The sequence below is a fragment of the Triticum urartu genome, chromosome 4 (assembly GCF_003073215.2).
Source record: "Triticum urartu cultivar G1812 chromosome 4, Tu2.1, whole genome shotgun sequence".
In the NCBI taxonomy this organism is placed as follows: Eukaryota; Viridiplantae; Streptophyta; class Magnoliopsida; order Poales; family Poaceae; genus Triticum; species Triticum urartu.
Genome location: NC_053025.1, coordinates 37497546 through 37569634, shown reverse-complemented (window position 1 = coordinate 37569634; position 72089 = coordinate 37497546). Strand labels below are relative to the sequence as shown.

The window sequence follows — 72089 nt, the reverse complement described above, 5'->3', positions numbered from 1 at the left end:
TATATCATTTTCAAGCGAAATCACCTCACCTTTCCAGTGCCACACTTAGATTTCCAAGTTGAGGCCAGGTTCATTCATTCCTTGTCAATTCTTGCATATGCATCACATATCGCATCCCGCATAGCATACCATGGTTGCATCATGTTGTTTGAGCTTTGCACGTGGTTGATTGTGTCCTCTTTGCTTGTTTGTCTTGTTTGGGTAGAGCCGGAAGACGAGTTCGCTAACGAGGAGCCCGTTGAGTTTGCTTTCGAGGATCCAGTCAACTCTGACAACTTTGCAGGCAAGATGATCATACCCTCGAAATCACTTCTATCTTTGCTTTGCTAGATGCTCGCTCTGTTGCTATGCCTATGCTACGATGCCTACCACTTGCTTATCATGCCTCCCAAATTGCCATGCCAAACCTCTAACCCACCATGTCCTAGAAAACCGTTGATTGGCTATGTTACCGCTTTGCTCAGCCCCTCTTATAGCGTTGCTAGTTGCAGGTGAAGATTGGAGACCGTTCCTTGTTGGAACATTATTTTTCTTGTTGGGATATCACTATATTATCTTGTTATCTTAATGCATCTATATATTGGTAAAGGGTGGAAGGCTCGGCCTTTTTGCCTAGTGTTTTGTTCCACTCTTGCCGCCCTAGTTTCCGTCATATCGGTGTTATGTTCCCGGATTTTGCGTTCCTTACGCGGTTGGGTAATAATGGGAACCCCTTGAGAGTCCGCCTTGAATAAAACTCCTCCAGCAATGCCCAACCTTGGTTTTACCATTTGCTACCTAGCCTGTTTTTCCCTTGGGTTTCCGGAGCCCGAGGGTCATCTTATTTAAACCCCCTCGGGCCAGTGCTCCTCTGAGTGTTGGTCCGACCGAGTAGACTGCGGGGCCACCTCAGGGCAACTTGAGGTTTGGTTTTACTCGTAGGATGTCTCATCTGAGTGTGCCCTGAGAACGAGATATGTGCAGCTCCTATCGTTAATCGGCCGTTTTTATGACGCTATGAAAACGGACCAACGAATTAACGGGCCGCAAACGGGCTGATTGTAACCACGGGCTGAATTTGGCCCACAAGCACAAACGGCGAGTATCGGGCCGTAAGTAACCGAATACTGGAAATGAGCCAAGAATAAATGGGCCCCGAGAAGGCCGAAAGATAACACGGGTTGGAAACGGCCCAATGGAATAATGGGCCACTGATGGGTATAAAGCGATACAATGTTCATTGCGGGCCAGATTCACAACGGGCCGTTAATGGGCCAAGAGTAACAAATGGCCTCATATGGGCCGAAAGACATCACGGGACATACATGGGCCAGAAGTTACAATGGGCTGGAATCATATTGGACGGCCCAGATGAAGCTACTGGGCTTAATTCCGATAGGCCGTAACGGGCCGTGAATTAGCGGGCCATAAATGGGCTATATACGAACATGCCATTAACATGCTTTCCGTGGGCCGGCCCGTTACCTTTTAACCAAGTCAAACGAACCGGCCTTTTCAACGGAATGGGCCTCTGTTGGGCCGTGCCACATGTCGACGTATCGTAGGCGCCTCCTGTCCAATGAAAGGATGACATTTGTCCCAATGGTGAGCCAACACGTGTTTCCTCCAGCCAATGAGAATTTTACACATGGAAAATCCTCATTGGTCCGGGCTGTTAGTGGGTTATCGGATCCAAAAACCGGACCTGATAGCTTAATGGTGACCCGTTATGGCGGATGCCACGTGTTAGTCACCCTTGACGAAAGCACTTCCATGACGCGCCATTTATCGTCATGGAAGTGGACACTTCCGTGATGATAATTTTGGTATTGTCATGGAACACTTCTACGACAGCACATGTAAGACTAGCTTGATTCTGTCATAAAATCATCATGGATGTACATGCATGACAGAAAACATGACCTACTGTGACAAACACGTATCATCACGGAAGTGTATTTTTTTTGTAGTGGCCCCCAGGCGCGTCCTGGTGGGTTGTGCCCCCCCTCGGGGCACCACGAGGTGCTGCTCTGGACCATTGGATGTCTTCTGGTCCATAAAAAATCCACAAAAGTTTCACGGTGTTTGGAATCCGTTTGATATTGATTTCCTGTGATGTAAAAAACAAGCAAAAAACAAAAACCCGTGTGTTGCAACGAAAAAAGTTAATGTTTTGTGCACGCATAATGTCGTAGCACTGGATTCACTACGAAGAACATGCAATGCATCATCCTTTTACAAAGTGAACATAAAGTATAGGATGCAATTTATCCCTGTCCATATTTTCTTTGCGGGCATAATCTCCTACTAATTTCGTTTAAGTATAATTCTTCCTTTAGTTTTTTGACAGCATAATCCTTCCTTTAATTACCATGATGTCCTCACCCGTTTTATTCGTGAATAAAATCCTTCCTTTTCTAATTTAGTAGCCCCACCACAATGAAGCCTATGGATCCTTCCTTTTAATTATCCTACCTTTTTACCTCAAATCTTTCATTTAATTAGCCCCATCTGTTTGAATATTCTATTTATCAAGCCCACAATTGTTTTTTAGTTATTTCATCGGTTTGCCCACAATCCTTTCTTTAATTAGCCACATCTATTTAAATATCCTATTTAAGCCACGTTCAATTCCCACAATGTTGACTATTGTTGACCCAATTTTTTCGCGGTCTCTATGAAAGACCATAGAAGGCCCATCAACGTACAAGTACCTGGCTCAGACGGCTTACCGTGTGTACGAGCGAACCGTACGAAACTTTAGCGTGCGCTCATACCAAATGAAAATCAATGAAAAGGACTAAACCAAACTATACCTATTCCCACAATCGTTCTTTTAATTATTCAACCGGTTTACCCACAATCCTTTATTTAATTAGCCACATCTATTTAAATATCACATTTAAGCCGCGTTCAATTCCCACGATGTTGATTTACATTGACCCAATTATTTTTTGCGGTTTGTAGACAGTCCATAGAAGGCCCATCCACATACAAGTACCTGGCCCCGATGGCTTACCGTGTGTACGAGCGAACCTTATGAAACTTTAGCGTGCGCTCATACCAAACGAAAATCAATGAAAAGTACTAAACCAAACCAAGAATACATATTCCCGTTAATAGTAGGTATAGATTTCCTGCGATAAAAAACAAGTAAAACAACAATTGGCACTGGGCACTGGGTCAATAGGTTAGTCCCAAAATATGATATAAAGTTGCTATTAAATGATTGTAAAACATCCAAGAATGATAATATAACAACATGAATAGTTCATAAATTATAGATACGTTGGAGACATATCAGCATCCCCAAGCTTAATTCCTACTCATCCTCGAGTAGGTAAATGATAAAAGAAATAATTTAGGAAGTGTGAATGCTAGCAAAGTGCAAAATTTTGATCAATGAAAATCTCGATCAGTTTTCCTAGCATCATAACAACAATTCTTTCCTATAAAACTTCTCATGTTAAAGTAGCAACCAATTCACATGTTAAGGTTCAAACAACGAATTCTCTTGAAACTCAACAACCTATGTTCTCGGTCACCAAGCAATTGTAATTCGTATTCAACATATATTAAGTAAGAGATCCACATACTCAACCATCATATAGTCTTCTATGATTGCTAACACTCACCGCATACACATGAGCAAAACATTCCAACCAGACACATAGAAAGATAGGGGCTTATAATTTCGCCTCCCAACGTATTCACCTCAAGGGTGATGTCAACAATAATAACTCATGCTACCCATATCCAACTGGATATATGTGCCTAGATCTTTCCTCACCACATGATGCTTGCCAAAAGAGAAAAATAAAAAGGAATAGAGAGAAAGACTTTGACTCTTGCATGAAAGTAAATACATAAAAGTAAAAGGTAGGCCCTTCGCAGAGGAAGCAGAGGTTGCCATGCGCTTATTTGCTTGTACGCTGAACCCCTTAGTGCAAAAGAACGTCATGTTATATTGCCCCTTATGATAGCAACCTTTATTATGCAGTCTGTCGCTTTTATTCTTTGCCATCACAAGTTCGTACAACGCTCAATTTTCTCTTACACTAAATGATCTAACACTTTTAGAAGCAATTTTTATTGCCTTATTGCACCGATGACAACTTACTTGAAGGATCTTGCTCAATCCTTAGGTAGGTATGGTGGACTCTTGAAAATAAGATTTGGGTTTAAGGGTTTTTGGATGCACAAGTAGTATCTCTACTTGGTGCGGAATTTTTGTCTAGCAAAGATGGGGGGCAAGCACCACATGTTGAAGGATCTATGACAATATAACTTCTATGTGAATATGAACAAACATAAATCATTACGTAGTCTTCCTTGTCCAACGTCAACAATTTTGGCATAAAATATTTTGATGGGGGCTCACAATCACAAAAGATTTCCAAGATAGTGTATTTGCATGTGAAAGTTCTCTTCCTTCTACTAATCATTCATGAATTGCTTGTATGACCAATATTATGACTGTCAAGCTTCAAAAGATTTCACTTTCTAAACCCAATGTGAAGCTACCACTAGGCTTGATATGAACATATAATTCTAGCTTCATTATATTCAATTTATTCAGCAATTATCTCATGGGATATAAGTGAAGCACAAGAGTAAATGACAAGCTACTCCAAAAAGATATAAGTGAAGATTAAACAAGTAGTTAAGTAAATGGGTAGCTATTTGAGGACTCTCTCTTATTTTTTTTCAGATCTAAGTATTTTATTAAAACAGCAAGCAAAACAAAACAAAATGACATTCCAAGAATAGCACAACTCATGTGAAGAAGAAAAACTTAGGCTCAACCGATACTAACCGATAATTGTTGAAGAAGAAAGGTGGGACGCCTACCGGGGCATCCCCCAGCTTAGATGCTTGAGACTTCTTGAAATATTATCTTAGGGTGCCTTGGGCATCCCCAAGATTTATTTTTTGTGTCTCCTTAATTCCTCTCATATCACGGTTTTCCTAAATCTCAAAAACTTCATCCACACAAAACTCAACAAGAACTCGTGAGATAAGTTAGTATAAATCAATGCAAAACCTTACCATTCTCTACTGTAGAAAATCACCAAAATTATTATTCAACATTGCATACTAAATGCCTCTGCATGTTTAATACTCCTATCCTCAAATAGAATCATTAAAGAAGCAAACATATGCAAACAATGCAAACATAACAGTAATCTGCCAAAACAATACAGTTTGTAAAGAATGCAAGAGTATCAATACTTTTTTAACTCAAAAAATTATGAAAAATTACCACAATGTAGAAAATTTATCATAGCTTACACTGCTAAAAGTTTCAACATTTTATCCCATTCTGAATTTTTTCAAGAATTCATGTACTAGCGTACAACTTTCTGTTTTCAAATAGCCACATATAGACTTGCAAAATAAGCATGGCAATGGCTATACTTGACATTTTTATTGAAGTAAAAGATGCAAAACATTATTATAAATAACATCAAGCAAATCCTAATAAAATAAAATGACGCTCCAAGCAAAACACATATCATGTGACAAATGAAAATATAGCGCCAAGTGAGGTTACAGATAATGTTGGAGACGAAAGAGAGGATGCCTTCCGGGGCATCCCCAAGCTTAGTTGCTTGGATCTTCCTTGGATATTAACTTGGGGTGCCTTGGGCATCCCCAAGCTTAGTTGCTTGGATCTTCCTTGGATATTAACTTGGGGTTCCTTGGGCATCCCCAAGCTTAGGGTCTTGTGACTCCTTATTCTCCTCATATTGATATCTGACCCAAAACTTGAAAACTGCAATCACGCAAAACTTAATGGAACTTCGTGAGATAGGTTAGTATGATAAAGCAAATCATTAACTTTGGTACTATCAAAGAGAAGAGTCATAATTGTTCTCACACAATGCCTACTGTAGCATATCATTTCCACAATTTATATTGAGAAATATAAGCCACAGAAACTAGAAAACAAGCAAACTATGCATTGAAAACAGAATTTGTCAAAAACAGAACAGTCTGTAGTAATCTGTACTCCAACCATACTTTTGCTACTGGGAAAAATCTGAAAAATCAGGAAAACCTGGGAAATTTGTCTATTAATTTCTGCAAAAGAATCAATATTTTATCACACTTCTGTTAAAAATGAGAATTGTTTTCCTGAGCACAAAAGTTTCTGTTTTTCAGCAAGATGAAATCAACTATCACCATACACCATCCCTTATTTGGCACTTTATTGAAATGAAAGCTATAAACATGATTACTACAGTAGCTTAATCATGTCAGCATGCAAAAACAGTAGGTAAAAGTGTTGGGTTGTCTCCCAATAAGCACTTTTCTTTAATGCCTTTTTAGCTAGGCATGATGGTTTCAATGATGCTCGCATAAAAGATAAGAATTGAACACAAAGAGAGCATCATGAAGCACATGGCAGGAACATTTAAGTCTAACCCACTTCCTATGCATAGGGATTTTGTGAGCAAACAACTTATGGGACCAAGAATCAACTAGCATAGGAAGGCAAAATAAGCATGACTTCAAAACTTTCAACACATAGAGAGGAAACTTGATATTATTACAATTTCTACAAGCATATGTTCCTCCCTCGTAATAATTTTCAGTGGCATCATGAATGAATTCAACAATATATCCATGAAATAAATCATTCTTTTCATGATCTAGAAGCATAAAAATTTTATTACTCACCACATAGGCAATTTTTTTCTCATCAATAGTAGTGGGAGCAAACTCAACAAAATGACTATCATGAGAGTGAAAATTAAAATCATGATAACAAGTTTCATGGTTATCATTATTCTTTATAGCATATTTGTCATCACTATAATCATCAAAGATAGCAACTTTGTTTTCATATTCAATTGAAGCCTCATCCAAAATGGTGGATTCATCACTAAATAAAGTCATGACCTCTCCAAATCCACTTTCATCATTATAATCATCATAAATAGGAGGCATTCAATCATTATAACAAATTTGCACATCAAATCTTGGGGGACAAAAAAAATATCATCTTCATCAAACATAGATCCCCAAGCTTATGGCTTTGCATATCGTTAGCATCATGGATATTCAAAGAATTCATACTAACAGCATTGCAATCATGCAACCTCAATTCCATTTTTGTAGTTTTCTTTTATAAACCAAACTAGTGATAAAACAAGAAACTAAAAGATTGCAAGATCTAAAGATATACCTTCAAGCACTCACCTCCCCGGCAATGACACCAAAAAAGGGCTTGATGTCTACTACACAACTTGTTCTTGTAGACTCGTGTTGGGCCTCAAAGCACAAAGTTTTGTAGGACAGTAGCAATTTTCCCTCTAGTGGATGACCGCTACCTATTGAGCACTGCGTTAGTTTTCCCTTGAAGAGGAAAGGGTGATGCAGCAAAGTAGCGTAAGTATTTCCCTCGGTTTTTGAGAACCAAGGTATCAATCCAGTAGGAGGCTACGCGCGAGTCCCTCGCACCTGCACAAAACAAATAAATCCTCGCAACCAACGCAAATAGGGGTTGTCAATCCCTATAAGGCCACTTACGAGAGTGAGATCTGATAGATATGATAAGATAATATTTTTGGTATTTTTATGATAAAGATGCAAAGTAAAATAAAAGGCAATGAAAATAACTAAGTGTTGGAAGATTAATATGATGAAGATAGACCCGGGGGCCATAGGTTTCACTAGTGGCTTCTCTCAAGAGCATAAGTATTTTACGATGGGTGAACAAATTACTGTTGAGCAATTGACAGAATTGAGCATAGTTATGAGAATATCTAGGTATGATCATGTATATAGGCATCACGTCCGAGACAAGTAGACCGACTCCTGCCTGCATCTACTACTATTACTCCACACATCGACCACTATCCAGCATGCATCTAGAGTATTAAGTTCATAAGAACAGAGTAACGCCTTAAGCAAGATGACATGATGTAGAGGGATAAATTCATGCAATATGATAAAAACCCCATCTTGTTATCCTCGATGGCAACAATACAATACGTGCCTTGCTGCCCCTACTGTCATGGGGAAAGGGCACCGCAAGATTGAACCCAAAGCTAAGCACTTCTCCCATTGCAAGAAAGATCAATCTAGTAGGCCAAACCAAACTGATAATTCGAAGAGACTTCCAAAGATAACCAATCATACATAAAAGAATTCAGAGAAGATTCAAATATTGTTCATAGATAAACTTGATCAACAAACACACCGCAAAAGAAGATTACATCGAATAGATCTCCACAAGAGAGGGGGAGAACATTGTATTGAGATCCAAAAAGAGAGAAGAAGCCATCTAGCTAATAACTATGGACCAGAAGGTCTGAGGTAAACTACTCACACTTCATCAGAAGGGCTATGGTGTTGATGTAGAAGCCCTCCGTGATCGATGCCCCCTCTGGCGGAGCTCCGGAACAGGCCCCAAGATGGGATCTCGTGGATACAGAAAGTTACGGTGGTGGAATTAGGGTTTTGGCTCCGTATCTGATCGTTTGGGGGTACATAGGTATATATAGGAGGAAGAAGTACGTTGGTGGAGCAATAGGGGGCCCACGAGGGTGGGCGTGTGCCTGGGGGGGGGGGTAGGCGCGCCCCCTACCTCGTGGCCTCCCTGTTGGTTGCTTGACGTAGGGTCCAAGTCTCCGGGATCTTGTTCGTTCCAAAAATCACGTTCCCGAAGGTTTCATTCCGTTTGGACTCCGTTTGATACTCCTTTTCTTCGAAACCCTAAAATAGGCAAAAAAACAACAATTCTGGGCTGGGCTTCGGTTAATAGGTTAGTCCCAAAAATAATATAAAAGTGTATAATAAAGCCCAATAATGTCAAAAATTATAGATACGTTGGAGACGTATCAAGCATCCCCAAGCTTAATTCCTGCTCGTCCTCGAGTAGGTAAATGATAAAAACAGAATTTTTGATGCGGAGTGCTACTTGGCATAATTTTAATGTAATTCTTCTTAATTGTGGCATGAATATTTAGATCCGAAAGATTCAATATAAAAGTTCATATTGACATAAAAATAATAATACTTCAAGCATACTAACTGAGCAATTATGTCTTCTCAAAATAACATGGCCAAACAAAGTTCATCCCTATAGAATCATATAGTTTAGTCATGCTCCATTTTCGTCACACAAGAATGCTCTCATCATGCACAACCCCGATGACAAGCCAAGCAATTGTTTCATACTTTAGTAATCTCAAACTTTATAAACCTTCGTGTAATACATGAGCGTGAGCCATGGATATAGCACTATGGGTGGAATAGAGTATAATGATGGGGGCTATGTGGAGAAGACAAAAAAGGTGAAAGTCTCACATCAACGAGGCTAACCAATGAGCTATGGAGATGCTCATCGATTAATGTTAATGCAAGGAGTAGGGATTGCCATGCAACAGATGCACTAGAGCTATAAACGTATGAAAGCTCAACAAAAGAAACTAGTGGGTGTGCATCCAACTTGCTTGCTCACGAAGACCTAGGGCACTTGAGGAGGCCCATTGTTGGAATATACAAGCCAAGTTTTATAATGAAAAATTCCCACTAGTATATGAAAGTGACAAAACAAGAGACTCTCTATCATGAAGACCATGGTGCTACTTTGAAGCACAAGTGTGGAAAAAAGGGTAGTAGCTTTGGCCCTTTTTTTATTTGGCCTTTCTATTTTTTTGCCTCTCTCTCTCTTTTTTATTGGGACAATGATTTATTAAATGATGATCATCTCACTTCTATTTATTTACAACTCAATGATTAGAACTCGATACTAGAACAAGGTATGACTCTATATGAATGCCTCCGGCGGTGTACCGGGATATGCAATGAATCAAGTGTGACATGTATGAAAGAATTATGTACAGTGGCTTTGCCACAAATATGATGTCAACTACATGTGCAAAGCAATATGACAATAATGAAAGTGTCATGATAAACAGGATGGTGGAAAGTTGCATGGCAATATATATCTCGGAATGGCTATGGAAATGCCATAATAGGTAGGTATGGTGGCTGTTTTGAGGAAGATATGAGGAGGTTTATGTGTGAAAGACCGTATCATATCACAGGCTTTGGATGCACCAGCGAATTTCGCACCAACTCTCAATGTGAGAAAGGGCAATGCACGGTACCGAAGAGGCTAGCAATGATGGAAGGGTGAGAGTGCGTATAATCCATGGACTCAACATTAGTCATAAAGAACTCACATACTTATTGAAAAAATCTACAAGTCATCAACAACCAAGCACTATGCGCATGCTCCTAGGGGGATATATTGGTAGGGAAAGACCATCGCTCGTCCCCGACCGCCACTCATAAGGAAGACAATCAAAGAACACCTCATGTTTCAAATTTGTTACGTAACATTTACCATACGTGCATGCTACGGGACTTGCAAACTTCAACACAAGTATTTCTCAATTTCACAACTACTAAACTAGCACAACTTTAATATCACTACCTCCATATCTCAAAACAATCATCAAGCATCAAACTTCTCTTAGTATTCAAAACACTTATAAGAAAGTTTTTACTAATCTTGAATACCTAGCATATTAGGTTTATTTAAGCAAATTACCATGCTATTTAAGACTCTCAAAATAATCTAAGTGAATCATGAGAGATCAATAGTTTCTATAAAAAAAATCCACAACCGTGCTCTAAAAGATATAAGTGAAGTACTAGAGCAAAACTATATAACTCAAAAGATATAAGTGAAGCACATAGAGTATTCTAATAATTTCCGAATCATGTGTGTCTATCTCAAAAGTTGTGTACAGCAAAGATGATTGTGGTAAACTAAAAAGCAAAGACTCAAATCATACAAGACGCTCCAAGCAAAACACATATCATGTGGTAAATAAAAATATAGCTCCAAGTAAAGTTACCGATAGAAGTAGACGAAAGAGGGGATGCCTTCCGGGGCATCCCCAAGCTTCGGCTTTTAGGTGTCCTTAGATTATATTGGGGGTGCCATGGGCATCCCCAAGCTTAGGATCTTGCCAATCGTTGTTCCATAATCCATCAAATCTTTACCCAAAACTTGAAAACTTCACAACACAAAACTCAAAGTAGAAAATCTCGTGAGCTCCGTTAGCGAAAGAAAACAAAAGACCACTTCAAGGTACTGTAATGAACTAATTCTTTATTTATATTGGTGTTAAACCTACTGTATTCCAACTTGTATATGGTTTATAAACTATTTTACTAGCTATAGATTCATCAAAATAAGCAAACAACACACGTAAAACAGAATCTGTCAAAAACAGAACAGTCTGTAGTAATCTGTAGGTAGCGCAATATCTGGAACCCAATTTTTTTAAAATAAATTTCTGGAAGTGAGGAATTTATCTATTAATCATCTTCAAAAAGAATTAACTAAATAGAACTTTCCAAATAAAAATGGCAGCAGTTCTCGTGAGCGCTAAAGTTTCTGTTTTTTACAGCAAGATTAACAAGACTTTCCCCAAGTCTTCCCAACGGTTCTACTTGGCACAAACACTAATTAAACACAAAAAACACAACCAAAACAGAGGCTAGATAAATTATTTATTAAATAACAGCAGGGAAAAATATTGGGTTGTCTCCCAATAAGCGTTTTTCTTAAAGCCTTTTTAGCTAGGCATTGATAATTTTAATGATGCTCACATGAAAGACAAGAATTGAAGCACAAAGAGAGCATCATAAAACATGTGACAAACACGCTTAAGTCTAACATACTTCCTATGCATAGGAATATTATAGGCAAACAAATTATCAAGGCAAGCAAAAACTGGCATATGCAAGGAAGCGGAAAGAAACAATAGCAATCTCAACATAACGAGAGGTAATTTAGTAACAAGGAAATTTCTACCACCATATTTTCCTCTCTCATAATAATTGCATGTGGAATAATAAGGAAATTCAACGAAATAGCTATCACATAAAATATTTTCAACACAATCCACATGCATGCAAAGTTGACACTCTTCCAAAATAGTGGGATTAACATTAACTAAATTCATGACCTCTCCAAACCCACTTTTATCAAAAATTTCATAAGATCGAACGTTCTCCAAATATGTGGGATCTAAAGTCAACACTCTTACAAACCCACTTTCAATCATATCACAAACACTATTATCAATCTCATATTCATCATGGGGCTTAAATAAATTTTCAAGATCAAAAGAAGAATCACCCCAATCATGATCATTGCAACAAGTAGAGGACATAGCAAAACTAGCATCCCCAAGCTTAGGGTTTTGCATATTATTAGCACAATTGACATCAAGAGAATTTATAGTAAAATCATTGCAATCATGCTTTTTATTCAAATATCTATCGTGAATCACTCCGTAAAGTACTTCATCAAAATTTTCAGATTCACGAATTCCAAGCAAACTTCATAAAGATAACCTAGTGCACAAAACTCACTAGCAATTGGTTCATCATAATTGGATCTCTTAAAAAGATTAGAAAGTGGATGAGGATCCATAGGTCTTAGGTTCTCTGTTTAGTAATAAATAAAAAACTACTCCAACCATAAGAGCAAACAAGAAACGGGCAAAAGAGGCAAATAGAGAAAGAGAGGGAGGATAGAGAGAGAGAGGGCAAATAAAACGGTAAGGGTGAAGTGGGGGAGAGGAAAATGAGAGGCAAATGGCAAATAATGTAATGAGGGAGATAAGGGTTTGTGTGGGTACTTGGTATGTTCACTTTCGCGTAGACCTCCCCGACAACGGCGCCAGAAATCCTTCTTGCTACCTCTTGAGCACTGCGTTGGTTTTCCCTTGAAGAGGAAAGGGTGATGCAGCAAAGTAGCATAAGTATTTCCCTCAGTTTTTGAGAACCAAGGTATCAATCCAGTAGGAGGCTACACGCGAGTCCCTCGCACCTGCACAAAACAAATAAATCCTCGCAACCAACGCGATAAGGGGTTGTCAATCCCTACACGGTCACTTACGAGAGTGAGATCTGATAGATATGATAAGATAATATTTTTGGTATTTTTATGATAAAGATGCAAAGTAAAATAAATGGCAATGAAAATAACTAAGTGTTTGAAGATTAATATAATGAAGATAGACCCGGGGGCCATAGGTTTCACTAGTGGCTTCTCTCAAGAGCATAAGTATTTTACGGTGGGTGAACAAATTACTGTTTAGCAATTGACAGAATTGAGCATAGTTATGAGAATATCTAGGTATGATCATGTATATAGGCATCATGTCTGAGACAAGTAGACCGACTCCTGCCTGCATCTACTACTATTACTCCACACATCGACCGCTAGCCAGCATGCATCTAGAGTATTAAGTTCATAAGAACAGAGTAACGCCTTAAGCAAGATGACATGATGTAGAGGGATAAATTCATGCAATATGATAAAAACCCCATATTGTTATCCTCGATGGCAACAATACAATACGTGCCTTGCTGCCTCGACTGTCACTGGGAAAGGACACTGCAAGATTGAACCCAAAGCTAAGCACTTCTCCCGTTGCAAGAAATATCAATTTAGTAGGCCAAACCAAACTGATAATTCGAAGATACTTGCAAAGATAACCAATCATACATAAAAGAATTCAGTGAAGATTCAAATATTGTTCATAGATAAACTTGATCATAAACCAACAATTCATCGGTCTCTACAAACACACCACAAAAGAAGGTTACATCGAATAGATCTCCACAAGAGAGGGGGAGAACATTGTATTGAGATCCAAAAAGAGAGAAGAAGCCATCTAGCTAATAACTATGGACCCGAAGGTCTGAGGTAAACTACTCACACTTCATCGGAAGGGCTATGGTGTTGATGTAGAAGCCCTCCGTGATCGATGCCCCCTCCGGCGGAGCTCCGGAACAGGCCCCAAGATGGGATCTCGTGGATACAGAAAGTTACGGTGGTGGAATTAGGGTTTTGGCTCCGTATCTGATCGTTTGGGGGTACGTAGGTATATATAGGAGGAAGAAGTACGTCGGTGGAGCAACAAGGGGCTCACGAGGGTGGAGGGCGTGCCTGGGGGTAGGCGCGCCCCCTACCTCGTGGCCTCCCTGTTGGTTGCTTGACGTAGGGTCCAAGTCTCATGGATATTGTTCGTTCCAAAAATCATGTTCCCGAAGGTTTCATTCCGTTTGGACTTCGTTTGATATTCCTTTTCTTCGAAACCCTAAAATAGGTAAAAAAAACAACAATTCTGGGTTGGGCCTTCGGTTAATAGGTTAGTCCCAAAAATAATATAAAAGTGTATAATAAAGCCCAATAATGTCCAAAACAGTAGATAATATAGCATGGAGCAATCAAAAATTATAGATACGTTGGAGACGTATCAATGACCTAAGGTTTATCAATCCGTGGGCGGCGTAGGATGAAGATGGTCTCTCTCAAACAACCGTGCAACCAAATAATAGAAAGCCTCTTGTGTCCCCAACACACCGAATACGATGGTAATTTGTATAGGTGCACTAGCTCCGCGAAGAGATGGTAATAAAAGCGTAGTAATGATAGTAGATATTGATTTTTGTAATATGAACAATAAAAAACAGCAAGGTAGCAATTGATAAAACAGAGCACAAACGGTATTGCAATGCTTGAAAATGAGGCATAGGGTCCATACTTTCGCTAATGCAATCTCTCAACAATGCTTATATAATTGGATCATATAACCATCCCTCAAAGTGCAACGAAGAATCACTCCAAAGTTCGTATCTAGCAGAGAACATAAGAAGAAATCGTTTGTAGGGTACAGAACCACCTCGAAGCTATTCTTTCTGATCAATCTATCCAAGAGTTCGTACTAAAATAACACCAAATAATTTCAGATTCATAATACTCAATCTGACACAAAGAACCTCAAAGAGTGCCCCAAGATTTCTACCGGAGAAACAAAGAATAGAAAGTGCATCAACCCCTATGCGTAGATCACCCCAATGCGACCTCGGGAATCCGCGAGTTGAGTGCCAAAACATATATCAAGTGAATCAATATAATACCCCATTGTCACCACGAGTATTCATATGCAAGACATATATCAGGTGCTCTCAAATCCATAGAAGTATTCAATCCGATAAAACAAAATCTCAAAGGGAAAACTCAATTCATCACAACAAGATAGATAGGGAGAAACACCATATGATCTGACTATATTAACAAAGCCCAGGATACATCAAGATCGTGACATCTCAAAAACAAGAGAGAGAGAGAGAGAGGGAGATTAAACACATAGCTACTGGTACAACCCCTCAGCCCCGAGGGTGGACTACTCCCTCCTCATCATGGTGGCTGCCGGGATGATGAAGATGGCCACCGGTGATGATTTCCCACTCCGGCGGAGTGCCGGAACGGGGTCTAGATTCGTTTTCAGTGGCTATAGAGGCTTGTGGTGGCGGAACTTGTAATCTAGGGTTAACCTCAGGGTTTTTGGAATATTTGGGAATTTATAGGGCGAAGAGGGGGTGCGGGAGGCCATCGAGGTGGGCACAACCCACCTGGGCGCGCCTGGGCCCTGGTGGGTTGTGCCCCCATCGGGGCACCCCCCAAGTGCTGTTGTGGCCCATTGGATGTCTTCTGGTCCATAGAAAATCCACAATAACTTTCGCGGTGTTTGGACTCCGTTTCGCTTTGATTTCCTGCGATGTAAAAAACAAGCAAAAAACAGCAACTGGCAGTGGGCACTGGGTCAATAGGTTTGTGCAACCTCTTGAGCATGCGTTGGTTTTCCCTTGAAGAGGAAAGGGTGATGAAGCAACATCGCGTAAGAATTTCCGTAAGTTTTTGAGAACCAAGGTATCAATCCAGTAGGAGATAACATGCAAGTCACGTAGTACCTGAACAAACAATCAAGAATCTCGCAACCAACACAATAAAGGGGTTGTCAATCCCTTCACGGTCACTTACAAAAGTGAGATCTGATAAAGATAATAAGATAAATATTTTTGGTATTTTTGTTGTATAGATTGCAAAATAGTAAACGAGATGCGATGTAAATAAAAGAGATGCAATATAATAAGAAAGAGACCCGGGGCCATTGGTTTCACTAGTGGCTTCTCTCATGATAGCAAGTATTACAGTGGGTGAACAAATTACTGCCGAGCAATTGATAGAAGAGCGCATAATTATGAGAATATCTAGGCAATGATTATGAAATATAGGCATCACGTCCGTGTTAAGTAGACCGAAACGATTCTGCATCTACTACTATTACTCCACACATCGACCGCTATCCAGCATGCATCTAGAGTATTAAGTTCATAAGAAAAGAGTCATGCTTTAGGCAAGATGACATGACGTAGAGGGATAAACTCAAGCAATATGATATAGACCCCATCTTTTTATCCTCGATGGCAACAATACAATACGTGCCTTGCTACCCCTACTGTCACTGGGAAAGGACACCGCAAGATTGAACCCAAAGCTAAGCACTTCTCCCGTTGCAAGAAATATCAATCTAGTATGCCAAACCAAACTGATAATTTGAAGATACTTGCAAAGATATCAAATCATGCATATAAGAATTCAGAGAAGAACCAAATATTGTTCATAGATAAACTTGATCATAAATCCACAATTCATCGGATCTCAGCAAACACACCGCAAAAAGTACTACATTGAATAGATCTCCAAGAACATCGAGCAGAACTTTGTATTGAGAACCAAAGAGAGAGAAGAAGCCATCTAGCTAATAACTATGGACCCGAAGGTCTATGGTAAACTACTCACACATCATCGGAGAGGCTATGGTGTTGATGTAGAAGCCCTCCGTGATCGAATACCCCTCCGGCAGATCGCCGAAAAAGGCCCTAGATGGGATCTCACGGGTACAGAAGGTTGCGGCGGTGGAAAAGTAGTTTCGTGGCTCCCCCTGATGTTTTTAGGGTATAACAATATATATAGGCGAAAGAAGAACGTCGGTGGAGCTCCGTGGGGCCCACGAGGGTGGGGGGGCACGCCCTCCTGCCTCGTGGAAGCTTCACGGAGTTCCAGACTTCTACTCCAAGTCTCCTGGTTTGCGTTTGTTCCAAGAAAGATCCTCGCGAAGGTTTCATTCCGTTTGGATTCCGTTTGATATTCCTTTTCTGCAAAACACTAAAATAGGCAAAAAAAACAGAAACTAGCACTAGGCCTCCGGTTAATAGGTTAGTCCCAAAAATAATATAAAAGTGCATATTAAAGCCCATTAAACATCCAAAACAGATAATATAATAGCATCGAACAATCAAAAACTATAGATATGCTGGAGACGTATCAAGCATCCCCAAGCTTAATTCCTGCTCGTCCTCGAGTAGGTAAATGATAAAAACAGAATTTTTGATGTGTAATGCTACCTAACATAATTTTCGATGTAATTTCCTTTATTGTGGCATGAATGTTCACATCCGAAAGATTCAAGACAAAAGTTTAGTATTGACACAAAAATAATAATACTTCAAGCATACTAACCAAGCAATTATGTCTTCTCAAAATAACATAGCCAAAGAAAGCTCATCCCTACAAAATCATATAGTTTGGCCATGCTTCATCTCCGTCACACAAAATGCTCCCATCATGCACAACCCCGATGACAAGCCAAGCAATTGTTTCATACTTAGCCCTTTCAAACTTTTTCAAGTTTTCGCAATATATGAGCGCGAGCCATGGACATATCACTATGGGTGGAATAGAATGGTGGTTGTGGAGAAGACAAAAAGTAGGAAGATAGTCTCACATCAACTAGGCGTAATGGGCTATGGAGATGCCCATCAATAGATATCAATGTGAGTGAGTAGGGATTACCATGCAACGGATGCACTAGAGCTATAAGTGTATTGAAGCTCAACAAAAGAAACTAAGTGGGTGTACATCCAACTTGCTTGATCATGAAGACCTAAGGCAATTTGAGGAAGCCCATCATTGGAATATACATGCCAAGTTCTATAATGAAAAATTCCCACTAGTATATGAAAGTGACAACATAAGAGACTCTCTATCATGAAGATCATGGTGCTAATTTGAAGCACAAGTGTGGAAAAAGGATGGTAACATTGCCCCTTCTCTCTTTTTCTCTTTTTCTCATATATATATATACATATATGAAAATGGTTATGTACTCCTGGGAGATGAATGTTTTATACCTTTTTATTATTTTTAATATACTTCATTAGTAATTATTAGATACCCCAAAATGAGTTTCATGAAAAAATTCATGTGAGTCTATGTATTTTTAAATATTTACGTATATACTGATGTGTTTGTACGTGAAAAAGTATATTACAAAAAGTACGTCGCAGATAATATTTTTTCAACTAAACTCATATTGGGGTATCTTATAATATTTAATGAAGTATATTGAGAATAATAAAGAGGTATAATTAATGCATATATGAGGTATATTGAGGATGGGATTACATACTCCCAAGAGTACAGAAGAGGAGTCCTATACACACACACACACACACACACACACATCTGGGCTATTCTGTTACGTGGAACAGAATATTATTCTGTTACCCTTTTTGAACAGACGGTTTCAGGTGGTTGTACTGATGTTTTTGAAGCGGTTGAACTGATGCTTTCAGTTGTGTTTAACAGATCGTCTTCTTTAGTTCAAAAACTTTTTGTAATTTTTTTGTTGAAATGTGGCGTGTAATATATCGTTGGAAAGCTCTTGACAACCATATTTCAAGTATATTGAACGTTTTTGCAAAATCATTATGGTTTAAGAGCAGTTTTGAAAAACCATTTTTTTCAAAACCGAAAACATGAATCGTATTTTGGACTCAATTTTCAAACGGTTTGTCGGAATTGAGCAAATAAGATGGCGTTAGAAAGCTAGTGAAAATCCGCATCTTCCATATATGTATTGTTTTTTTCTAATTCTATATGATTTAAAAGTAATTTGAAAAAGGTAAAATTCTGGGCGAAACGTATTTTCGTGATTTTTTGCAAACGGTTTGTCGGATTGACGCAAATGATACGGTGTTGGAAAGTTATATAAAATGCACAACTTTTTCGTATAGAAATGTTTTTTCTAATTCCTTACGATTTAAAAACGAATTCGAATACGGTCAAATTTGATTTTGAACGCAATTTTTTTAAAAAGTTTGTCGAAATATGGCAAATAATATACCGTTGGATAGCTATCGAAAATGCGAAACTTAGTCATGTTGAACGTTTTCTCTACTTCGCAACCTTTTAAGAGTAATTTTGAATACGGCATGACAGATCCTGCTGTTTTCTCGTGTGAAAAACCGAGTAGTTGTACTGATATATATGTATGTTTGTACTGAGCTATTTTTTGTAGAGTAATTTTGAATGGTTCCAAAAAAGGGTACTTGTACTGATGCTTGCATGGTTTTGTACTAAGCGTATTTTCACTAACTAGACTTTGCTCTGTTTTTTTGGTAATATTTTTCTCGTAAGTTTTCAGCGGTTTACTGTATCGTCGCCCCTGTACTTGTATAGTTTCTATCATCGAACTGAATGATATTTTATTCAAAAATAAAATGTGTTTGTTTTGTTTCCTTTTTTAATTCAACATTTTTTTGACAATGTTGTTCTGAACTTCTCTCATTTTACGACTTGTACTGAGGTACTTACTAAGCAGGATTTTCATGGGGTTTCTTTTTTTGCTTGAACTTTACAATTTGAATTTCTGCCATTTCTTTTGTTCCGAACGGACCACCGTTTTTAACTCGTACTGAGGTACTTACTGCGCCCGAACTGGGGTGGCTGTCGCGTGTCTCGGCGTGTTTTGAACTCGCTGATATTTTTTCATCAATTTACTGCCCATTTTTTCGTCACACTTGAGAGCGTGATTAATAGGTTTACTTACTGGCCAGTAACACATGAACTCCTCAGGCAATAATACATGAACCACTAGGAACATAAATTTTCATCGAGCACTTGAAAACATAAAACATTACATAAAAAGAAGCACCGAACAGTGAATGTAAAAATAACTCCCACATCCATCATATACTGGGAGCTTCCACTTGAATAGGAAAATTTCTTTATCCCTCATCAATTAAAACACGAAACCTGAAGAAAAGAAGTATTGGTTTCTCATTGACATAATAACAAATAGGAGCACAAAATCATAGCTTTTCATCAATGTCAGCATGATGCATTGTTGCATTTTGTTGTTGTTGTTGTTGTTGTCTTCCTTGACTATTGAAAGTGCTCTTCTTGGTCATTTATTGTGATGGCTAATAACGCCTGAAAGTGCTCTTCCAGGTCTCACTCTCCCGAAATCCGTAAAACATTAAAAATCAACAGATTTACACAACGAATATAGAAATGCACAAATGAATATCCTCCTCAAGATCAGTGATGAAGGATGCAATAAATATCATCAACCAAATGCCAAAGCGTATTATAAATGAGATACATGCTTCTCAAGCCTTAACGAAGGCAAAAAAATTGATTTTTCAATGCATTATAGGCAAGAACGGATCCAAGTCAGTACTGATGCGATTTATTCCATCGAACCACTACGAAAGTTTCTCTATACTGTTACGTTTTTAACACACAAGTATCGAACTGTTTGCTGCCTTTCCATTATGAATTGATGGTGTAATACATGTTGAACTGTTATTCAAGAGTGAAATTCAGAAATACATATATATTGGCATACTCCAAATAAGTGCATTTTCAGGAACAAAACTTTCTGAATATTCTATATGAAAGAACTTGAACAATCAGTCCAAAATATAATTCAAGTTGAACGATCATTTTCCTTACCGAGTGTTAAGGAAAATGAAATTCTTTGTCCAATGACAACGTAAGAGTCATGACCAGTAATCGCAAACAACACTAGCTTGACCACCCGTCATGTGTGCGCGGAAAGGGGAGGAGATACTCTGATGCATACAAAAGATGAACTGAATCACCATCTCTGTACTGAACTTATGTATCTATACAATGCAATCCTATTATTATATCTTGTCAAAAATCTCAAATTAAAATTTGAACTTATCGAACATGCACATGGAATGGACAACAATTCACATAAATACTGTGTTACTTCCCTAGATGCTTCTACAATCATGGGAAATACAAGTCTACCCATACTAGTATCCCAACCAAAATTGAAACTTGCATTCACAGGTTGTTGTGGAGTTTTCAACTTGTAACAACTAAAACACTTTAGCCGTAGTGTAACATCAAACCTTAAGAAAAAATGCCAGTTCTCATTGGGCATATGAACAATCAATCACCTTCTCTGCATCAATGGAAAATCATAGTTCAGTACAAGAAATCAAATTAGCAATCAATTTTTGTAGGTGAGAGATAAGAGAGAGGAGATACGAACGGGGAGTTCAACCCCACTGCTACATCCTCCTCGGTAGAGGCACACAGCGAGGATGCCACTTCGTTGCTATGCTTACAGGCAAACTGATTGTTGAAGTGCAGCAACAAGTTATTTGCCACATGATGAAGCAAACAACAGCAGCGGAGGGTGCCCAAATGGACAAAGAACTTGCTTTGGTTTTATTTTGAACTTCCCTGGAAGTAATACTTGTACTCTAGTCCCAGTACAAGTATCATGCCTATAATTTGTAAACAAAAAAAAGATGCAGAATTTACAAATGAAAATATTAAAATAAAAGTTGAAACAACAGAGAAACTATTAAGCAAATAGCATGAGTGATCTTCTAGTTGAAGCACTATATTTTACTGATATTTTTTTGTCAGTGAACTTTTGTAATTTAGGTACTAGAACTCACTGATGTTATTTACTCTTCGTTTTTTGAAGGCATTTTTCAGTACATGTTGAACTCTTTTTTAAACACACCCACAGTTGAAATGGATTAGTACATGCGGAAAATATCAGTTTTTCATAAGAAAAACTTGCACTGAATTAGTTAAACTCTGAATATGTTCAGAGAACATTAGAGTCTCATGCTACTCTAGGCCACACACCGAACCAAGCTTTTCAGCATGATGCATCTTCTCCTATGGAATGTATATACGGAAACAAAACAATTTCTTATAACACTTGCTAGCCCATTCGCTTCAAGCTTTAGAAGAAAAACTTTTTTTTGGAGGGGGGGGGGGGGGGGGAGAACAGAAGATGGATTTCTAAACTACATTTCTCTGCACTGAATTCCTATGGGATGTTGAACTTTCTAACCTGCAGTTGCCCAGAAGCCATCCCAAGTTTTGCTTGGACTGATGTCCGCGTTCCACTTGGATGGCTGCCAGTCACCATGGTGGACGAGCTCGTGGCCAAGTGCGGCCAAGGCGACCACCAGGAACTGTAGGTGCTTGTGCAGCAACACATTTTGCCCGGCTTCTCGACTCCCCGCCCAATTTTCCTGAGAAGCAAGATAGACAAGAGAGAAATTCTTCTCTCTTACAGCTGAAAAATTAAACGCATAAAAAAATCACATTTTTTATGCTCTCAACCTCCTGCATATATATTTAAACTGATGATTTTCTCTCACTGAACATTACTGCCTCACAAGTCTGAACTATGCGAACTTTATTTTGGCCAAACTATTACAAATTTTGTATACAGCGAACTACCATACAATATAAAATTGATTTTTTTAATACGCACATTGCACTGATTCAGCTTTCCTTTATGAACTGATGATAAAATATATACTGGGCTGCTACACCAGCAGCAAATTCATGAATACATGACATTTTTTGGATAGCAATCTAACAAGTGTTATAGCAAAGCAGGGAACAAGTACACGTTTCGAACTGCTCATGAACACGCATCAAGAAAAAAGTACAAACCAGTTCTGGTTCACTAAAACATGAGTTAATTTTCAATATAGATTCACTAAAACGGCTTCTGATTTTTTTTAACATCTAGCTTCTTACTTTTTTACAATTTGAACTCACTTCTTTTTTCTGTATTTTAGCAACGCAAAAATGAAGCAGTAAACAAGAGATGGGACGGGGTGAGTACCTGTCGGTGCCGACAGAGAAGCGCAGTAGTCTTGCCAGCGAACATGGTGCTAACGATGATGTGAATCACGCCAAGTTGGAATGTACTGCAGACATTAAAACAGAATAAACAGAGAACATGTTGACCAAATCAGGACACCCTTAAGAACCTTCGGCCTAGTTAGATAGATATCACAATGCAATAGTGGTATACAAATAGTGAACATTTCAGTTAGCAATGTGAGTGCACCATCAGGGTTCAGTGACCGCACCCCCTCTCTTTAACTTACTTTTGTTTCTGAACCACATTCTGGTAGGTGTTTCTCAACAATGCAAGATCATTATTCACTTGCAGTTGACAAATTAACCAATGGTTGACTATAATGAAGTGCATATATAGTTAAAAGAATTAAAACGTTGATCAACTTATACTAGATTCTTTTTAAGAAACTAACATGTACTGTTTTGGTTAGTCTAGGATGGATTGTTAGAATTTCTGAAGGCACTTAATTACCTTCAAGACTGCAAGAGTGAAGGATGCCTTTTTTCATATTTTATTTATTTATGCTACTCATTCACATAATTTTACAAATGGACAACACTTGCTGTACAAAGTACTAAAAAGATTCATGTAGAAACAATACTACAATATTTGTGAACAAAAGGTCGTACATAAGTTGTACTGATCCACGGAAAGATTTGCTACTTGCAAGAAAATAAATATGAAATCTATCTTGGAGATTCGACATATGTTCCATTGATTACATTCAATCATGTATGTACTGAAGAAACAAAATGCAACTCCAGCATTTAGTAGTTCATGGTTGAATAGTTGAACTTCACAGAATGACAATTTTTGAACTTAGCCAAGGAATAACTTTTCTCAAATTCATGTTTGAAATTGTAGAAGCAACAACACACTTTGCCCCCCCCCCCTCACCGACTCCCATCCCAATCTTCCTCAAAAGAAGGATAGATAGAGAGAAATTGTTCTCTTTTTCAGCTGAAAAATTAAACAGAACAAAAATATCAGTTATTTTGGCTCACAGCCTCCTTTATATATTTTTTGAACTCATGTTTTTTCTCATTTGAACTGATGTATCTTTTGTAGCTGAAACATTGCAAAATATGTAGTTGCCCTTTTTTCTGTAATTGAAGGGAAAAAACACATAAGAAAATACAACCATGCTTCTTAACCTCCTTTAGTTCTTTTTTAGGAAGGAATTCAATTCAACAAAACATATGCAAACATCTTGGCTTCGAACTTCTGTATTTTTTTTTCTTTGAGCTTACTTCTCTCGAGATTTTGAGCTGATTTGTGTTACAAGCACAGGAACAACTCTGAATGAGCTGATGTTAGTACATGTAAAAAAGATGACCATGTTCATGTATATTAACCGGAGAAGTTAATAAAGGAACTTCATCTTCACCATACTGACTAGACCAATATTGAAAATCTGAAGTACGAGAGGAGGCCAGCTTAAGGAATTTAGTAATTTATAGTAATTGAACTGCTGGTCCTTTTTGTGCGCACTGAAGAACTACTACAGAAATATACCAGAGAAAATGGAGATGAGTGGCGGTGCCAGTGTAGCATGGCGTCCTCGCCGGAGAAGCAGCACACCAGTACCCCAACACGCGAGCACCCGCCACCACGCTTCTGCCGCCGATGGCCAGCCGAGCACCCAGGGCGAGGAGGGCGGCCCAAAGCCCTCGCTTGCGGACGGAGGGGCTGGGGGACGGTGGTGCGGCCATGGGACCTCGCAGGGAAGGCGGCCGGATCTCGGGGAGAAAGGCGGCCGGAGGACGGGGAGGGAGGCGGCCGGAGCGAGGGGAGGGAGCCGGCCGGAGCACGGGGGAGGGAGGCGGCCGGTGCGTGGGGGAGGGAGGCGACCGATGGGCGGGGAGGGTGGCGGCCGCTGCGCGGGGGAGGGCGGCGGCCGGTGCGCGGGGGAGGGCGGCGTCCGGTGCACGGGGGAGGGCGGCGGCCGGTGCGCGGGGGTGGGCGGTGCCGGCGTGGGAGGGAGACGACGAGGTTTTTTTGGTGGGATCGGGTCGAACCTGGTGTGTTTTGTTTTGGGTTTCGGGGTGGGCTTGTTTCTTTTTGTCGTACCGATTCGGATCCTATAAGGGGAACGGGGTTCCTATATATATAGTGTTACTATTCATCACCCAGGGTGCAGAATAAGTTATTCTTCACCCGAGGTAATCTTACGATCATTTCATAATTAAATTACGTTTCAAATTCAAATAGTTACATTCTTATTGATTCAATACGTAAAATTTGACATAAGAAAATAAAAATATAGGTCATAAGACAAGAAAATTTGCAGTTTATGTGTATTTTAGACTATATTTTTACGTTTGTAATTTTACATAACATAAAATATTTTTTACGGCGATTATATATTTTTGTTACGGTCCCTTTTTACGTCGGAAATAAGACAAAACTTACGAAACGTAAAATTATGGTGCATTGATGGTAAAATAGAGGGGGGGTGAAGAATAACTATTCCTCACCTAGGGTGACGAATAGCGCGACCCTATATATTCTTTTTTATCGCCTCTTTTTTTCGTCCGGAGTCTCATCCTGACTTGTGGGGGAATCATAGTCTCCATCATCCTTTCCTCACATGGGACAATGCTCTAATAATGAAGATCATCACACTTTTATTTACTTACAACTCAATACTTAGAACAGAATATGACTCTATGTGAATGCCTCCGGCGCTGTACCGGGATGTGCAATGAATCAAGAGTGACATGTATAAAAATTTTATGAATGGTGGCCATGCCACAAATATGATGTCAACTACATGATCATGCAAAGCAATCTGACTATGATGAGCATGTCATAATAAAAGGAACAGTGGAAAGTTGCATGGCAATATATCTCGGAATGGCTATGTAAATGCCATAATAGGTAGGTATGGTGGCTGTTTTTATGAAGGTAAATGATGGGTTTATGGTACCGGCGAAAGTTGCGCGGTACAAGAGAGGCTATCAATGGTGGAAGGGTGAGAGTGCGTACAATCCATGGACTCAACATTAGTTATAAAGAACTCACATACTTGTTGCAAAAATCTACAAGTCATCAAAACCAAACACTACGCGCATGCTCCTAGAGGGATAGATTGGTAGGAAAAGACCATTGCTCGTCCTCGACCACCACTCATAGGGAAGGCACTCAAAGAACACCTCGTGCTTCAAATTTGTCACACAACGGTTACCATGCGTGCATGCTATGGGACTTGCCAACCTGAACACAAGTATTTCTCAATTTCACAGTTACTCAACTAGCACAACTCTTATATCACCATCTTTATATCTCAGAACAATTATCAAGTATCAAACTTCTCATAGTTTTTAATGCACTCTATATAAAAGTTTTTATTATACCCATCTTGAATGCCTATCATATTAGTACTAATTTTATAACCAAAGCAAGTTACCATGCTGTTCTAAAATACTCTCAAAATAATATAAGTGAAGCATGAGAGATCAATAATTTCTATAAAATAAACCACCACCGTGCTCTAAAAGATATAAGTGAAGCACTGATACGTCTCCAACGTATCTTTAATTTTTGATTGCTCCATGCTATATTATCTACTGTTTTGGACATTATTGGGCTTTATTATCCACTTTTATATTATTTTTGGGACTAACCTATTATCCGGAGGCCCAGCCCAGAATTGCTGTTTTTTGGCCTATTTTAGGGTTTTGAAGAAAAGGAATATCAAACGGAGTCCAAACGGAATGAAACCTTCGGGAACGTGATTTTCTCACCGAACATGATCCAGGAGACTTGGACCCTATGTCAAGAAATAAAGGAGGAGGCCACGAGGTAGGGGGCGCGCCTACTCCCCCCCCAAGCACGCTCTCCACCCTCGTGGGCCCCCTGTTGCTCCACCGACGTACTCCTTCCTCCTATATATACCTACGTACCCCTAAACGATCAGGTACAGAGCCAAAACCCTAATCCCACTGCCGTAACTTCCTGTATCCACGAGATCCCATCTTGGGGCCTGTTTCGGAGCTCCGCCGAAGGGGACATCCATCACGGAGGGCTTCTACATCAACACCATAGCCTCTGCGATGAAGTTTGAGTAGTTTACCTCAGACCTTCGGGTCCATAGTTATTAGCTAGATGGCTTCTTCTCTCTTTTTGGATCGCAATACAATGTTCTCCCCCTCTCTTGTGGAGATCTATTCGATGTAATATTCTTTTTGTGGTGTGTTTGTTGAGATCGATGAATTGTGGGTTTATGATCAAGATTATCTATGAACAATATTTGAATCTTCTCTGAATTCTTTTATGTATGATTGGTTATCTTTGCTAGTCTCTTCGAATTATCAGTTTGGTTTTGCCTACTAGATTGATCTTTCTTGCAATGGGAGAAGTGCTTAGCTTTGGGTTCAATCTTGCGGTGTCCTTTCCCAATGACAGTAGGGCAGCAAGGCACGTATTGTATTATTGCCATCGAGGATAACAAGATGGTTTTTTTTATCATACTGCATGAATTTATCCCTCTACATCATGTCATCTTGCTTAAGGCGTTACTCTGTTTTCATGAACTTAATACTCTAGATGCATGCTCGATAGCGGTCGATGAGTGGAGTAATAGTAGTAGATGCAGGCAGGAGTCGGTCTACTTGTCTCGGACGTGATGCCTATATACATGATCACACCCAGATATTCTCATAACTATGCTCAATTCTGTCAGTTGCTCAGTAGTAATTCGTTCACCCACCGTAAAATACTTATGCTCTTGAGAGAAGCCACTAGTGAAACCTATGGCCCCCGGGTCTATCTTCATCATATTAATCTTCCAATACTTAGTTATTTCCTTTGCTTTTTTACTTTGCTTTTATTTTACTTTGCATCTTTATCACAAAAATACCAAAAATATTATCTTATCATATCTATCAGATCTCACTCTCGTAAGTGACCATGAAGGGATTGACAACCCCTTATCATGTTGGTTGCGAGGAGTTATTTGTTTCGTGCATGTACTAGGGACGCGCGCGCAACCTCCTACTGGATTGATACCTTGGTTCTCAAAAACTAAGGTAAATACTTACGCTACTTTGCCGCATCATCCTTTCCTCTTAGGGGAAATCCAACGCAGTGCTCAAGAGGTAGCAAGAATAATTTCTGGCCCCGTTGCCGAGGAGGTTCGTGCAAGTCAAGATTTGACTCCCGACAACGAGCCATTTCTGGCGCCGTTGACGGGGAGTCTACGCAAAATTCAACATACCAAGTACCCATCACAACCCTTATCTCCCGCATTACATTATTTTCCATTTGCCTCTCGTTTTCCTCCCCCCCACTTCACCATTGCTGTTTTATTCGCCCTCTCTCTCTATCCTCCCTCTCTTTCTCTATTTGCCTCTTTTTGCCCGTTTGCTTTTTGTTTGCTTGTGTGTTGGATTGCTTGATTGTCACGATGGCTCAAGATAACACTAAATTGTGTGACTTTACCAATACCAACAACAATGATTTTATTAGCACTCCGATTGCTCCTCTTACCGATGCTGAATCTTGTGAAATTAATGTTGTTTTGCTGAATCTTGTCATGAAAGATCCGTTTTGCGGCCTTCCTAGTGAAGATGTCGCTACACATCTAAATAGCTTCATTGATTTGTGTGATATGCAAAAGAAGAAAGATGTGGACAATGATATTGTTAAGTTGAAGCTATTTCCTTTTTCGCTTAGAGATCATGCTAAAGCTTGGTTTTCGTCTTTGCCCAAAAATAGTATTGATTCTTGGAACAAGTGCAAAGATGCTTTTATCTCTATGTATTTTCCTCCCGCTAAGATCATCTCCCTCAGAAACGATATTATGAATTTTAAGCAACTTGATCATGAACATGTTGCACAAGCTTGGGACAGGATGAAATTAATGATACGTAATTGCCCTACTCATGGTTTGAATTTCTAGATGATTATACAAAATTTTTATGCCGGATTGAATTTTGTTTCTAGAAATCTTTTACATTCGGCCGCGGGAGGCACTTTTATGGAAATCACTTTAGGATAAGCTACTAAACTCCTAGATAATATTATGGTTAATTATTCTCAATGGAATACTGAAAGATCTTCTAATAAAAAGGTGCATGCGATAGAAGAAATTAATGTTTTGAGTGGAAAGATGGATGAACTTATGAAATTATTTGCTAGTAAGAGTGTTTCTTCTGATCCTAATGATATGCCCTTGTCTACTTTGATTGAGAATAATAATGAATCTATGGATGTGAATTTTGTTGGTAGGAACAATTTTGGTAACAACGCGCATAGAGGGAATTTTAATCCTAGGCCTTATCCTAGTAATCCCTCTAATAATTATGGTAATTCCTACAACAATTCTTATGGAAATTATAATAAGATTTCCTCTGATTTTGAATCTAATATTAAAGAATTTATTACTTCGCAAAAGAATTTCAATGCTTTGATTGAAGAAAAATTGCTTAAGATTGATGATTTGGCTAGGAACGTGGATAGAATTTCTCTTGATGTTGATTCTTTGAAATTTAGATCTATTCCACCTAAGCATGATATCAATGAGTCTCTCAAAGCCATGAGAATTTCCATTGATGAGTGCAAAGAAAGAACCGCTAGGATGCGTGCTAAGAAAGATGCCTGTATAAGAGCGTGTTCTTCTAGTTCCTATGAAAATAAAGATGAATATCTAAAAGTTATTGATGTATCCCCTATTAAATCTTTGTTTTGCAATATGAATCTTAATAATGATGGGATTGATCATGATTCACCTTTACCTAGAAGGCGTTCCAAAAATTCAGAGTTTTTAGATCTCGATGCTAAATTTGATGAAAGTGGGATTAAAGAAATTAAAACCCTAGATGTTGCTAAACCCACTATTTTGGATTTCAAGGAATTTAATTATGAAAATTCCTCTTCGATTGATTGTATTTCCTTGTTGCAATCCGTGCTAAATTCTCCTCATGCTTATAGTCAAAATAAAGCGTTTACTAAACATATCGTTGATGCCTTGATGCAATCTTACGAAGAAAAACTTGAGTTGGAAGTTTCTATCCCTAGAAAACTTTATGATGAGTGGGATACAACTATTAAAATTAACATTAAAGATCATGAGTTCTATGCTTTATGTGATTTGGGTGCTAGTGTTTCCACGGTCCCAAAGACTTTGTGCGATTTGTTAGGTTTCCGTGATTTTAATGATTGCTCTCTAAACTTGCACCTTGCAGATTACACTATTAAGAAACCCTATGGGAAGAATTAATAATGTTCTTATTATCGCAAATAGGAATTATGTGCCCGTAGATTTTATTGTTCTTGACATAGATTGCAATCCTTCATGTCCTATTATTCTTGGTAGACCTTTCCTTAGAACGGTTGGTGCGATTATTGATATGAAGGAAGGAAATATTAGATTCCAATTTCCGTTAAGGAAAGGCATGGAACACTTTCCTAGAAAGAAAATTAAATTACCTTATGAATCTATTATGAGAGCCACTTATGGATGGCCTACCAAAGATGGCAATACCTAGATCTATCCTTGCTTTTTATGCCTAGCTAAGGGCGTTAAACGATAGCGCTTGGTGGGAGGCAACCCAGTTTTATTTTTATTCCTGGGTTTTTTCTCATGTTTATTAATAAATAATTTACCTAGCCTCTGTTTTGGTTGTGTTTTTTTGTGTTTAATTAGTGTTTGTGCCAAGTAGAACCGTTGGGAAGACTTGGGGAAAGTCTTGATATCTTGCTATAAAAAACAGAAACTTTAGCGCTCACGAGAACTGCTGCCATTTTTATTTGGAAATTTCTATTTAGTTAATTATTTTTTAAATTATTAATAGATAAATTCCGCACGTCCATCAATTTATTTTAAATTTTTTGGGTTCCAGATCTTGCGCTAGCTACAGATTACTACAGACTGTTCTGTTTTACGTGTGTTGTTTGCTTATTTTGATGAATCTATGGCTAGTAAAATAGTTTATAAACCATATAGAAGTTGAAATACAGTAGGTTTAACACCAATATAAATAAATAATGATTTAATTACAGTACCTTGAAGTGGTCTTTTGTTTTCTTTCGCTAACGGAGCTCACGAGATTTTCTACTTTGAGTTTTGTGTTGTGAAGATTTCAAGTTTTGGGTAAAGATTTGATGGATTATGGAACAAGGAGTGGCAAGAGCATAAGCTTGGGGATGCCCATGGCACCCCCAAGATAATCTAAGGACACATAAAAGCCAAATCTTGGGGATGCCCTGGAAGGCATCCCCTCTTTCGTCTACTTCTATCGGTAACTTTACTTGGAGCTATATTTTTATTCACCACATGATATGTGTTTTGCTTGGAGCGTCTTGTATGATTTGAGTATTTGCTTTTTAGTTTACCACAATCATCTTTGCTGTACACATCTTTTGAGAGAGCCATACATGATTTGGAATTTGTTAGAATACTCTATGTGCTTCGCTTATATCATTTGAGTTATATAGTTTTGCTCTAGTACTTCACTTATATCTTTTAGAGCACGGTGGTGGATTTGTTTTATAGAAACTATTGATCTCTCATGATTCACTTAGATTATTTTGAGAGTCTTAAATAGCATGGTAATTTTCTATAATCCTAATATGCTAGGTATTCAAGATTAGTAAAAATCTTCCTATGAGTGTTTTGAATACTAAGAGAAGTTTGGTGCTTGATGATTGTTTTGAGATATGGAGGTAATAATATCAAATTCGTGCTAGTTGAGTAGTTGTGAATTTGAGAAATGCTTTTCTTGAAGTTTGGAAGTCCCGTAGCATGCACGTATGGTAAACGTTATGTAACAAATTTGAAACATGAGGTGTTCATTGATTGTCCTCCTTATGAGTGGCGGTCGGGGACGAGCGATGGTCTTTTCCTGCCAATCTATCCCCCTAGGACCATGCGCGTAATGCTTGGTTTTTGATGACTTGTAGATTTTTGCAATAAGTATGTGAGTTCTTTATGACTAATGTTGAGTCCATGGATTATACGCACTCTCACCCTTCCATCATTGCTAGCCTCTTCGGTACGGTGCATTGCCCTTTCTCACATTGAGAGTTGGTGCGAACTTCGCCGGTGCATCCAAACCCCGTGATATGATACGGTCTTTCACACATAAACCTCCTATTATCTTCCTCAAAACAGCCACCATACCTACCTATTATGGCATTTACATAGCCATTCCGAGATATATTGCTAAGGGAGTCCTGGATTAGGGGGTCTCCGGACAGCCGGACTAGATCCTTTGGCCGGACTGTTGGACTATGAAGATACAAGATTGGAGACTTCGTCTCGTGTCCGGATGGGACTCTACTTGGCGTGGAAGGCAAGCTAGGAAATACGGATATGGATATCTCCTCCTTTGTAACCGACCTTGTGTAACCCTAGCCCCCTCCGGTGTCTATATAAACCGGAGGGTTTTAGTCTGTAGGACAACATACAATCATACCATAGGCTAGCTTCTAGGGTTTAGCCTCTCCGATCTCGTGGTAGATCAACTCTTGTACTACTCATATTATCAAGAATAATCAAGCAGGACGTAGGGTTTTACCTCCATCAAGAGGGCCCGAACCTGGGTAAAACATCGTGTCCCCAGCCTCCTGTTACCATCCGCCTTAGACACACAGTTTGGGACCCCCTATCCGAGATCCGCCGGTTTTGACACCGACATTGGTGCTTTCATTGAGAGTTCCTCTGTGCTGTCACCATAAGGAAGAATGCCTTGTCTCGTTGTTAAGAACAACATCACCGCCGGGGGAGCCCTGGCTGTCGGCCAAACTCTCTGGCTAGGCAGTTTCATCATGACCGCCCGTTCGGCTGCTGCCCCGACGATGACTTCTCGGGTCATCGAAAACAACCTCCACATCGGCTCGGAATTCGCCGAGGAGATGGGTCCAATGGAGCTCTCTTCCCTAAACGAGCTCTTGGATCGCATTGCCACCTTGGGAGTCGCTACGGACAATGATCGGATTGGGCTTAAACCCGATCAAAGGGAGATTAACTCTCCACCAGTCACCCACCATGTTGCGGTGGTGGAGGAACAATACGACGATTCCTCTTCTATCTTGAGGACTAACTATGTCCGGATTCTTGAGCTCTCCGAGCCGGATACCCGTTTACGGGAGGACATCACCCAAGCCTTGAACCTAGAGTCAGGCAGCGGGCCAGACTTATCGGGCAACATACCGGAACCTGAAATTCCAATATTGGAAACACCTCGGCCCCTGGATCTCAGATTGGGTAGGGGTTCAGACTCAATTCCACCCACCCGCCTAGGCATAAATGATCTTTCCCACATCAAGCAAGAGCCCCATGAAATAGTACATCATTATTGGGCCAGATTCTTCCTTGTAATGAACAAGGTTAAGGACTGTCGCGAGGAAGACGTAGTCTCATTTTTCTGTAATAACTGCACGGACAAGGGAATCCTTAACACCTTAAGTCACCGTGACATATCACGCTTCGCTGACTTGGCATCCATAGTACGAAAGTACTGTGCGATGGAAAGCGCCTGGAAAACCAAAACGAAATTATGGGATAATCCGGCTAAGAATATACACCCAGTCCGAAGTAAAAGGGTGCACTATCATAAGACACCCGAGTTAGTTACAAAGAAACAAAAACCCTCTACCGGGCATGGAACCGTATTGGAGGGATGGCTTAACGGACCCTGCAAAATTCATAGCACAGCGGATACCATACCAACGCACAGCCTCAGAGCATGTTGGATACTCCGGCAGGTGGCCAAAAGTGGCGAGGATCTTCTTATCCCAAATACCACAGATTACCATCCCGTGGATAACAATACGGTATTAACAGTTTTTGAAACCTTTGCATCAAATAATAGGCGCAAGCGAACACTCCGCAGCCTCGCCGAAATCTGCAACGTAGCAGCAATGAATCCATGGAGTGACACGGCTATTACCTTCAATGCCAGTGACGAACCTAAATTCTGAACTGCCCGAGCACCAGCTGCACTGGTCCTCAGTCCAATTGTGGATGGCTTTCGACTCACCAAAGTACTCATGGATGGCGGCAGTGGATTAAACCACATCTATCAGGAAACTCTTCAGAAAATGGAAATAGACTGGAACCGCATTGATCAAAGCAGCACAACCTTCATAGGAATCATCCCTAGTCGGGAAGCATGCTGTGATGGGAAAATCACACTAGATGTGGTATTTGGCACGCCGGAGAACTATAGGTCCGAAGAAATTACATTCCAAGTGGCCCTGTTTAGTAGTGGATACCACGCACTTTTAGGACGGGAGGCGTTCACGATCTTCCAAGCCATACCCCATTATGGGTACATGAAGCTCAAAATGCCCGGGCCCAACGGAATCATCACTCTCGCTAGTGATCCGGACACAGCACTTCGCGCCGAAAACAAAACAACCGCATTGGCCCTCGAGGCATTATCCGAAGCCCTCTCGGCCGAGGAATTAACTGCGCTACGCTCCACGGTGGACATGGACGATGTAATACTTGACAAGAGATCCAAGTCCACCTCTTTTAAACCAGCGGACGAAATAGTCAAATTCCAAGTCCACCCAACGGACCCTACAAAAACAGCCTCCATCGGGGCATAGTTAAACCCCGCCGTGGACGCCACACTACGAGAGTTCCTGCGTGAGAATTGGGACATATTCTCCTGGCACCCCTCAGACATGCTAGGAATCCCACGCAGGCTGACCGAGCACAGCCTCAGTATCGTAAAGGGATTCAAGCCGGTCAAGCAGGCTCTTCGGCGTTTCTCTGAACCTAAGAGACAGGCTATGGGAGAGGAACTAGCCAAGTTATTGGAGGCCGGATTCATTAGAGAAATAAAACACTCGGACTGGCTAGCAAACCTGGTGATGGTACCAAAGAAGGACAAATCCTGGCGCCTCTGTGTCGATTTCAAGGACCTCAACAAGGCTTGCCCAAAGGATCCCTCCCCCCTCCCCCGCATCGATCAAATTATCAATGCTACCGCAGACACGAGTCATTGTGTTTCCTCGACGCATACTCTGGCTACCACCAAATCAAGATGGCGGAGTCCGACCAAGCCGCAACGACATTTATCACACCATACGACCCATTCTGTTTCAACACAATGCCTTTTGGGCTCAAAAACGCCGGCGCAACGTATCAACGCATGATTCAGACATGTCTGGAGAAACATATCGACAAAACAGTAGAGGCATACGTAGATGATGTGGTCGTCAAAACCAAACACGTCGACTCTCTAATAGAAGACTTGAGGCTCACATTCGACAACCTCCGAACATACGACATCAAGCTCAATCTGGAAAAATGCGTTTTCAGCGTGCTAGCCAGAAAACTCCTGGGTTTCCTTGTCTCCAGTAGAGGAATTGAAGCTAATCCGGCCAAAATTCGAGCTTTGTCACAGTTGGTTACCCCAACAGACCTCAAGCAAATCCAGAAATTAACTGGATGTGTGGCGGCTCTAAGCCGCTTTATCTCCCACTTAGGAGAAAAGGAATTACCCCTTTATCGCCTCCTTCGACGCACCGAACACTTTGAGTGGACGGACGCCGCCACAGCCGGATTGGAAGAAATAAAAGCCATACTGGCAACCAACCCAATCCTGGCCCCGCCAAACATCGGCGAACCAATGCTGTTGTACATTGCGGCAACTCACCAAGTTGTAAGCGCAGTGCTCGTCGTCGAACGAGAAGCTGATGGACATAAATTCCCTCTTCAAAAGCCGGTATACAATGTATGCACCATCCTCACTCCATGCAAATCACGGTACCCACATTACCAAAAGATAGCCTATGCGGTATTCATGGCATCCGGAAGCTGCGACACTACTTTCAGGAGTGTTCGATTAAAGTAGCCTCGGAAGTGCCACTTAATGATATTATAAACAACCGCGACACTACGGGCCGGATTTCCAAATGGGAAATTGTGCTCCTCCCGTTCGACATAACATACAAACCTCGGCGAGCCATTAAATCGCAAGTATTGGCCGACTTTGTCGCTGAATGGACGAAAGCCGAACTCCCTAAAGAGTACGGCGCATACTCCAATTGGATCATGCACTTCGACGACTCTAAAATGTTGGCTGGTCTAGGGGCTGGCGTCGTCCTGACGTCCCCAACTGGAGATACCGTTCAGTACGTACTGCAGATACTGTATACAGACTCCAACAACGCAGCCGAATACGAAGCTCTACTGCATGGTCTTCGGATGGTAGTCTCCATGGGCATTCAACGCCTGGAGGTGCGTGGGGATTCAAACCTCGCAATATCCCAAATAAATGGAGACTTCGATGCCAAGGATCCGAAGATGGCGGCCTATCGAAACGCCGTCCTAAATATGTCAGCTCGGTTTGAGGGGCTCGAATTTCACCATGTGGCTCGGGAAAACAATCAGGCGGCGGATATCCTTGCCCGCATCGGCGCAAAATGCAACGCGGGCCCCCCAACATCTTTTTGGAGAGGTTGTTTAATCCATCGGTGGTATGTGAAGGGGACAGCGGTAACAATAGTCCGGACCCGGCCAAAACGCCCGATACCGAACACTCTGACATAATCGGAGGCTCTGCCACCGAAATAACACCTTCAGCCCACGTAATAATGGTCGTCATCGCCCCGTGGACATAACCATTCCTGGCCTACCTAACTAGGCAGGAACTTCCCGAGGACCAAAATGAGGCACGCTGCATAATGCGGCGATCTAAAGCCTACACGGTCCACGAGGGAGAGCTATATAAGAAAAGCACTACCGGAGTCCTTCAAAGGTGCATCTCCGAAGAGGAAGGGCGGAAGATTTTGGCAGAAATTCACGCCGGACTCGGCGGTCATCATGCTGCAGCCCGGGCCCTCGTAAGCAAGGCCTTCCGTACAGGTTTTTATTGGCCGACGGCCCGGGCAGACGCATAGGACTTGGTCCAACGCTGCGCCGGTTGCCAGCTTTTTGCAAACCAAAGCCATATGCCACCCACCGCCCTCCAAACAATCCCCATTACCTGGCCCTTCGCGGTCTGGGGGCTTGACATGGTCGGACCCCTTAAGGGGGGAACCCACAAGAAAAAATACCTACTGGTCATGGTGGATAAATTCACCAAATGGATAGAAGCCAAACCTGTTAAAACAGCCAAATCCGGACCGGTGATAGACTTCATATCCAGGGTTGTACACCGTTATGGCGTCCCCCACAACATCATCATTGACAACGGCACGAACTTCACGGCCGACAAGGTCAAACTCTGGTGCAGCAACATGGGCATCAAGCTCGATTATGCTTCCGTCTATCACCCACAAACCAACGGCCAAGTCAAGCGAGCAAATGGTCTTATCATGAGCGGCATTAAACCCAGATTAGTGTGGTCCTTAACAGAGTCTAACTCGCACTGGGTAGAGGAGCTCGACTCCATACTCTGGGGGCTGCGGACCACACCGGATCGCAGTACCGGATATACACCCTTCTTTATGGTGTACGGCGCAGAGGCAGTCCTGCCCTGCGACATAATTCATGACTCACCTCGAGTGCACATGTACGAAGAAAGAGAGGCTGAGCTCGATCGGCAGGACAGTCTGGACACCCTGGAGGAGGAGCGCGACGTGGAAAAATCCCGTTCCGCATTTTATCAGCAAAAGACTCGCAGATACCAAAGCAGAGAAGTACGGGCCAAAACTTATAACGTTGGCGAGTTAGTTCTACGCCTGCCAGAGAAGAAAAAGTCCAAGCTCAAGCCCAAATGGGAAGGTCCCTTCATTATTGACCAAGTTCTGACCGGTGGAGTGTACCGTCTGCGGGATGCATCGAATAATCGACTTGAGCCAAACCCATGGAACGCAGCCAGGCTCCGAAGTTTCTACACCTAGCGCCGGACTCTATGTTTGTCTCCTTCCTCTGCCCATTTTTTGCATATATATATTATCTGTCTTTTTTCTCTTTCTTTCTTTTATTCTTTTTCAAGGCCTTCAAGGGCCAACTTGTGCCTCGCTTGCACATTATAGATACGCTAACCACGCTCAATATACCTGGGGGCTTCTTACACAAAAGCTTAATTATCCATCTGGGCTTCATGCCCAGCACATGTGTTATTCTTCCACATGTACCTTTTCTTCGCCATTATATGCATCGATATGACTTAAGTTTTGGCCAAGCTGGGTTGCCTGGCTCTTGTATTTATGCCCTACGTTCCCTTTAATTCGGCTAGGGCATAAGGGGAGCACCTCTGCGATTGTTACTGCCGGGTCAGCCGGATGTGTACCTCAGACTAGGTGAAGCCGAAAGCAAGCGTTCTTAAGGGAATATTCGGTCGGTGAACAAAAGATGATTTTTTTATTTTCCATATGTTCCCCCAGATGTTTTTTCCTGCGTTTCCTCTTGTAGTTCGGACATGCACTTTAGGGCATGCATACCCAGGGAAAGGAACCCTTAACGGAACTATTCTCCCTGGAAGATGTTTCTTACTACCCATGTAATATAACATAACTAGTTGGGCACTTGTCTGTTCAAGCACTAATGACCCCTACGCCTGGTCTCCATGCATACCCCGGTTCTTATATAACTGAGCGGGTATTCGGATACACTCCGGACTATCGGGTCCCGAGGTTGAAGCGAAAAGGTCCGCCCTGACAAATGATCTACAACCCGGCTAGAAGGCATTAAACATGTCATTTTAATTACATAGTCATGTAGACTGACTAAATTCCTCTTCTATACCATCCAACAAGCGGTCTAGCCTACAATCCTGTTGGGAATACTTTGCGGCTAATTCTACTTGCCCATAGACTAAGCTAACAGGGATCTCTTTCCCGTCGGGCCCCACAGGTCCGACCTCGGCCATGTGATTTGGGTCAGCCTTGGTATACCGCGTCTTCACCATGGCCCAGGCTTCCCTGGCACCTTGATGGCAGGCAGATATCTTCCATAATCGGAAGCGCCGCCGCGCTCCCTTGAGCTTCTCCACAAGCTCTCCAACGCCTTCTGGCAGGGAGACGGATGGCCACAAGGCCTGGGAAATACCTTGCATCACCCGCCGAACTTGTTCGTGCACTTGTGAGAGCTCGGATAGAAGATCACCCACAGACCCGGGCATCTCCTCCACGGGACGACCCGTCAGCATACCTGCAGACATAACTCTGTTAGCCGGCTTCTCCGCCGTCCCGTTTATTAAGGGTTCATTCAAGCACTTACTAAATATACCAAGTCGAAGCCGCTTATTCTCCTTCTCAGAGTCTGCAAGCTAGGATCGAACATCTTTCAGTTCCACGCTCAGCTTGGTATTGGCGCCTTGGAGATTGTTTTTCTCCCGCCTGACCTCAGTCAGCACGCGTTCGCCAGCCTTTAGCTATCGTACGGCGTGCTGCTCCTCCGGATTCTCTCCGGATTCATCTGCAACATCTATTATTAGATCTGCAGCCATGCCGCACGCTATATGGTACCTATCATTCTTTGAAAAAAATGTTACCAGCTGGGGACTTTTTAGGTTCCTTCAATGCAGCAACAGCGGCCCGAAGTTGGCTCTTGCATTCCTCCAGCTCCTGTGACAGTCGACTATTCTTCTCTGTAAGAACCTGCACAATAAGATGATTCTTAAATCAGTTCTGCTAACTGTTTCAAGTCTCAGGGGCTACTGATACATATAATCGTCAGATTTTCTTATCGTACATCCTTTACATACTGGTCCGTGGCTCTGGCTAGACCATTTTGGGCAGCACAGAGTTACGCCTCTCCAGAATTGAAGGCATCAAATGCCTCTGGTGAGAAGCAAGCGTCACGGAGTACGGCCCGACGACGCCTATGATTCATGGCGCTCTCCACTTCTGAATGTGTAGCGGATAACCTATCGCATCCTCTGTAGGGGGACTATCCGACGTCCGCCCCATGTCGGCTTCCGCCTCTATGTCCGGTCCTGGAGCCCGACTGGTGGAAGCATGATCGGCAGCCTCACCGGCATATTTCGGCGAGCGTTTTTTCTATTAAAGAAACATGGACGTCATTACATCTCAAAAAAGACAACCACGGAGCGGGGTTTCTGTCATACCTCTGCGCCAGCGTCTCCGTCCTGACCGCCTTTCTTTTTGGCCTGCCCGGCCTCAGTGACTCTTGTGGGCGAGTTGCTGCGGGTTCGGCATGGCGTCCCGAATGCCTTCCCTATAAAAACACCATATGTATATGGTAGGTGAAGTGTCTAAAAGGGGATCCTAGTTTTTGGAGTTGGGAATTTTGGTTTTTCTTACGTGCGACGCAGGAAGCAGTCCGAGATAGTCGGCCGTAATGGCCACCATGGCGTCATCACATCTTAATTGATAGAACTGCCGGTCTATCAGCTCCACGAATATGACCGGATCTTCTTCGGCACCATGGGCCTGGTCAGGGTCCTCTGGTTGTGGAGATGGGCTGCTAACCTCCCTTATGGCTTTTCGCAGTTCCTGCCGCAAAATGGCAAGGTGAGTACCTACGACAAAGAATGCGGTAAGAACGGGAGTAAGAAGAGGTAACTCACCCAGCTTGGAGGGTTGTACATGGAGAATCCATCCCGTGGCTTGATGCGGATGAACTCCTCTTCCTCTCCCTTGAACAATTCGGACAGATTTTTTGCTAAAGCGGCAGCGTTGTCAAGACCCTTACGCCCGCAACGGGTGGCGTCATCTTCCCCGTTAAAACACCACAAGGGGTGCCCTCGATATTGAAGTGGTTGAACTCCCCGCATTATGCATATTGACATAACCTCGATTACTGTCAATCTTGATTGAGCCAGCGCTTTAATCCGGTTCATCATGTAAAGGACTTCTCCGTTGTCTTCCTCCTGGGGGCTCCGTGGGTGCCAACTTCGGCGTTTCTTCAGAGGGGCATTGCTGAACTCAGGAAGACCCCGCCGAACAGGGTCCGGAAGGGGGACGTCCTTCATATAAAACCATTCCGAAGGCCAGTCTTCGGACTTTTTCTTCGGAGTACCAGACAGGTATCCGGTTTCGGCGATGCGCCATATTTTGGCTCCGCCCACTTGATAAAGTGACCCCTTCTGTGTGCGAGGGACAAGGCAAAATAACCTTTTCCACAGCTCGAAATGAGCCTCCCAGCCCAGGAATAACTCGCAGAGGGCAACATAGCCAGCGATGTGTAAAATGGAAGCAGGGGTGAAATTATGCAGTTGGAGACCATAAAACTCCAGGAGCCCGCGGAGGAACAGATGAATCGGAAATCCGAGTCCCCTCAATAAATAAGGGACAAGGCATACTCGCTCCCCCGTAGAGGGGCTGGGAAAGCTCTCCGCTTGCTCCCCGCCATTGTAGGTGGCGAGCCTGGCTCGGACGGGCACCATATATGCCGGAGGGAGAAATCCCTTAGTCTGCAGTTCGACTAATCGACTGTGTAGGACTGAACACCTCTCCCAATCACCGGGCTTGGGGCTACGGGGGCGAGAGGAGGAGCTGTGGAGGTCGGCCATGTTGGAGTGGATCTTTCCGAAGCACGTTCCAATGGATTCTCGCTAGGGGAGGATGGTATGGATTGGATCTAAGAATCCCCATCCCTTTAATAGAAAATTTGTTTATCTGGCTAGGGGGCGAATGTAAAAACGCCCTGGCGCCTCGAATTCATTCGACGCGTGGAATGTAGCCCTTATTGGGCGCAGAAGCCAAGAGGTTCAACATTTATGGTACCGGACACTGCCTAACAAACGTTTGAAATTTGGAGAAGAACCCGCCGTGCAATGCCGAAGACAACACTGCGCACCGGACTCATCGTCATTGAAGCCTGGTTCAGGGGCTACTAAGGGAGTCCTGGATTAGGTGGTCTCCGGACAGCCAGACTATATCCTTTGGCCGGACTGTTGGACTATGAAGATACAAGATTGGAGACTTCGTCCCGTGTCTGGATGGGACTCTACTTGGCGTGCAAGGCAAGCTAGGCAATACGGATATGGATATCTCCTCCTTTGTAACCGACCTTGTGTAACCCTAGCCCCCTCCGGTGTCTATATAAACCGGAGGGTTTTAGTCCGTAGGACAACATACAATCATACCATAGGCTAGCTTCTAGGGTTTAGCCTCTCCGATCTCGTGGTAGATCAACTCTTGTACTACTCATATTATCAAGAATAATCAAGCAGGACGTAGGGTTTTACCTCCATCAAGAGGGCCCGAACCTGGGTAAAACATCGTGTCCCCAGCCTCCTGTTACCATCCGCCTTAGACGCATAGTTCGGGACCCCCTACCCGAGATCCGCCGGTTTTGACACCGACATTGGTGCTTTCATTGAGAGTTCCTCTGTGCCGTCACCATAAGGAAGGATGCCTCGTCTCGTTGTTAAGAACAGCATCATCGTCGGGGGAGCCCTGGCTATCGGCTAAACTCTCCGGCTAGGCAGTTTCATCATGACCGCCCGTTCGGCTGCTGCCCCGACGATGACTTCTCGGGTCATCGAAAACAACCTCCACGTCGGCTCGGAATTCACCGAGCAGATGGGTCCAATGGAGCTCTCTTCCCTAAACGAGCTCTTGGATCGCATCGCCGCCTTGGGAGTCGCTACGGACTATGATCGGATTGGGCTTAAACCCGATCAAAGGGAGATTAACTCTCCACCGGTCACCCACCATGTTGCGGTGGTGGAGGAACAATACGACGATTCCTCTTCTATCTTGAATTCTAACTATGTTTGGATTCCTGAGCTCTCCAAGCCGGATACTCGTTTACAGGAGGACATCACCCAAGCCCTGAACCTAGAGTCAGGCAGCGGGCCAGACTTATCGGGCAACATACCGAACCCAAAATTCCAATATTGGAAACACCTCGGCCCCTGGGTCTCAGATTGGGTAGGGGTTCGGACTCAATTCCACCCACCCGCCCAGACATAAACGATCTTTCCCACATCAGGCAAGAGCCCCATGAAACAGTACATCATTATTGGGCCAGATTCCTCCTTGTAATGAACAAGGTTAAGGACTGTCGCGAGGAAGACACAGTCTCATTTTTCTGCAATAACTGCACGGACAAGGGAATCCTTAACGCCTTAAGTCGTCGTGACATATCACGCTTCGCTGACTTGGCATCCATAGTACGAAAGTACTGTGCGATGGAAAGCGCCTGGAAAACCGAAACAAAATTTTGGGATAATCCGGCTAAGAATATACACCCAGTCCAAAGTAAAAGGGTGCACTATCATAAGACACCCGAGTTAGTTACAAAGAAACAAAAACCCTCTACAGGGCATGGAACCGTATTGGAAGGATGACTTAACGGACCCTGCAAAAGTCATAGCACAGCGGATACCATACCAACGCACAGCCTCAGAGCATGTTGGATACTCCGGCAGGTGGCCAAAAGTGGCGAGGATCTTCTTATCCCAAATACCACAGAGTACCATACCATGGATAACAATACGGTATTAACAGTTTTTGAAACCTTCGCATCAAATAATAGGCGCAAGCGAACACTCCACAGCCTCGCGGAAATCTGCCACGTAGCAGCAATGAATCCATGGAGTGACACGGCTATTACCTTCAATGCCAGTGACGAACCTAAATTCTGAACTGCCCGAGCACCAGCTGCACTGGTCCTCAGTCCAATTGTGGATGGCTTTCGACTCACCAAAGTACTCATGGATGGCGGCAGTGGATTAAACCACATCTATCAGGAAACTCTTCAGAAAATGGAAATAGACTGGAACCGCATTGAGCAAAGCAGCATAACCTTCAGAGGAATCATCCCCAGTCGGGAAGCACGCTGTGCTGGGAAAATCACACTAGATGCGGTATTCGGCACACCGGAGAACTATAGGTCCGAAGAAATTACATTCCAAGTGGCCCTGTTCAGTAGTGGATACCACGCCCTTTTAGGACGGGAGGCGTTCACGATCTTCCAAGCCATACCCCATTATGGGTACATGAAGCTCAAAATGCCCAGGCCCAACAGTCACTCTCGCTAGTGATCCGGACACAGCACTCCGTGCCGAAAACAAAACAGCCACATTGGCCCTCAAGGCATTATCCGAAGCCCTCTCGACCGAGGAATTAACTGCGCTACGCTCCACCATTCCGTTTATCATGACACATTCATCATTGCCATATTGCTTACCATGATCATGTAGTTGACATAGTATTTGTGGCAAAGCCACCGCTCATAATTCTTTCATACATGTCACTCTTGATTCATTGCATATCCTGGTACACCGCCGGAGGCATTCATATAGTCATCTTTTGTTCTAGTATGGAGATGTAATCATTGAGTTGTAAATAAATAGAAGTGTGATGATCATCATTTTCTAGAGCATTGTCCCAAGTGAGGAATATAAAAAAAAGAAGGCCCAAAAAATCGAGAAAAAGAGAGAAGGGACAATGCTACTATCCTTTGCCACACTTGTGCTTCAAAGTAGCACCATAATCTTCATGATAGAGAGTCTTTTGTTTTGTCACTTTCATATACTAGTGGGAATTTTCATTATAGAACTTGGCTTGTATATTCCAACAATGGGCCTCCTCAAGTGCCCTAGGTCTTCGTGAGCAAGCAAGTTGGATGCACACCCACTTAGTTTCTTTTGTTGAGCTTTCATACATTTATAGCTCTAGTGCATCCGTTGCATGGCAATACCTACTCCTTGCATTAACATCAATCGATGGGCATCTCCATAGCCCATTGATTAGCCTCGTTGATGTGAGACTTTCTCCTTTTTTGTCTTCTCCACATAACCCCCATCATCATATTCTATTCCACCCATAGTGCTATATCCATGGCTCACGCTCATATATTGCGTGAAGGTTGATAGGTTTAAGATTACTAAAGTATGAAACAATTTCTTGGCTTGTCATCGGGGTTGTGCATGATGAGAGCATTCTTGTGTGATGAAAATGGAGCATGACTAAACTATATGATTTTGTAGGGATGAACTTTCTTTGGCCATGTTATTTTGAGAAGACATAATTGCTTAGTTAGTATGCTTGAAGTATTATTATTTTTATGTCAATATGAACTTTTATCTTGAATCTTTCGGATCTGAATATTCATGCCACAATTAAGAAGAATTACATTAAAATTATGCCAAGTAGCACTCCGCATCAAAAATTCTGTTTTTATCATTTACCTACTCAAGGACGAGCGGGAATTAAGCTTGGGGATGCTTGATACTTCTCCAACGTATCTATAATATTTTATTGCTCCATGCTAGATTATCTACTGTTTTGACATTATTGGGCTTTATTATCCACTTTTATATTATTTGGGGACTAACCTATTAACCGGAGGCCCAGCCCAGAATTGCTGTTTTTTTTGCCTATTTTAGGGTTTCGAAGAAAAGGAATATCAAATGGAGTCTAAACGGAATGAAACCTTCGGGAACGTGATTTTCTCACTGAACATGATCCAGGAGACTTGGACCCTACGTCAAGAAATAAAGGAGGAGGCCACGAGGTAGGGGGCACGCCTACCCCCCCTAGGCGCGCCCTCCACCCTCGTGGGGCCCCTGTTGCTCTACCGATGTACTCCTTCCTCCTATATATATACCTATGTACCGCCAAACGATCAGATACGGAGCCGAATCCCTAATTCCACTGCCGTAACTTCCTGTATCCACGAGATCCCATCTTGGGGCCGGTTCCGGAGCTCCGCTAGAGGGGGCATCCATCACGGAGGGCTTCTACATCAACACCATAGCCTCTCCGATGAAGTGTGAGTAGTTTACCTCAGACCTTCGGGTCCATAGTTATTAGCTAGATGGCTTGTTCTCTCTCTTTGGATCTCAATACAAATTTCTCCATGATTCTTGTGGAGATCTATTCGATGTAATCTTCTTTTGCGATGTGTTTGTTGAGACCGATGAATTGTGGTTTATGATCAAGATTATCTATGAACAATATTTGAATCTTCTCTGAATTCTTTTATGTGTGATTGGTTATCTTTGCAAGTCTCTTCGAATTATCAGTTTGGTTTGGCCTGCTAGATTGATCTTTCTTGCAATGGGAGAAGTGCTTAGCTTTGGGTTCAATCTTGCGGTGTCCTTTCCCAGTGACAGTAGGGGCAGCAAGGCACGTATTGTATTGTTGCCATCGAGGATAACAAGATGTTTTTTTATCATATTGCATGAATTTATCCCTCTACATCATGTCATCTTGATTAAGGTGTTACTCTGTTTTCATGAACTTAATACTCTAGATGCATGCTGGATAGCGGTCGATGAGTGGAGTAATAGTAGTAGATGCAGGCAGGAGTCGGTCTACTTGTCTCGGACGTGATGCCTATATACATGATCATACCCACATATTCTCATAACTATGCTCAATTCTTCCAATTGCTCAACAGTAATTTGTTCACCCGACGTAAAATACTTATGCTCTTGAGAGAAGCCACTTGTGAAACCTATGGCCCCCGGGTCTATCTTCATCATATTAATCTTCCAATACTTAGTTATTTCCTTTGCTTTTTACTTTGCTTTTATTTTGCTTTGCATCTTTATCACAAAAATACCAAAAATATTATCTTATCATATCTATCAGATCTCACTCTCGTAAGTGACCGTGAAGGGATTGACAACCCCTTATCGCGTTGGTTGTGAGGAGATATTTGTTTTGTGCAGGTACTAGGGACGCGCACGCAACCTTCTACTGGATTGATACCTTGGTTCTCAAAAACTGAGGGAAATACTTACGCTACCTTGCTGCATCGTCCTTTCCTCTTCGGGGAAATCCAACACAGTGCTCCAGAGGTAGCAAGCACTAGAGCAAAATTATCTAGCTCAAAAGATATAAGTGAAGCACGCAGAGTATTCTAATAAATTCCGACTCATGTGTCTCTCTCTCAAAAGGTGTGTACGGCAAGGATGATTGTGGTAAACTAAACAGCAAAGACTCAAATCATATAAAACGCTCCAAGCAAAAAACATATCATGTGATGAATAAAAATATAGCCTCAAATAAAGTTACCGATAGACGAAGACGAAAGAGGGGATGCCTTTCGGGGCATCCCCAAGCTTAGGCTTTTGGTTGTCCTTGAATTTTACCTTGGGGTGCCTTGGGAATCCCCAAGCTTAGGCTCTTGCCACTCCTTGTTCCAAAATCCATCAAATCTTTACCCAAAAACTTGAAAACTTCACAACACAAAACTCAGCAGAAAATCCCATGAGCTCCATTAGTATAAGAAAACAAACCACCACTTTAATGTATTGTAATTAACTCATTCTTTGTTTATATTAGTGTTATTCCAACTTCTCTATGGTTCATACCCCCCGATACTAGCCATAGTTTCATCAAAATAAGCAAACAACACACGAAAAACAGAATCTGTCAAAACAGAACAGTCTGTAGCAATCTGGAGGTTTCGAATACTTCTGTAACTCCAAAAATTCTGAAAAATTAGGACGGCCTAAATAATATATTGATCTACTACAGTTGGAATTGGTATTTTATCGCTCTTTGGTAAAAAATGAAAATTATTCTTGTGAGCGCATACTTTCTGTTTTTATCAGCAAGATCAAACAACAATCACCCAAGAAGATCCTAAAGGATTTACTTGGCACAAACACTAATTAAAACATAAAAAACACAATCATAACAGAGGCTAGATGAATTATTTATTACTAAACAGGAGCAAAAAGCAAAGAACAAAAATAAATTTGGGTTGCCTCCCAACAAGCACTATCGTTTCACGCCCCTAGCTTGGCATAAAAACAAGAATAGATCTAGGTATTGTCATCTTTGGTATGCAGTCCATAAGTGGCTCTCATAATAGATTCATAAGGCAATTTAATTTTCTTCCTAGGAAAGTGTTCCATGCCTTTCCTTACTGGAATTTGGAATCTAATATTTTCCATGATTTCAGATCTGAACTGTTTATGTTATCACCATTATATCCATGTTCTAGATCCGATCTTGCAAGTTATAGTCACCTACTACGTGTTATGATCCGGCAACCCCGGAGTGACAATAGTCGGGACCACTCCTGGTGATGACCACAGTTTGAGGAGTTCATGTATTCACCGTGTCCTAATGCTTTGTTCCGGTTCTCGATTAAAAGGAGGCCTTAATATCCCTTAGTTTCCAATAGGACGTCGCTGCCACGGGAGGGTAGGACAAAAGATGTCATGCAAGTTCTTTCCATAAGCACGTATGACTATTTACGGAATACATGCCTACATTATATTGATGAACTGGAGCTACTGCCGTATCGCCCTAGGTTATAACTATCTCATGATGAATATCATCCAACAAGACACCGATCCAATGCCTACGAATTTGTCTTATATTGATCTTGCTAAGTTACTACTACTATCGTTATTGTTGCACTTGTTAGAAGACTATTGCTATCACTGTTACCATTACCACTGCTACTGCTACTATTATCGAAACTATCATATTACTTTGCTACTGATCACGTTGCTGCAGATAATTAATCTCCGGGTGTGGTTGAATTGACAACTTAGCTGCTAATACCTTCAAATATTCTTTGGCTCCCCTTGTGTCGAATCTATAAATTTGGGTTGAATACTCTACCCTCATAAACTGTTGCGATACCCTATACTTGTGGGTTATCAGACGTCATCGAGTGGAACGTGTGTAGAACTCGGAGGTGACACATGTTCGGTGCTTGATCGGTCGGAATAAGAAGAAGTTTGACTACATCAACCGCGTTGTCAAACGCTTCCGCTTTCGGTCTATGAGGGTACGTAGACACACTCTCCCCCTTTCGTTGCTATGCATCTCCTAGATAGACCTTGCATGAGCATAGGATTTTTTTTTGAAATTGCATGCTACGTTCCCCAACACTACTTTCCAATTTGAGAGAAGGTACAATTACCTCGTCAAGTTCTACTTTCCTCCCACTCACTTCTTTCAAGAGAAACTCCTTCTCTAGAAAGTTTCCATTCTTGGCAACAAAGATCTTGCCTTCGGATCTGTGGTAGGTGTACCCAATTGTTTCCTCAGGGTATCCTATGAAGATGCACTTGTCCGATTCAGATTCAAGCTTATCAGGCTAGAGCCTTTTGACATAAGTGTTGCAACCCCAAACTTTAAGAAACGATAGCTTAGGTTTCTTGCCAAATGAAAGTTCATACGGTGTCATCTCAATGGATTTAGACAGAGCCCTATTTAACGTGAATGCAGCTGTCTCTAATGCATAACCCCAAAATGATAGTGGTAAATCGGTAAGAGACATCATAGATCGCACCATATCTAATAAAGTACGATTAAGACGTTTGGACACACCATTACGCTGTGGTCTTCTAGGTGGCGTGAGTCATTGTGAAACTATTTCAAATTGTTTTAAATGAAGGCCAAACTCGTAACTCAATTATTTGCCTCCATGATCAGATTGTAGAAACTTTATTTTCTTGTTATGATGATTCTATACTTCACTCTGAAATTCTTTGAACTTTTCAAATGTTTCAGACTTGTGTTTCATTAAGTAAATATACCCATATCTACTTAAATCATCTGTGAAGGTCGGAAAATAACAATACCTGCCGTGTGCCTCAACACTCATCGGACCACATACATCGGTATGTATTATTTCCAATAAGTAATTAGATTGCTCCATTGTTCCGGAGAAAGGAGTTTTAGTCATCTTGCCCATGAGGCATGGTTCTCAAGTATCAAATGATTCCTAATCAAGTGATTCCAAAAGTCCATCAGCATGGTGTTTCTTCACGCATTTTAAACCAATATGACTTAAACGGCAGTGCCATAAATATGTTGCACTATCATTATCAACTTTGCATCTTTTGGCATCAATATTATGAATATGTGTATCACTACGATCGAGATTCAGTAAACCATTTACATTGGGTGTATGACCATGGAAGGTTTTATTCATATAAACAGAACAACAATTATTCTCTGACTTAAATGAATAACCGTATCGCAATAAACATGATCCAATCATATTCATGCTCAACACAAATGCCAAATAACATTTAGTTAGGTCCAACACTAATCCCGAAGGTAGAAGGAGTGTTCAATGGTGATCTTATCAACCTTGGAATCACTTCCAACACACATCGTCACCTCGCCCTTAACTAGTGTTTGTTCATTTTGCAACTCTTTTTTGGAGTTACTGATCTTAGCAACTAACCGGTATCAAATACCCAGGGGTTGCTATGAACACTAGTAAATTATACATCAATAACATGTATGTCATATATACCTTTGTTCACTTTGCCATCCTTCTTATCCGCCAAATATTTGGGGTAGTTCCACTTCCAGTGACCATTTCCTTTGTAGTAGAAGCACTCAATTTCAGGCTTGGGTCTATCTTTGGGCTCCTCCATGGGAGTGGCAACTTTCTTGCCATTCTTTTTGAAGTTCCCTTTCTTTCCCTCAACCTTTTTATTGAAACTAGTGGTCTTGTTCAACACATGATGCTCTTTCTTGATTTCTACCTTCGCCGATTTCAGCATCGCGAAGAGCTCGAGAATCATTTTCGTCATCCCTTGCATATTATAGTTCATCACTAAGTTCTAGTAGCTTGGTGATAGTGACTACAGAACTCTGTCAATCACTATCTTATCTGGAAGACTAACTCCCACTTAATTCAAGCGATTGTAGTACCCAGACATTCTGAGCACATGCTCACTGGTTGAGCTATTCTCCTCCATCTTGTAGGCAAAGTACTTGTCAGAGGTCTCATACCTCTCGACACGGGCATGAGTCTGAAATACCAATTTCATCTCCTGGAACATCTCATATGCTCCATGGTGTTCAAAACGCTTTTGAAGTCCCAGTTCTAAGCCGTAAAGCATGGCGCACTAAACTATTAAGCAGTCATCATATCGAGCTTGCCAAACGTCCATAACGTCTGCATCTGCTCCTGCAATAGGCGTGTCACCTAGCGGTGCATCAAGGACATAATTCTTCTGTGCAGCAATGAGGATAATCCTCAGATCACGGACCCAGTCCGCATCATTGCTACTATCATATTTCAACTTAGTTTTCTCTAGGAACATATCAAAAAATATACAGGAGCAATATCGCGAGCTATTGATCTAGAACATAGATATGCAAAACTACCTAGACTAAGTTCATGACAAATTAAGTTCAATTAATCATATTACTTAAGAATTCCCACTTAGATAGACATCCCTCAAGTCATCTAAACGATACGTGATCCAAATCAACTAAACCATGTCCAATCATCACATGAGATGGAGTAGTCATCAATGGTGAACATCTCTATGTTGATCATATCTACTGTATGATTCACGTTCTACATGTCGGTCTCCAGTTCCGAGGCCATATCTGTACATGCTAGGCTCTGATACGTCTATAATTTTTGATTGCTCCATGCTATGTTATCTACTGTTTTGGGCAATATTGGGATTTATTATCCACTTTTATATTATTTTTGGGACAAACCTATTAACCGGAGGCCCAGCCTAGAATTGCTGTTTTTTGCCTATTTTAGTGTTTCGAAGAAAAGGAATATCAAACGGAGTCGAAACGGAACGAAATCAACTGGAGAAGTTATTTTTGGAAGGAAAGCTACCGGATGGACTTGGACCCCACGTCAGGAGCCAAGGGAGGTGCTCATGAGGGTGGGGGCGCCCCCCCTAGGGCACGCCCCCTGCCTCATGGGGCCCCCGAAGCTCCATCGATGTACTTCCTGCACCCATATATACCTACATACCCTAAAACTTCCAGAAGAGACAATAGATCGAGAGTTCCGCCGCCAGAAGCCTCCATAGCCACTGAAAACCAATCTAGACCCGTTCTGGCACCCTGCTGGAGGGGGCATCCTTCTCCGGTGGCCATCTTCATAATCCCGGTGCTCTCCATGACGAGGAGGGAGTAGTTCTCCCTCGAGGCTGAGGGTATGTACCAGTAGCTATGTGTTTCATCTCTCTCTCTCGTGTTCTTGAGATGGTACGATCTTGATGTATCGCGAGCTTTGCTATTATATTTGGATCCTATGATGTTTCTTCCCCCCTCTACTCTCTTGTAATGGATTGAGTTTCCCCTTTGAAGTTATCTTATCGGATTGAGTCTTTAAAGATTTGAGAACACTTGATGTATGTCTTGCCGTGCGTATCTGTGGTGACAATGGGATACCACATGATTCACTTGATGTGTGTTTTGGTGATCAACTTGCGGGTTCCGCCCATGAACCTATGCATAGGGGTTGGCACACGTTTTCGTCGTGATTCTCCGGTAGAAACTTTGGGGCACTCTTTGAGGTCCTTTGTGTTGGTTGAGTAGATGAATATGAGATTGTGTGATGCATATCGTATAATCATACCCACAGATACTTGAGGTGACATTGGAGTATCTAGGTGACATTAGGGTTTTGGTTGATTTGTGTCTTAAGGTGTTATTCTAGTATGAACTCTAGGGTTGTTTGTGACACTTATAGGAATAGCCTGACGGATTGATTGGAAAGAATAACTTTGAGGTGGTTTCGTACCCTACCATAATCTCTTCGTTCGTTCTCCGCTATTAGTGACTTGAGAGTGACTCTTTGTTGCATGTTGAGGGATAGTTATGTGATCCAATTATGACAGTATTGTTGAGGGAACTTACACTAGCGAAATTATGAACCCTAGACCTTATTTCCACACATTGCATTACCGTTTACGCTCACTTTTATCATTCGTAACCTTGCTGTTTTTATAATTTCAGATTACAAATACCTTTATCTACTATACATATACCACTTGTATCACCATCTCTTCGCCGAACTAGTGCACCTATACAATTTACCATTGTATTGGGTGTGTTGGGGACACAAGAGACTCTTTGTTATTTGGTTGCAGGGTTGCTTGAGAGAGACCATCTTCATCCTACGCCTCCTACGGATTGATAAACCTTAGGTAATCCACTTGAGGGAATTTTGCTACTGTCCTACAAACCTCTGCACTTGGAGGCCCAACAACGTCTACAAGAAGAAGGTTGTGTAGTAGACATCAGGCTCATCAAGTTTAACCCGAGTATTCCGCATGTGCAAAACTGTCTTGCACCCGTTGTATGTGAACGTAGAGCCTATCACACCCGATCATCACGTGGTGTCTCAGTAAGACGACGGTGCATACTCAGGGAGAACACTTATACCTTGAAATTTTAGTGAGGGATCATCTTATAATGCTACCGCCGTACTAAGCAAAATAAGATGCATAAAAGATAAACATCATATGCAATCAAAATATGTGACATGATATGGCCATCATCATCTTGTGCCTTTGATCTCCATCTCCAAAGCACCGTCATGATCTCCATCGTCACCGGCTTGACACCTTAATCTCCATCATAGCGTCATTGTCGTCTCGCCAACTATTTCTTCTACAACTATCGTTAACGCATAGTGATAAAGTAAAGCAATTACATGGCGTTTGCATTTCATACAATAAAGAGACAACCATAAGGTTGCTGCCGGTTGCCAGTGACTTTTACAAAACATGATCATCTCACACAATAACGTATATCACATCATGTATTGACCATATCACATCACAACATGCCCTGCAAAAATAAGTTAGACGTCCTCTACTTTGTTGTTGCAAGTTTTACATGGCTGCTACGGGCTTCTAGCAAGAATCGTTCTTACCTAGGCATCAAAAACTCAACGGTGATTTTCAAGTTTTTTGTTTTAACCTTCAACAAGGACCGGCCGCAGTCAAATTCGATTCAACTAAAGTTGGAGAAACAGACACCCGCCAGCCACCTTCATGCAAAACTAGTTGCATGTCTGTCGGTGGAACCAGTCTCATGAACGTGGTCATGTAAGGTTGGTCCGGGCCGCTTCATCCAACAATACCGCTGAATTAAAATAAGACATTGGTGGTAAGCAGTATGAAGATAATCGCCCACAACTCTTTGTGTTCTACTCGTGCATATCATCTACGCATAGACCTAGCTCGGATGTTGTGAGATCGTGGATGTCGCCTAGAGGGGGGGTGAATAGGCACTTTCAAATAATTATGGTTTAGGCTTGAACAAAAGCGGAATAAACCTAGCGGTTAAATTGTCAAGCACAAAACCTACAACAACTAGGTTCACCTCTGTGCACCAACAACTTATGATAAGCAAGATAAATTACTAGGTGATAACAAGATATATGACAAGAAACAATATGGCTGTCACAAAGTAAAGTGCATAAGTAAAGGGCTCGGGTAAGAGATAACCGTGGCACGAGGAGACGATGATGTATCCCGAAGTTCACACCCGTGCCGATGCTAATCTTCGTTTGGAGTGGTGTGGAGGCACAATGCTCCCGAAGAAGAGAAAAGAGTCTTGATGACCCACAAGTATAGGGGTCTATCGTAGTCCTTTCAATAAGTAAGAGTGTCGAACCCAACAAGGAGCAACAGGAAATGATAAGCGGTTTCCAGCAAGGTATTCTCTGCAAGTACTGAAATAAGTGGTAACAGATAGTTTTGTGATAGGATAATCTGTAACGAGCAACAAGTAACAAAAGTAAATAAAGTGCAGCAAGGTGGCCCAATCCTTTTGTAGCAAAGGACAAGCCGGGACAAACTCTTTTAGGAAGTAAAGCGCTCCCGAGGACACATGGGGATATCGTCAAGCTAGTTTTCATCACGTTCATATGATTCGCGTTCGGTACTTTGATAATTTGGTATGTGGGTGTACCAGTGCTTGGGTACTGCCCTTACTTGGATGAGCATCCCACTTATGATTAACCTCTATTGCAAGCATCCGCAAATACAACAAAAGTATTAAGGTAAACCTAACCATAGCATGAAACATATGGATCCAAATCAGCCCCTTACGAAGCAACGCATAAACTAGGGTTTAAGCTTCTGTCACTCGAGCAACCCATCATCTACCTATTACTTCCCAATGCCTTCCTCTAGGCCCAAACAATGGTGAAGTGTCATGTAGTTGACGTTTCATAACACCACTAGAGGAGAGACGACATACATCTCATCAAAATATCAAACGAATACCAAATTCACATGACTACTAATAGCAAAACTTCTCCCATGTCCTCAGGAACAAAAGTAACTACTCACAAAGCATAAACATGTTCATAATCAGAGGGGTATTAATATGCATATAGGATCTAAACATATGATCTTCCACCAATTAAACCAACTAGCATCAAGTACAAGGAGTAATTAACAATACTAGCAACCTACTAGCACCAATCCCGGACTTGGAGACAAGAATTGGATACAAGAGATGAACTAGGGTTTTGAGATGAGATGGTGCTGATGAAGATGTTGATGGAGATTGCCCTCTCCCGATGAGAGGAGCGTTGGTGATGACGATGGCGATGATTTCCCCCTCCGGGAGGGAAGTTTCACCGGCAGAACAGCTCCGCCAGAGCCCTAGATTGATTCTGCCAAGGTTCCGCCTCGTGGCGACGGAGTTTCATCCGAGAAGATGGCTTATTAATTTTTTCCCATCTAAAGACTCCATATAGCAGAAGATGGCCACCGGAGGGCCCCCAGGGGGCCCACGAGGTAGGGGCGCGCCCTGGGGGGTAGGGCGCGCCCCCCACCCTCATGGGAAGGGTGTGGCCCCCCTGGTGAGGTTCTTGCGCTCAGTATTTTTTATATATTTGGAAAACATCATCCGTGAAGTTTTAGGACTTTTGGAGCTATGCAGAATAGGTCTCTAATATTGCTCCTTTTCCAGCCCAGAATCCCAGTTGCCGACATTCTCCCCCTTTATGTAAACCTTGTAAAATAAGAGAGAATAGGCATAAGTATTGTGACATAATGTGTAATAACAGCCCATAATGCAATAAATATTGATATAAAAGCATGATGCAAAATGGACGTATCAACTCCCCCAAGCTTAGACCTCGCTTGTCCTCAAGCGAAAAGCCGAAATCGAAAAATATGTCCACATGTTTAGAGATAGAGGTGTCGATAAAAATAAAATACGGACATGAGGGTGTCATGATCATTCTTAGAACAGCAACTTACATAATTCTTTGTCATATAATATCTGATGCTAGAGTAATAATTCAATCACAATATCATGTATGAATCATAAACTTCATTGAAAACTAACAAACTACAATCTCGGTCATTGAAACAATTGCAATTTATCATAACATAGGAAAGAGTCAATGTATAAGAGCTTTTCAGCAAGTCCACATACTCAACTATCATATAATCTTTCACAATTGCTGACACTCATGCAACACTTATGGGTATGGAGTTTTAATCAGACACAGAGAAAGATAGGGGCTTATAGTTTTCCCTCCCAACGTTTTACCTCAAGGATAATGTCAACAGTAATAGTTCATGAAAACTCACATCCAATTAGCCATATATACCAGGATCTTTCCAACATATTGTCCTTGCCAAAGGATAAAATGTAAAAAGGAAGGGTGAAGATCACCATGACTCTTATGCAATGTAGGAGATAAAAGTAAAAGATAGGCCCTTCGCAAAGGGAAGCAGAGGTTGTCATGCGCTTTTATGGTTGGATGCACAAAATCTTAATGCGAAAGAACATCACTTTATATTGCCACTTGTGATATGGACCCTTATTATGCAGTCCGTCGCTTTTATTACTTCCATATCACACGCTCGTATAAAGCTTATTTCCTCCACACCAATCAATCATACATATTTAGAGAGCAATTTCTATTGCTTTCACCGATGACAACTTACTTGATGGATCTTGCTCAATCCATAGGTAGATATGGTGGACTCTTATGGCAAGACTGGTTTAAGGGTATTTGGAAGCACAATTAGTATCTCTACTTGGTGCAATGAATTTGGCTAGCATGAGGGGGAAAGGCAAGCTCACCATGTTGGAAGATTCAAGACAATATAATTTATCTCAGATGTAAGAAAACATAACCCATTACGTTGTCTTCCTTGTACAATGTCAACTCTTTAGCATGTCATATTTTAATGAGTACTCACAATTATAAAAGATGTCCAAGATAGTATATTTATATGTGAAGACCTCTCTTTCTTTATTACTTCCTATTAATTGCAACGATGACCAAAACTGAGTTTGTCAACCCTCAACAATTTTTATTCATCATACTCTTTCTATGTGAGCTCATTACTCTCCATAAGACTCATATGATCTCTTTGTTTCTTTTCATTTCTTTGCCTTTTCTTTTATTCCCTTAGGATCATGGAAAAATAATCAAGCCCTTGACTCAACACTAATCTTTATTATATAGCTCACGGACTCGATTACATAGAGGGAAAATAAAGCAAAACTCACAACTAGATCATACTAAGAACTTTTATTCTATTAGATCAAGATATTACCAAAAGGATCAAACTAAGAAAAACGGTAAAGATAAGATACGATACCGGGGCACTTCCCCAATCTTGGCAGTTGCCAAGTGGGGTGCCCATACCAGATACTCAATTCTTCTTTGTTGGTGGAGACGGTGGTGATTTTGTTGATGGCGTAGGCTTGTCGTCCTCCTTCCAAGGCATAGGCTCACCATCATAGAAGGATGACCGAGTCTTCGGGATCCTCAAATCTGCAGCCAAACTCATCCTTTTGAATCTATATTCATACTCACAGTTTTGGTTTTGCAGGTCATAGATTTGAGCTTGAAGGTGCTCGATTTTCTCATGAAGCTTGAAGATGGTCTCCCCGATGTTGTCGGCTTCTAGCTTGTGTTTGTTGGTGAATTCTGTGATCATCACGTAGTTGGAGTTGAGTCCACGCTCCACCATCCCCTGACACTTGAAAACTTGTTGCTCCATTGCTTCAAGCCTTGTCTCCAATCTTCCAGTCCCCTTTGGTCCCTCAGCATCACGGATGTGCAGCAACCCATCACGCATCTCAATGGTTTGAGGGTGTCGCTGCACCTCCACGAGGTAAGGGTTGATGACCTTATCGAAGAACTTATCCTTGGTGGCACTTGGAGACGTCATGATAACCTAGATCTGTCAGAAAAACAGCTCGAAACAAAGACAGGAGATTTTTGCGTGATACGGGAGTCAAAACCCCCGGGAGATTATATAATGAATTTTTACTGACCAAAATACGTGCCGTGTATGAAAACAAAGTCCGGAGAGCACACGAGGTGCCCACGAGGTAGGGGGGCGCGCCCTCCACCCTCGTGGAGCCCTCGTGTCCTTCCCGGACTGCTGCTTATTTTTCTATTTTTCTAAATATTCCAAAACGGAGAAATATTGCCTTAAAAACTGTTTTGGAGTCGGTTTACTTACCGCACCACATACCTATTCCTTTTTGGAGTCTGAAACATTCCGGAAAGTGTCCCTTATGTATTCCTCCAGGGTTACGGTTTCAATAACATTGGTTTCAACATTTATGGGATTACCTGAGATATAGTGTTTGATTCTTTGACCATTCACCACCTTCGGATTGGTGCCTTCAAAGTTGTTGATTTTTATGGGACCTGAACGGTAGACCTCCTCGATAACGTAAGGTCCTTCCCATTTAGATAGAATTTTTCCTGCAAAAAATCTTAAACGAGAGTTGTATAGCAATACATAATCACCTACATTAAACTCACGCTTTTGTATCTTTTTGTCATGCCATCTTTTAACTTTTTCTTTAAACAACTTGGCATTTTCGTAGGCTTGGGTTCTCCATTCGTCAAGTGAGCTAATATCAAATAACCTCTTCTCATTGGCAAGTTTAAAATCATAATTAAGTTCTTTATAAAATAGCCCAATAAGCCTTGTGTTCTAGATCGAGAGGTAAGTGACATGCTTTTCCATAGACCATTTTATACGGAGACATACCCATAGGATTTTTATATGCACTTCTATAGGCCCATAATGCATCATCAAGTTTCTTGGACCAATTCTTTCTAGACCTATTAACAGTCTTTTGCAAAATTAATTTGAGCTCTCTATTACTCAATTCTACTAGACCACTAGACTGAGGGTGATAAGGAGATGCAATTATATGATTACCATCATATTTAGCAAGCATTTTACGGAAAGCACCATGAATAAAATGTGAACCACCATCAGTCATTAAATATCTAGGGACTCCAAATCTTGGAAAAATAACTTCTTTAAGCATTTTAGTAGAAGTGTTATGATCAGCACTACTAGTTGGAATAGCTTCTATCCACTTAGTAACATAATCAACAGCAACTAAAATATGTGTATAACCATTAGAGGAAGGAAAAGGTCCCATATAGTCAAAGCCCCAAACATCAAATGGTTCAATAACAAGTGAATAATTCATAGGCATCGCATGTCCTTTCAATCTCCCCCATTTTGGTAATTGATGACAATCACTTTGAAGAGAGTTTATATAAGGAATTATGCATCACCTTGTAATGCAACAACCAATAATGCATGCGTATGAGATGCAAATGCTTAGGAACAAAACCAAAGCAAGAAGAAGAAGAAATAACTCTCTAAACTTCTCCACAATACTCTCTGAAACTTATCCCCCATTGACATCGATTGCCAAAATGGGCGAAAAGCTTAGAAGGCAAATATAAATTGTGGTCCTCCATAAATTGTGTATTTCTCAACAAGAGAGTGGAATTCAATACACATATCCAAAGGTAAGTACTTGGAGGAAGACAAACTATATTGAGGCACAAAGATTGCTAAGAATGATATGCCAAGAAATAACAAAGAGAGACACAAGCAATCCGGCAATCAAAAGATACCAATTGGAGCAAGAAATCAAAGGATATCAATTGAACCAACTAGACCAAAGATCCTATGAGCCACATGAATAAAGGATATTATGATATGAGCAAAGGAGTGGTCTAAAGAAACTAGAGAAGCTCCCTGTGATTTGTGCACAAATAAGAATTTTTGTATTTGGATACAAAGTGCACAAAATAGGATCATCGCTCCCCCAAAATAAATAGAAACACACAACAAGTGCAAGTGAGCATATAGGAAACTAAGCCTAGCACTTGCAACAAACACACGGTTGAGCAACATGTAAAAGAGGCAACTTAGGAATAGGCTCAACCAAAACTGATGTGTGTGAGTCAAGGCAATGCACTTGAGAAGAGTAATGTACGGTTGAGCATAAATCATCAATATAGTCTTGACTCGATGAGATACATGGTGCAAGGCCTGTCATTCACACACACAACTAGCAAATGGTTTCACAAGCTCACTAAAGGCCTATAAAGCACCTATGCTTGTGACAACCTGTGGTGAAGATATAAAAGGAAGCTCCGTTAAGAGGAGGGATACCAATTGAATTGGCAAAAGCCTCATCATGACAAGCAAGAGGAAAACAATCTTCACCACAAAAGAGTGCAACAAGATGCAAAGATATAAGATCCGCACTCAAGACAAATCCTTTCATGGATCCACCTAGGAAATACAAAGGAAAGAAAGGTGGACGTGAAATAATAAGGATATCCACTAAAGATATAACTTCTATCAGGTGTATACGACTCTAGGTAGATGAAAATCATGATGATATCAATCCACAAAGAAGGATGCACACAAGAAATGGTTACTCAAGGAAAGAATATGATACCCAAACGGAAGTCATAAAATATGCTGATAAGATCTTTGCTTGAAATGCACATAGCGCATGGCTTAATATTATCTTATCTCTACTATTAAAGGAGAATCAAACGTCATGATGGTTCGACCTCCTACGATGGTTCGACCTTCATGATCGCCTTGCTCCCCTCCACTCCACCCTCCTACGATTCCTGAAAAATTGGACTGCCTCCCCGCCCCTCCGCTCACGAGAAAAAGAAAAAAGAAAAAAAAAGAAAAACAACGCACGTCCCCACGTCCTCGTATCCCACCTCCCACTCCCTTCCCCAAATCCCTCGCTCTCGATTCCCTATTCTCTCCAGAGAGGAATCACCGCCGCCGACCTCCTCCCGCCGACAGCGACGGAGGCGGACGCCGGGCTGGGTCGGACGCCCACATGGAAGGAGCGGGAGAACAACAAGCGGCGCGAGCGCCGGTGCCGGGCCATCGCCGCCAAGATCTTCACCGGCCTCCGCGCGCTCGGCAGCTACAAGCTCCCCAAGCACTGCGACAACAACGAGGTGCTCAAGGAGCTCTGCCGCGAGGCCAAATGGGTCGTGGAGGACGACATCACCACCTACCGCAAGGTGAAGCCTCGCTTCTTGGTCTCGGGATCGAGATGCCCCCCATCCCATGTTTCTTCTCTCCTTCCATTTCCTGGATCTAGCCAGCCTTGCTTGGATGTGTAGATCTGATTATTTGGTTCGATTCATGGCAGGGATACAAGCCGCCGTCATCCAGGCCGTTCGGTGGGGTCTCGTCGGTGGGCATGAGCCCCTGCTTGTCCTCGCAGCTGCTCAGTGCGCCGTCGTCGGTGTTCCCGAGCCCGGTGCCTTCCTACCACCCCAGCCCGGTGTCATCCAGCTTCCTGAGCCCCACGCACCTCGAGAACCCCAGCCCTGCCTACCTCCTCTCGTTCCTCCATGGCCTCCCCAACCTGCCCCTGCTCCGGGTCTCCAACAGCAAGGGTGAAGCAAACACTTATTGGGAGGTACTCAAAATTTGATCACTTTGTTGTAGAATCACGGTGCTAATCAACTAATCCTTGACTGATTTTGAATCTCTGCCAATAGTTCAACATCTTTTTTAATCACAAGGTCTAAAAGGTATCATTCAAAATATGCTGATGATCAGTAGTGTCAAACCCACATCCTCACTGCCATCTTCTACATGAACTGCTTTGTAAAAAGTGGAAAATTGTTGCTCGTAATGTTGATGTGCAGACTACCAAATTGGGAATTTTTTATCATGGTGAAACTACACTGTAAAAAGTGAATCATGATATAAGTAATGTCTCCCAACTCTCAAATTGTTGCTTGTTATATTAATCTGGATACTACCGAATTGGAAGATTTTCAATCATGATATGGTTCTGAGAATGGATGCATGATTGCAGATGGCTACCAAACCGTAAAATTTCAACATTCAAAAGATGTATTTTGTACTGGCAGTTTTGATGCATGATTGCAGCTGCATGTAGCTCTCAGTTTGTCCAAGAACTGTCTATGTATACCGATAATGATTACTCCATCCATCCCAAAATAAGTTTATTTTGTTTAGTACAGTTTATACTATAAAACTGTACTACATGTACTAAATCAAAGATACTTATTTTGGGACTGGGGGAGTACTCTTTTTTCAAATGGCGCCTGCTGTACGCATGACAACTGTGTGTGTATAAATTAGTATCATGTTGCCTGCACGTTGAACTTATAATTCTTTTTTTGAATAATGTCTCATATTTTGATTCTTGTCAAAATGACAATTGCTATTTGCTTTCTAGACATCTTGTATGTGGCTTCTGGTGATAACAATTTTTATCTTTCTCGGGATTTGATTATGGTCATGAAGGGTACATTACGATTTACGAGCATTTAATCTTCTCTGATAATCAAAGCGCCGCATAGTCTTATGTGCATCATCAGAGCTATTCCACAATTTTCTCCCCACTTATGCCTTTTTACACTTTTATATGTGTAGCTTTTAATTTTTTTAAGACATTCATTCTTTTTTTCTAAGTCTTCATGTGTGCAGAATTACTTCTGCGGTGAGCCAGAGTGTGACGTCTTCTCACGGACTACTGTCATCAATCAAGGTGGTCATTGGTCTATATCAAGCTTGCCGAGTACTTCCTGGAGGCTGATTTCTGCTCCCGCCGCGTTGCTGACCGAGGCCCCATCTACGTGGGAAGCTGCTATTTTTTTGATAGATTGGCAGTGAGATGCTTGGATAGGAGAAAAGTGAATCGGAAGAGCATGAGAGATATATGTTGAGAACCTAAATAATGCACACACATTTACATATTTCATGTGATGGTAGTATGTCGTCGTAGTTTTTGTGTTGGTTGTCCTACTGAATGTTCCTGTCAGTCCTAACTCATCAAATCACTCTCAATTTCAATCATTCTTGGAGCTTTTATCTCTAACTCTAAAAAATCAGAAAGCATGTCTAAAGCTCAAGGTAATGTTGAAACTTGGAGGCAATCAAACCATATGCTTTTTGGGCTGTAAGAGTTTAAACTAACTATTGCTTTTGGGGTTGTACGAGTTTGAACTAACTATCGCTAACATCCTGGCTTTGAATTTTCAGTTTGTATTTTTTTGTTGCAAAAGTTGGTATTTGTCCATGGTCAAGATAGGGGGCACATAGAGCTTGGTTTGTTAAGCTTCTTTATATTCTCAAGGAGGTCAGGAGTTCCTCTTGAGAAGAAAGAGGACAGCCTTTAACTCAACCTACGCCTTCAGAGAGAACTGCTTGAACTCAAGATGCTACTCCCAGTCATTTGATCGTTGTAGAATAACCTTTTATGAGAGTGACCTAAAAGTCAGATGTTTTACATTAAGCTTACATCTCTTGTAGTTCTATTTAACTTTGGGTTTGGGAGTATTATATGTTGTTTGAGAGGGTCTATTTTTTTAGAAAATATGATTTTTGTCTTTGTTTCTATACTTATCAAAGTTCATGTTTCTTTCCAGTTAGTTGTGAGAGGACTTCGTAAGTTTCCATTAAAAAAGGAGATCAAATAATATTTTGAATCGATGACATAATAAATGAAAATACAAGATTTTGAATAGGGCTTGCCCACACGGCACTGTGGAAAAGGTGAAGGGAAAGGAAGGGTGAGGAGAATAAAATGATGCAAGGGGGAGTTTTTAAAGACATACGACGATTGCCTAGGAAGAAATAAGAGGGAGAGAATCAATTTGTCCAGGAATTGAAACCAGTCCTATCATATCCGACACGCATTTTTTAATTCGAAAAATTATTTGATCATAATGCGTTTTTTGACCCGTGGCAACGTACGGGCATTCGGCTAGTAGTATATAAATGAGCTTCAACCAAATGAACATCAAAGACATCACAACTATCAACAAGAGATCATTGTTGAGATGCTTTGAGAAGGGAAATGAGTATCACAAGAACTAATCAAGAAAAATTCATGCCATGATGTAACCTACACAAGGTTGTATGTAAGAAATGTATGCATGAGTAGATACTTGTTACCGAGATAACATTGGAAGGATGTAGTAGATACCAATTGAATGTAAACGATAGTATTTCATTTAACGTCCTAGCTTGACTCCAATAAGCACATGGTGAAACCACCTTCCTTTTGAATGAACTGAGCATCCAATGCATCTCTAGTTGTTCCTATAACAACACCACAAACAAAATGGTACCCAAGCTCATTGGGACCAAGGAGTTAGAGAACCAATAATACATAGGAAAAACTCCACATAAATATGTGCATATAGATATGAAAATGAATTTCATGCACATCTCATCCAATTTGAGACTTGGTGGAGTTTCCCCTAAATATTGGGTTAAAGAAAGAAAGCATGCCAAAGAAACTACATGAAGTTAATATGCATGATCAAGACTTTCAAGAATCGATACCAATTGACAAAGAAATACCACATGAAGAAAAGATACCAGATGAATAAATCATCACTTGGAATATATCACTTGAAAGATTCATCAAGGAATGAGATATCCATTGAAACATGAAAAAAAAGATATCGAACTCCCAAAAGAGAGGGTGGTTCCAAACAAACGAAGCACTCTACTAAGTTTCATGATGGCACAAAGTACCAAAAAGGAACGGCTTGCCTTTCACCAACACACACTTGATAAGGATCACAAGATGAGAGTTTTATAGAAAATAGGATAGCTCCCCCAAGAGTAGTGCATTATAGAGAATTTGCATTTGAATACAAAATGCACAAGGTGGGATCACCACTTTCACTATATCTAGAAAACACTAGGCAAGATCAAGAAATTAACAAGATCCACAAGTGGTATGGAAGACAATGGGAGTTGACACAATCCTTGGCAAGAGATAAGGCAAATAAAAGCAAAGGCCAATGTAAAGATGATCAACAATTTCTACCACATAAATGATTACCAATTGTCAAGAGACAAGAAGTATTTGTAAATGATTCCCGGTGGTAGATTTCAATGATATCCATCATCATCTTCACACCAAATACAAAAGCAAATTGCAACTTGTAGAGCTAAAGTGCAACCTAGGAACAAGATAATTTACAATATAAATTCTAGGTGACAATATCTCAAATGTACACCTTTTCTAGGCTTGTAATTTGCACATAGCACATTACTCCCCCATAATGTGATACCAAAGAAAACTTCACAAGCGACAATAAGAATCCAACAATAAATAATTAATGGACTATTTAGAATTTTAATTTCTCATGAGAAGACATACCACATAGCGACTAGATGATCTTGTAATATCAATACTAGATGGTATTCCTCATGTACACGCACTTATAGGATTGTGAGGTGCACAAGCACATCACTTCCCGAAAATGGGATTTTCCATTAATCTCTCACAAGAGCCAACTAAGATACAAACAAGATGTGCAAAGTCTCAATGCACGACACACACGTACATGATGTGAAAACCAACACACACATATTTGATTACTCAAGATAAGCAAATTGGTGGAACAACATATACAAACACATGCACGGAACAAAACCAAAACATGCAAAGGGGCAAGTAACTTTCGATGTAAACAATTTAAGTACAAGTTACCACAAGGAGGCACATTGGATATTGATATCTCTCCAACATATCTATAATTTATGAAGTATTCATGCTGTTATATTATCATTCTTGGATGTTTTACAATCATTTTATAGCAACTTTATATCATTTTTTGGGACTAACTGATACGTCTCCAACGTACCTATAAATTTTTTATTGTTCCATGCTATTATATTATCTGTTTTGGATGTTTAATGGGCTTTAATATGCACTTTTATATTATTTTTGGGACTAACCTATTAACCGGAGGCCCGGTGCCAGTTTCTGTTTTTTTGCCTATTTTAGTGTTTTGCAGAAAAGGAATATCAAACGGAACGAAACATTCGCGAGGATCTTTCTTGGAACAAACGCTAACTAGGAGACTTGGAGTAGAAGTCTGGAACTCTGTGAAGCTTCCACGAGGCAGGAGGGCGCGCCCCCATCCTCGTGGGCCCCATGGAGCTCCACCGACATACTTCTTTCACGTATATATACTCTTATACCCTAAAACATCAGGGGAGCCACAAAACCACTTCTCCACCGCCGCAACCTTCTATACCCGTGAGATCCCATATGGGGCCTTTTCCGGTGATCTGCCAAAGGGGGATTCGATCACGGAGGGCTTCTACATCAACATCATAGCCTCTTTGATGATGTGTGAGTAGTTTACCATAGACCTTCGTGTCCATAGTTATTAGCTAGATGGCTTCTTCTCTCTCTTTGGTTCTCAATACAAAGTTATCCTCGATGTTCTTGGAGATCTATTCGATGTAATACTTTTTGCGGTGTGTTTGTGTAACATCCCGATTCTCGGAATGTTTAAGAAAAGTTTTCCAAAAAACAGGGCGAGAAAATTTCGTTTGTTTTATTTGTTAACAAAGCTAATTGGACTTTTATAATTTAGATGATTTAATTTGAACTAATGCATACCTATATTAAAGATTTGAGTTTACTTCTTTTCTTTTAGTCGGGTTTTATTCTCTCGTCTTCGGCATAGTAATTTATGCACATATGCATTTTGGAACTTCTTTCGATTTTGTTTTGAGCTTCTGTTCCTTTAATATATTTTCCTTTAGGAAAATCTAATTAATTTCTTTCCCCAAACTCTTGGCAATATCCAATGGCTAATCTATCTTCTCTATTCTCTCTCACTGTTTCTTATTCCTGTCACCCGAATGGACCCAACCCATCTCTTTTATTTTCTTCCTCCATCTCCCTTGGACAACAGCCCAATAACCCCACTATTTTTCATGGCCTCTACCTTCCTCATGGGCTGGCCCGATCTGGCCCATCACTCCCAACCTAACGAACCCCTCTTCTCCTTTCTCTGTACGTTCACAACTCAGGGAAAGAGGAAACGTCAACAGCCACGTACTGAAGAGAAACAACCCTCAGTAATTCCCATCGGTTTCCAAAACTGAAGCCATCATATTCAGCGCCTCCACCTTCTCTTCCATTCCCGTAGCAACCCTTGCCCTCTTCCTTTCCCCTGTCTCCAAGGCAACTCCATGAACTTTGAAGCTCCGTGGACACCGATGCTCGATCCCGATGACTCGGACCATCTCTATCCGAATCCTTGTGCCATAAACTCCTCCTCCACGCCATGATTCCATTCAGGGAAGAAGAAACACGATCCGTCAACCACACATGAAGAATTCTGCATGTCCGCGGACACTGTTCATCAAGTTCGTCGCACCGTTCCGTCAAACTCGGTGAGCCTCTATCAAATTCCTTTTGCACGCGTGCTTGTCATCACCTAGTGTATTCCGTAGACATCATGATTCAACCTATCTTTGTCGTTGGCCGCGTGTGTCCGAAACCTGGATCGATTGGTGGCAACGACATATCTTTTTTTGTTTTCTGTTCGTTAGATGGTCTTGAGGTCAACATATGAAATGATAGTTTTGGTCATAGGAACTCGGCAGTATATTTAGATTATCGTTGTAATAGGTGTGTTGTGGGGTGGTTTTAATCATAGTTGTTTTGGGTAAAATTCAAGTGGGTTTCTTGTTCGGTTAACTTTTATGTTAATATGTTATTTTATTGCATGTTCATGACATGTCTAGAAGTTACTCCTAAATATTTCATAATGTTAGCAGCGCATGCTAATCATCTCATATATTTTACAGAGAGTGTCATGTGATTTCTTAGACGTATTTGTAGGATTATTTAAATTGTCAAATATAGTATGATCTTGATGGTATTTTTCTTTGGTGCATGCGTAGTCCTATGATATGTCTCTGTACAAGTCTTTGCAAATTCTTACCATGTGTACGAGTTGATTGGTGTATCGGATTATTATTGTTCGTACATGCTTGTCGGGTGTTACTATTTTAATTAGATTTGGAGCATTGATAGGTAATCGTATTGTTATCATTTAAATAATGCTTAGTATTGTTTATGGTTCTATGTTGAGAATGCGTACAGATTTTTGGTGAATTGTCTCCATGCTTAGGACTTTGTAAGGTTATTCTAAGATTTGTTTGATTTCTTTAATTATTAAAGACTTCATGTTTTCTTATTTTCTTATTGTTTAGCATGAAGATATCTTAGATATGGTTTACATTTACATTTCCGTCCATGTCACATGTTTGTTTTATTGGTTTGAAAGCATGGCATGCCTCTGATAGTTATTAGGCATCATTTGTAGGTGTTTTGCATAGTTTTATTTATGCTAGATGTCAAATAAAATGCCTTGTTGTTTGGAAATGAGTGCATTATAGTTTGTTGTGTAGAATATAATTCCCAAGTTGTTCCTCTTCTTTCTAGATGTTTGTTATCCATGATTTCATGGTTGGATGCTTTATGTCATTCATATTTGTATTGCTGTATAGAATCATTCTAATGGAATAAAACTAGTTTATTGCATATTGATAATTATCATGTGTGTTTATTTATATTAGTTTATTACCATGCCGTGTTAACAATTGCTTACAGTAGAATGCATGTTTGGTTGTATGCATACCATGTACTATATCATTTCTAGTTTGCATTGTATGACTACGCATATGGTTAGCCTTGATTTACATTAGAGTAGTTTGTTGATCTTGTGCATTCTTTTATTGAGCAACTTCTTGCTTGATCAATACTATGCCATGTTGTTGGGATTGTATAAAGAGATTGCATAACATGTGTGTAATGACCCGTGTGTTCTATGATGCCTAGGTTGTCCAGTTATGTATTAGCAAGTCTAGGTTGTACTAGGTAGAAATACATGTCTTCATGTTATTCATGCTAGTATAGCACATTGCTTGATGTGATTGATGCCATGACCTAGATGTGTACTTGCTTAGTATGCTTTTCCCTTTTGCTTATAAGTCACAACTAGCATGATAGTGTTGTGTGCTAATGCCATTCTTGATAGTCATGTTAGTTGATATCAACTAAGTTATGTCGTAGTTATAAGTTGTATTCTACTGGTAGCATAGTTTGGCATCTTGTGTCATGATCATCCATCCTTAGCATTATATCTAGTCTACCGCACTATTACATTGGGTATGCCTAGACTTCTTCATATCTACTTTATCTTGTTGAAGCATTGTTATATGTCTAGTTGTCACTCATGCAAGTGATCTTTCATGTCTTATTTTGTCTATGTGCTATAATTGAGTACTTAGTCTCTTGTGCATTCTTATGGATGATCACTTTGGTTTTATGATAGCCTCAGGAGTGTTGGGTCTTGTTGCGATAGTTTAGCACATGCTTAAGATAGTTTGCCTTTCATGTTAGTTGAGTTGTATCTTCCTCATATGCTTAGTGTGCATAGTTTGATCTATTATGTAAGCATGAAGTGGTAATCTTATTGCTAGTGGTTACTTGAGTATTAGTTGTTCTTTAGTAGTAAGACCAGATTCTAGTTTAGTATCTTATCATGATCACTCGTCAGTGTCATGCTTGTGTTATTTGCTTAGACATCTAGTGAATCTATACTCACATGTATTGTGTGAGATGTGTGTTATTATTAAGTTGTTTAATTAGTTTCTACCTTAATTAGTATTGGTTTGTCTTCTTTTATAGATATGCTTGCTAATAGTTTTTATGATTTATGTTTAGTCTTTGATTGTTGTTAACCATTATAAGTATTTGGATTCATCCAAATATTTATTCTTGGTTGATTGTTACTCTTAATCATATCATGCCTAGGATAGATGTGCATCCATTTGTTCAATGTGTTGTGTAGTTCTTGTTAATTGTTTGACAAATGAATTAGTTTGATATAGTGAAGTTGATTCTATTTCCTTTGATAATATTTTAGGACTAGACTGAGATCATTTCATATTGTTGTATGATGTTTCGTTGCTTGACTAGAATGGTTTGTAATGTTGGTTTAGTTGTCTTATAGAATACTTGCTTTTGTTTGATTATATAGTTGTTGTATATGTTTGGTTGCAATTGACCATTATATCATGTCATGTTATGATTGAGTAGTTGAAATGCATCGGATGGATTATTCCATGTATGTTCATGCAATTTGGTTTGTTCGTAATAGTTTCCTATATAGTAAGCTGAGATGTGTAGTGGGCACTACTAATGGTTAGTACCATAGTTTGTATTAGAACGTTAGTATTGTTGGCAAGCCTTGATTATCCATCATCAACTAAACCCTATCAATTCATCGAGTCCTCTACTTACCTTCCAGTCATGCTATCTCCTTTTGGAATCACCATCTGATCAATATCTTGCTATCCATCCACTCCTATTGTTGTTTTGGATGTTATTAATTTGGAATCTATTGCTTTGGTATTTATTTGATTTTCATTTGCTATCGTTACGAAGAGTAGGGAGTGACGATGTTGGAGAAGGACATAAATAATCAGGTTATCGAAGGACTCAACAACGAAGGCATGCCTCCTTCTTTGATCATATTTATCCTATGTTTACAAAATTGCATTCTGTTTTATGGTTACTATGTGCATGCTATTTTAATTCTTGTAGCTATCATGTCGATTGACACATTACCTTGATCCGCTTGTCGCCTATTCAATTGACACTTGAGTAGAATATAGTATTCTGGTAGAGTAGAAATGCTTATCCATGCTTATTACCCTATAGGTGCTTTGTTGAATGACCTTTGAGTCATTGACACTTGAAACTTATCGCTGAGCTAGGCTGATTGGCCCTTGTTGATCTCCTCTACTCTCTTCTACTCTGGGTGAAACTTACCATCTGAATACTGGTGCAGACGACAGCTGAGTCAAGGATTGAAGGAGCAATTGGCTGCCATTCACAGGTTGAAGGGGGCAATCAGTCGTCCGTGCCGCTTAAGGCCTAATAAGTATTGGATTTGAAGATTGTGATAACAGTATGGCCACATGCTATATGGGCACTGGCTTGGTCAAGTAAGCTAGTCAGCCTTAGGTGTCGATGTCGCTATACCGTAGATGGGATATCTGCCCTGCAGGGAGTATCCTCGGCACAGATGGGGGGCGGTTTGAGGACGTACTCTTAGTTCCGTGCACCAGACCCGGTGGGCATGTCACATCTTTGGGGGATCTAGTCCAAAGACCTCGTCACAATCTCCCTGCTGGTATACCAGATGGTTTATTACGCTAGCGACGGCTAGTGGCAACAAGTCGGGATTGTGTCGTGTGACGCCCCCGATTTAATCGTACACTAATCATACACGCAAACGTGTACGATCAAGATCAGGGACTCACGGGAAGATATCACAACACAACTCTACAAATAAAGTAAGTCATACAAGCATCATATTACAAGCCAGGGGCCTCGAGGGCTCGAATACAAGAGCTCGATCATAGACGAGTCAGCGAAAGCAACAATATCTGAGTACAGACATAAGTTAAACAAGTTTGCCTTAAGAAGGCTAGCAAAAACTGGGATACAGATCGAAAGAGGCGCAGGCCTCCTGCCTGGGATCCTCCTAACTACTCCTGGTCGTCGTCAGCGGGCATCACGTAGTAGTAGGCACCTCCGGTGTAGTAGGGGTCGTTGTCGACGGTGGCGTCTGGCTCCTGGGCTCCAACATCTGGTTGCGACAACCAGGTAGAAGGGATAGAGGGAAAGAAGGAGAAAGCAACCGTGAGTACTCATCCAAAGTACTCGCAAGCAAGAAGCTACACTACATATGCATGGGTAAATGTGTAAAGGGCCATATCGGTGGACTGAACTGCAGAAAGCCAGAATAAGAGGGGGATAGCTAATCCTTTCGAAGACTACGCTTCTGGCAGCCTCCGTCTTGCAGCATGTAGAAGGGAGTAGACTGAAGTCCTCCAAGTAGCATCGCATAGCATAACCCTAACCGATGATCCTCCCCTCGTCGCCCTGTGAGAGAGCGATCACCGGTTGTATCTGGCACTTGAAAGGGTGTGTTTTATTTAGTATCCGATTCTAGTTGTCATAAGGTCAAGGTACAACTCCAAGTCGTCCTGTTACCGAAGATCACGGCTATTCGAATAGATTAACTTCCCTGCAGGGGTGCACCACATACCCCAACACGCTTGATCCCATTTGGCCGGACACACTTTCCTGGGTCATGTCCGGCCTCGGAAGATCAACACGTCGCAGCCCCACCTAGGCACAACAGAGAGGTCAGCACGCCGGTCTAAACCTAAGCGCACAGGGGTCTGGGCCCATCGCCCTTAGCACACCTGCACGTTGCGTACGCGGCCGGAAGCAGAACTAGCCCCCTTAATACAAGAGTAGGCTTACGTTCCAATCCGGCGCGCGCCACTCAGTCGCTGACGTCACGAAGGCTTCGGCTGATACCACGACGCCGGGATACCCATAACTACTCCCGCGTAGATGGTTAGTGCGTATAGACCAAATGGCCATACTTAGATCAAATACCCAGATCTCGTTAAGCGTGTTAAGTATCCGCGAACGCCGACCAGGGCCAGG

The 72089-nt window shown here is 41.3% G+C and overlaps 1 protein-coding gene across 1 annotated transcript; it reads left to right on the top strand.

Annotated features, from left to right (window-relative positions):
• Window positions 1-24727: 24727 nt before the first annotated feature.
• LOC125554569 (protein BZR1 homolog 1-like) lies at window positions 24728-61187 on the top strand. The gene is made up of 3 exons (XM_048718089.1): window positions 24728-24895; window positions 60505-60768; window positions 60900-61187. The coding sequence occupies exons 1-3, from the start codon at window positions 24728-24730 to the stop codon at window positions 61185-61187; spliced, it is 720 nt and encodes a 239-aa protein (XP_048574046.1).
• The last annotated feature ends 10902 nt before the right edge of the window (window positions 61188-72089 follow it).

What these genes read in the sequence shown, in the direction of transcription:
- LOC125554569 (XM_048718089.1), top strand. Translation starts at nt 24,728, where the DNA reads ATGGGCGGGGAGGGTGGCGGCCGCTGCGCGGGGGAGGGCGGCGGCCGG. An exon ending in GTGGGATCGGGTCGAACCTG is followed by an intron (nt 24,896 to 60,504) that starts GTGTGTTTTGTT and finishes TATTCTCTCCAG; the next exon opens with AGAGGAATCACCGCCGCCGA. An exon ending in ACATCACCACCTACCGCAAG is followed by an intron (nt 60,769 to 60,899) that starts GTGAAGCCTCGC and finishes GATTCATGGCAG; the next exon opens with GGATACAAGCCGCCGTCATC.